Genomic DNA, 60,948 nt, shown 5'->3' with positions numbered 1-60,948 from the left:
TCAGGGACTGGACTACGATCAGGCATGTGAAAATAAATAAATAAAACTTCAGGCACGCTAAGGTTGCTCTTCTCTAGGGCCTAATTCAAATTTTCTGACGAGCATCTTCATTCCATCTATAAAAAAATTCTTTCTACAAAAAAATACTCTTTCTAGGAGAAGCGATTTGATGTCTTTTCACCCAGACAGTCGCTGACTCAGTCCGGTTTATGCTTTTTGCTTGCTTAAGCAAGTTGTAAATTAGCAGATTTTATTGTGCTAAAACTGGATATTTTTATATTTCTTGTAAGGAAAAAACTTGACACTTCCGGTTATAGACAGTTAGCACTTCCGGTTTCGTTTTGAACGTGTAAGCCACGATTTTCAAGATGAATGTACAATTACCAGAGCTCAACTCAAGAAGATATGACTAGGGATCGATAACACTGGTAAGAAATGCGGGAAATAATTGATTTAGCCGGCCAGCAACGATGCGAAAAGTTGCATCACCTGTGAAAATGTGGAACAGCCATGTTGAGCCACGTGTAGAGAGAGGAAAACTACGCATGTTCGAAGCTGGCTGAGCGACCAATCAGCGCTGGCCGCGTTCAGTGGAATCGCCGGCATTTTCAAGTTTCCTTCAAATCAATTCAGATTGTTTTCAACTTTTGCTTTCTTCTTATAACCAAACGGAGCGACCTCTTTATTCACTGGCGATAAGGTAGGTCTTTAGATCTAATTAATTTTGTTTTTCGGCTTGTGGAATTGTGTAAAACTCGTTTGAGCAACCACTTTGCGATACATCCATTGGAGAGAGTTCTGATTTCGAAACAATTTTTTTTTTGACGTTTAAAAATTTCTCGCTGAGTTTGCCATGCAATTGTAGTTTATGAAATGATCGGGGTTCAGTTTATTATCCTTGTCTAGAAATATTTATTCGTGCTTGCCCAAGTACAATATGTCCTACCACAACGAGAAAACAAAATTAATGATCATATACTTCGTGTACATAGGCTCTTTACATTGAGAAAGCTGGCTCATGTAAAATAACTTCTGCTCGATGACTTACGATAGTTTTGGAACGAGCACGAGCTCATATTTCCTTAGACATCAATAATGGAAATTTTTAAGGTGTATTTTATTTTCAGCGATCGAGAACTGCTACAATTTATATAGTATATTTTTTAGTTTTCGCATTAAATTGTCACTTGTGATCTCCCAGGGGATTTCACTGAAAATAATAATTGATAGACCTCTAAGGTTAATATGACAAGTTAAAGCATGACTGGGTGGTCAGTAAGCCCTAGGTCTAGTACACAATAAAGAACTTGGAGACCATAACACTATTCAGGATATGTGACTTCAGTTAATAACCTTTACCAAGTTGATAATGCCATCCACCAGATAAATTATTATCCAGTGGATGGTGTACCAAATGTTTTGCTAACACCTCATATCCAAAAGATAGTGAATCATCTGGCATATAATTATCTACTCTAACTTAAACTTTGTTGCCCGGATGTAATACCACTAAACTGTTTCACTTCCCATCACCCAACTGTCCCAGTTAATGTATTGACGTAACAAGGTCACACTGTACAATTTTCTTGTACAAGCTCAATAGTTCTAAGTGAGTCTGTAAGCACCTGAAAGTAAGCAAAGCAAACACAAACAAAACTATATAAGGTAGTTTTGTGAGAAAGGCCTCAAGGTCATAACTTTGAATAGGATAGATGGAGAATTTGCCACATATTTCTTTTTGTCAATTTTCATAGTACAGTCAACTCTCATTATAGCAGACATGCTTGGCGCGTCGTTTAGTGTTCGTTATAGCGAGAGTCTGTAACAACGAGAGTCATTTTCAGTCAAACCTCTTTCCCCGGGGATCTGGATTTTGTCCCTAATAGCAAGTGTCCGCAATAGCAGGGTGTCTGCAAGGCGAGAGTTGACTGTATAATCAACTCTTGTTATAGCGGACATGCTTGAGATTCCGTAATAGTGGAGTACAGCAGGTGTAAGAAAAAAATGCTGCTAACATGTGTAACATAATTATGTGACTAATTTGCCTCAGTCTGAAGATAACACTTTTGCAATGACACAAAAAAACTTGAATTCACTAAAAGGAACTCCAACAGATTGTTATCTTCAGGTTGAAACACATTAACCTAGGTTGGAAGTGGATTTAACCTGATAACCAATTTAAGAAAGTTTTACGGCACAAGCAGTAAAACGCAGTTAATGGAGCGTGACATGCAAATCCCCAATCAGTTTATTAGGTACTGTATTTAATTACGTTACATGTTTGGCGGCAATAACACGATGTCTTTGTTTTCCTGCTTTGTTTAGTTGGGTACCTTGAATTAGCTTATTGTTTCATCTATATTGCACAACACTGTCTAGTCTTGTCACAGCATGATCTGCAAGATGGCAACTTTCCATTGGTTGCAACCATAGCCATGTCTAGCTATAAAAGCAGTATGATTCAATGTAAAAGCACTTCCCTTCATGGTGTGCCGTAATCAGTAAGCATTTGTTGTAGAAAAGAAAATTCATTTTCTCTTTGTTACATTTTCTAGATAATTTACGCGAAGGTATCTATCTAGCTACATATGTATGGGCTCTATTTAGTGTGTGTGGTTTGCTTGGGGGGATACATGCCGTGCATGTATCTGTGGCGGTTAAGTCTAATGGTAGCGACTTCCCCCAAGCTTTGGGCATTGTTTCTGCCCTTTCATTTGTGCACCTGCCAATATCTTGTCCGATCCGGCGCTGGCTTATCCAGTGCCGGGGAGATAGGTGAGGCTTAGAAGGTCACGTGTTCAGTTTGACCGTCAATTTGACCTGCCAATACTCTTGTCCGTCACCAGTGCAGTAGTGCTGGAGATAAGTGAGGCTTTATTAGGTCATTGTATTTGAGGTCACGTGCTTTTATATTGACCTGCCAATACTTTTCTGATCCCAGTGCGGGGCTGCACTGGAGATAAGTGAGGCTTTAAAAGGTCATGCAACTCAAAGTCGCTTGGTATGCCAACCACAGGGATGTGTCCCCCCACATTACGCCAAACATGTGTGCGTCTTTTCTCTAATTATTGTTTGTCTTTATGGCTGCAATAATATTCGTTTTTAATATCATACCAAACAAGCTGTCAGGATACACAGCAATCACGGAACTGGGACATTAATAGTGGAGTACAGCAGGTGTAAGAAAAAAATGCTGCTTACATGTGTAACATAATTACGTGACTAATTTGCCTCAGTCTGAAGATAACACTTTTGCAATGACACAAAAAAACTTGAATTCACTAAAAGGAACTCCAACAGATTGTTATCTTCAGGTTGAAACACGATTTAACCTGATAACCAATTTAACCTGCAACATATATAACTGACAAGTGTTTTTATTTACTTAACTATTCAGGTGTGTTATATAAGCACAGACATGATGTTAATTAGAAAGCCTGGGACGATGTTATTTGGTGCAGCCGTGGTATTCTTGTCCTGTTTTGTGTTTTCATCAGGTAAGAAACTAAAACTAGAAATAAAGCCAATGCCAAACATCGAACTTCACATGAGACAAACTAACTGAACTGCAGTATTGATCGATCCAAACACTTAAAGCTCAACTGTTGGGCCAACCAAAGTCAGAGCAGCAAGAACGAATATTTCGAGGCTATGAATTCATTCTCATACAAATGTTAAATTTATTCATTTCAAAAGTTCATTTCATGAAAAGATCGATGTTTGTCCCACAGTCAATCTTCAGACGTGTTGGTGGATCTTCAGTCAGACGAACTCAACTGAGTCAAACGTCAAACTTATCATGAACTTTATTAAGTTCGTTTCATGTGAAATTTCGACTTTTCCTGGGCCTAAAACAGTTGAATCTCTTGAGCACAGAAACTAAAGGCTGGTTCTCGTATGATCGCCCCGATTGTCTCTGTTGCCTCTGTCGCTTCAAAAAGTTTGCTTACGATCCGCGCGATCATATGAGAACATTACAGAGATGTCTGCGACAATCGGGGCGACCGCGATCGCTTTGATCGCCCGTGTTCTATCCGGGCCATCGGTCGCAGACCGGGGCGATCGCGAACAATTATATGAGAACTACTGCCACAGAGGGAGACGATTGAAGCGACCCAAACTGTCCCATGGTGCATGAGTATTACCCAGAACTACGTTTCCGTTTGGCCTCCCTTTTGCTTCTTCACCATAAAACGACAATAACGAGAAGATAGGAGGCCACGAGGTTTGCCTTTGCTTCGAAGGCTGCCAATAGCGATATCGGAGTTTTGAAAAAACATATGCGGGAACAAAGAAAAGATCATAAATTCTAAACTTGTTTGATTAACCCTATTTTGTATATACCAGACGATTGGGGCGATCATATGAGAACCCCCTGATCGCTTCCAATTGCTTCGATCGCCTACGATCGCCTCAGAATTTCCAAACGACAGAAGCGACAGAGACGATCGGGGCGATCATATGAGAACCAGCCTTAACAGGCTAAAGCAGCCCTGAGTGTCTGTATTCCAGAGTTGTCTATATTGATATGAATAGAGGCACAGATGATTTGGGACCATGTGAATTGTCCTAAATATACATGTATGTGTTTGTATTATGGAGCTGTCTGTAAGGAGAGGTCTGGGCCGAGGCAAGGAAAAGGAATTTTCCAGCTTGCCCTTTGTGCAAGTTCAAACGGTTACCATGGTGTGCTAGCCCAGTGGCTTTTCTCAGTGTCCTGACTTCATCTGCTAACTAAAAAGTTCAAAAATGTTACTTGACTATTTGGCAAGTAATTATAATAGGCAAAATTGACTAGCCCGACAGGAAAATTTGTTGTGGTTAAATTTGATCCTTGGTTCAAATTTAATTTTCATTTGTTTTGAGGTAATTGGTAATACAAAGGAAAATGAAATTTGAACCAAGGATCAAATTGAACCATATGAAATTTACAGTTCCCATGCTATCTTACAAGACTTTTTTTGCACACTTGAGGTTTAGCTGTACAGTGGAATTTTAAAAATTTCTTGAACTTTCAAGGGAAATTAAAATTGGTTAGAGAACTCAAGTTCAAGAAATTGGTGGTAGAATCATAGAAGCAAATCCTGGGGAAACAACTTTTGGTTTGAGGTTTCAAGAGATTTGAGAAGTGAATGGTTCAAGAAAACCTGATTCTACTCTATTATTTTTTATTATTATTGGTAGACTGGATGAACAGTGTGTGTTTGTGGTTCGCAGTAATTTTAACTTGTTTGTTTTTGTTACAGATGGTTTAGCTGTTATGTCTGTAGATCTTGGAAGCCAATTCATGAAAGTAGCTATAGTAAAGGTAAATCTGATTTGAATTAAGTCACCATGAACCCTTGGCTGTCTTGGTCCCAAGGGGGTTACTCAGGCTTGTAAATGATGGGGATGATCGAAGGATTTTTTTGAGTTTGAAAGTTTTGATTCCTGGATTTTTTTGTGTTGGAAAATTTGGCAATTATTTTTTTGGGTGACTCGATTAATAGGGGAATTTTTTTGGGCATTAAAAACCAACTAGAGTGCCTCGGCGCGGCTTTGGCGTATTTATGGTATGATGAATAATCAAACTCGAGCGTTACATTGCCCCTCCTGGCAATTTAGGGGTAATTTGACAAGGGATTTTTTGCGGGGTTATTTTTGGTCCAGGGATTTTTTTGGGTAATGTCGGAAGACTTAGGGATTTTTTTGGGTCCTGAGTTTTGCCTTCATTCGATCATCCCTGTCATTTACAAGCCGGAGTACCCCCCTGGGGTCTTGGTACAAGGTGGCCATGCAAATTATCATAAAAATCTAAAAATAATCTACCCTCCCCCCCCCATATTTTAATATTGTCAGAGAATGCCCAGATCAACTGTAGGACTTCTTTTGGGCTTTATATTGTTATGTTTAGAGAGTTTTAATACTATATATGTGCTATGTGGTATTCTGTTTTATACCATGCCAAGAAAATACGGCCAATCAGAATACAGGAAAGCCATTGTATATAAATTTGATGATATTCAACCCAACCTTCCCATCGTGCGCTGCGATCTTATTCTCGATGAAATTTAGTGAGCGTATTTTCTATGGCATGGTATAAAATAGTTACACAACACTTTCTTGTGGTATACTATGGAATATCCCACTTGTCACTTGTATTTTCTTCGTATACACACTCGCAAAGGTGTGAATCGCAGACGTGTCTCTTCGTGTTTTGCTTTTCGTTGCGGGACGCGAATGAGAGGCGGCTGTATTCGCAGGCTAATCATTTATCACTCTCATATACATCCGCAGTTCATATATTAATCATTTCATATACATTACATCAGTGTTAACTTTATTTTCTTGATTTTTTAGCCTGGTGTACCAATGGAAATTGTACTGAACCAGTAAGTTGATTATTATTGGATTTATATGTCAAATGTGTTTTATTTTCCCAATAATAGCAATTATATTGTAACATATATTCCATATACATACTTGTAGGCCTGGCGCACGCTACTGGTGATCAGTGCTGTAAATTTGACTTTAAAATGCTGTAGTTAAGCTGTCCAAATTGAGATTTTGTTACGATTTGAACACAACTTTGAACTATCAAAGATATTTCTTCTGGAAGACTTATTTTCTTTTTAAAGTGTACAGTATTGTGAAAAAGTAATGCAAACGAAATGCGCGAATTTCGTTCTTTGTTCTCCCGAACTTTCGCGCGAAAGTTCGCGAAAAAATTCGTTGCGAACTTCGCGACATTTCGCGCGAACTTTCGCTGGAACAAAGAACGATATTTTCTAGAACTTTCGCTGCCTCACCGATAATTCGCGAAATTTCGCTAGGTGAGACAATAAATTTCGCTAGACTCTCAACAATAGTTCGCTTTTCTACGTGCAGACTCCCGCTACGGGATCGTTCGGTCGGATGGTCATGTAACATCCCGGGGTAGTCAATCGATAATATCGATAATCGATAACATTCGATAACAATCGATAAAAATCGATTAATTTTTTCAAAAATCGATAAAAATCGATAAAAGATTTCGTTGTGAGTAATCGATAATTATCGATTTTTCAATCAGGGCTTCGATTTTATCGATAAATATCGAATTTATCGAAACTAAATTATCGTACCATTTTTCTAATGAAAAACACCAAAAGATATTAAAAAGCTCGCAGAAACACTAATAAAAAAAAGAAAAAATTATTTATATAGCGCTATTTAGCTAATCTTTCATAGCGCTTTACAATCACTATGCTGTTCGTTAATCGGTATATTAACTACATCTTTTCTACAAACTTTTAGTATTACTCAGCGTTTTGAATTTGAAATCCGCTTTAGATAGTAAATAAATAAAGGTTACGCGACAGGCCTACACGATTCCTACGTTCGTGACATTTGCACATTTGCCGTTATATGCTTTAATTCGGTCTTTCGACCTTATTTGCTTCTGACTTCTTTCTGAGGGTTCTATTTTATATGGAGGCATTATGTATTAAATAGAGTCGTGTTGATTGTGGTCTAGGTCCAAGTGTCTAGAAAGAGGTCATTTTTCTTCGCTGCGTGGTTTCCGTTTGTAGAGTCAGTAGAGTTCATGTTCTGTACTCCTCCGCCACATGAAATCTACATTCAAAGAGTAACAATCAAACGTTCCCTCAACAGAAACAGGATGATTTTTATCGATTCCGATAGCGATCGATGAATCCGATAAAATCGATAAAATTAACACTTCGTCGGCGTGTGAGTATCGATTTTTATCGATTAACCGATACAATCGATATCGTTTAAAATCAATTTATCGATAGATATCGATTTATCGATTGATTTTCCGATATCAATTTTTATCGATTGACTACCCCGGGGTAACATACACGAAAGATATCTTTGTTTTGCTCGCAAATGCATGCCGAATTTAAGTAAAAATGGTACGTATTGATCATTAAGCGAATAAAGCACACAACTAACATATATAAAGGGTACTCACGTGGCATTTGCGAAAGGTTTTTAAGCAAGTTCGCTGGCTTGGCTCGATTTGACATACAGTGCTGTCGATGTATACTATTTCGAGTAACTTACCATTGTTTACGAAGTAAGCAAGCTCTGTTTGTTCCCCATAAGAACAAAACATCAGCAGTTCTGCGTTAAATACACTAAAGCGAACTGACAACAAATATCCGATTCATGTTCTTGTGTTTATTCGATCCCAGAATGAAGTTTTCATTCGTCTTTCCTTCGCCATTTACTAGTAGGCTGGAACTGCGGTCATCCATCGGCTCGCTCTGGAATATTATTTTGTCGGCGTGCGTGATATCGTCTTTTGAACGGTCGAGATCATTCAAAATCTTGCATGTATTGAACAATTTCCTCGCAATCTCTTCCACAAGTAAATTTCTGCCTGAGACTGTTTCTTTTCCTTCAGCTTTTTAAAAGTTTTATGCAGAATCACCGCTAACGTGACACTTCAAGAGAAGAAAGAAAGAATCGATTGTTTTGACTTGCTTTGGCCACGTCAGAAACTGACCAATCAGAAGCGGCTGTTCTCACGCGCTTGGCAAACATTGTAACACGATCTATCAGAAAGCGGCTGGCTAGATGTAATATTTTTGTTCAAAACTACAAACTTTTAATACCACGACTTCTTTGCTAAAAGAAACCACTTCGAAAGTTTGATTGAATTCAGAATACTCGACAAATACCGACAACAGCATGGCGTTTCGTGTTGATAACATCTAAAGTTCATCCGCTTTATCTGCTCACTGGCGACTTGTGAAATATTTTGCAACGAACTGAACAGTATTCATCCCGTATTCTCTGGCAATTTTGCAGTTGTTTTGAACGGTCTCTACCTCAGCAACAACTTTCATCGGAAGATTTAGTTGTTTGAAAACTAGTAGCTTTTGGTATGATGATCGATAACCACTAATTCTTCAGAAGAATGCGTGATTGTTTGAGATGGGATTCTAAACTCAGGTGAATTTTTTGTCACGCGTATGTACAGATCTAAATAAATTTACCATTTATTAGTAATTTCTTTTGTTGTTTTTTCGATTGCATACATGTAGTTGTCATTTAACAAATATGTTGATTTGCTGCACGTAGTTTGAACCAGGCGTAGTCAATCGATAAACCGATAATCGATAACAATCAATAGCAATCGATATCAATCTTCGATTGATATCGATTTCCGATACCACTCGATAGGAATCGATAAAGAAAAAAAGTTGTGAGTTCGATTGACATCGGAAATCGATAAGGATTGTTTTATCGATTATTATTGATTGTTATCGATTTTTATCGGAAGTTATTTATGTCAATTCCTACATGTTAAACATGGACACAATATTGTTTTACGGGTCTATTGAGTCCTTCAATCGTGGATATGTAATGCAAATATTGCTAAGCTTGTACTATAAAAAGAACAAGAACAATATTGATCTCCAGCGCGATTCAATATTAGAAGAAGTTGCGACCAAAGTAGTGGTGCGCAACCCTCTAGTCTCGCTATAACAACATCATAAATACATTGTATGAAGCAAAAAGATGGAATCGTTCGGGAGGGCTACAATGTCCGTGCATATATAGGATCGAGTTGAACTTTCACCAACGCAAGAACGTCATGTTATGGAGATGCAATCGACAGCGCTCTGAGCGCTCAGCCTGGGTTGAATAGACTAGTTAAAATATTTTAAAACCCCAAACCACGAGAATCTTGATGAAGTTTTTGCCTGGACCCCAGACTGGACTTCGGCAGGACTACATGCTGAATTAATAAAATGTTTTACCATGTTGAACGCCGGTCTCGTATTAATTGTTTTACTAAATATATAGTAACGCCATCTTTAGAATATGTTTCAAACGAAAACTCCTCCAAAGGCTCCTTGGGATTAGTGATTGTTATCGATTACTGTCGATTGCTATCGATTATTATCGATTTTCTCAATCGATAACAATCGATAATAATTTTTTCTGTGAGTTCGATTGTTATCGATTACCGATTTCAATCGATATCAATCACCGATTGATATCGATAGATATCGATTGTATCGATTGATTTCCGATATCGATTTCTATCGATTGACTACGCCTGGTTTGAAGGAAAAAGTGGGTCTCGGCTTATAGCCGAGTGTTTTGGGTTTATTTTTTGTCAGACTCGAACTGGTTCTGAAAACCGAAAGTTTAGGGTCTCGGCTTATTATAGCCGAATAAATAAGGTAGTAGCAATAAACACAATTTTGCGCGGGGACAAGCACTACAGTGGGAAACATTGTGTGTTTTTACACGACATTCATATCGTTCTCGGTAGTTTTTCTCGCGAATGTGAACTTTTCGTCATGAAACTTCAATGTTTTTGTCATTTGGGAAGAAGTTTATATTTACGTTTTCTTCGTGCACTAACGAGGTAAGTTTAAAGAACAATTTTACGATGTAATTAAGAATTTATATCTGTAAACACGCTTTCTCTGTGTTTCAGGCCGGCACAAGAGAACGATTGAGAGGGAAGATTCACATTTACATCATAGCGAACTTTGCTCGAAAAGACTCGAAACTTCGCGCGAAAGTTCACGAATTATCGCACGAAAGTTCGCGACAAATTACCGCACACAGCGGAAAACTGCGCGAAAGTTCACGCAAATCGAAACAATAGACGTCGCGAAAATTCGGCGAAATGTCGCGAATTGTCGAAGAGATTTCGTTTCAAGCGAAATTTCCTCGAAAAGCCACGAAAAGCGCGAATTTCGTCGAAATTCGTTTGCATTACTTTTTCACAATACTGTATCTTGACGAAAAATAATTTAAAAAAACACTGTTGAAAACGGCTTTTTTTTAACATGGCGCGTAACATTTACGGTCTAACATAGGCACATTTAGGATTTCTCGACTTTAATAAGGGATACAGTAATAAAACTTCATAGAGAGAATCTCAAACCTATGTCAATTCTCAATCTTGAAAAAAAGTTCACCTAATAAAACGCTGAGGACCTTTTTTTCACCTGATCACTTTTGCGACCCACAAGATGATGTCTTCGTTTTCACCGAAACGTGCATTCTGAAACTCGCTTGTTCTTTCTATCCAGTTATCTTTGTGTTTCAAAAACACCATATCTCTAATTGACATAGAATCAGCTTTTTGTCAGTCATAGCTTTGCCGAGATAATACAATCCCTTTTCAAAATAATTCTAGATTTTCGATGTTAGACCATCGTTTCCTAACCACAAAAACGCTCTTTTCCGTGCTAAAACCGTGCCTAAACTGTGCATAAACTGTGCCCAAACTGTGCCTAAAGTGTGCCTAAAGTGTGCATAAACTGTGCCCAAACCGTGCTTAAACCGTGCATAAACTGTGCCTAAACTGTATCAGAATCGTGCCTAGACTGTGCCTGAACTGTACCAAAACCTAAATCGTGCAAGAGAAAATTTCCCGACAAGAGTTCTGGCCCGAAATCAAATTTCAGTTGTCAAGAAAAGGTAAGGTTTGTATTTACATTGTGTAACTTTACACCCGCTTTCAGTGTTACGTGCATAGCGGCTTTCTGTCGACATCCATCTTTCGACGTGCTAAATAAACAACACAGATCGAAATCCGCCAATCACAGCCCACTAGCATGACCTTCTGAACTTTTCGCACATTTGCATGAAACCAACAACGGTATGTATAGGTTTTGATTGGCTCATTTCAAACAGCACGTCGAAAGACGATGTCGAAAGATGATGTCGAAAGATGGATGTAGAAAGATAGCTATGCACGTAACACAGAAAGCGGGTGTAAAGTAAAATAATTTCTATAATAAAATGAAAAGTGATCAGATTAGAAAACTACATAGAAAAAAGTCAAAAGATACAAATAAATTGCTTACCTTAGAGTTTATTTATTTACTAAAGATCTACAACTTGCAATTGCGGGTAGATGTGCCCATCCTTCACGAAAAAAAAAAAGAAAGCTCACTATGAAAGGATGAAAGATTACTTTCTTTGTAACTGGTTGTTTTATGCATCCAAAAGTTATACGTTAAGTGAAGGCATTAGATCAAACCATCTGAAGTCAAATTGAAGCGCAAATATCGAGCGATACTTGATCTTTTTTAAACGTTGTAAAAACTGATAAGTTATGCTTGTTCTATTGAAATAAATGTTGTTGCAATCAGAAGTCTCAAAGTCTCAACTAAAAAGCTTGCCTAAATCATGAACCAAAGGAAAACAGGGCGATATTCCTCTCTGCTTCAACAGAATGAACCACACCAGCCGGACTTTCTCAAGGATTGTACTTTCAACCGTGAGAACCAAAGTTTCTGATTGGCCAGTCTGTAATTGCATTAAAGTTAAGTCAACAAAGTCTGTCAACACAGACACTTCGTCTAGGGCTCGTCTAGCTAGCATGCAAATGCAGTTCTACGATTTCGTTGTTGTGCTAAACAAGTTTTCTAGTTAAATGTACAATTATGTAACAGAAATTGTGATGGTAGTTCAATGCTGTTAACGAGGTAAAAAGCCATCAGCTGATAACAAGTTTTAATGGTCTGAAAAATGGAAATCACCAAGTACCTATCCTGTTGGCTTGTATATTCAGTACAAGCTGCTTGTCACGCAATGAAATATTTGCTAGCAAGATCATGAATTGAAGCAATCGTGAGTCTGATAGCACGTACAAACATTCTTTATTTTTTTGCCACTTTCACAACCTGTTCCAAGGTGTTAGGAAAAATTTTCATTCAGCGAAAAAGAAGAAAAATCGAAACGCATTCTTAACGCTATCGTCTTCGACATTTTACCAATTAAAATGCACTGAGAAAATCTTTAAGTTCGTTATTGTAGTACATTCACAATGTTAAAATCTGGCGTAAAACCGTGCCTAAATCGTGCCTAAATCGTGCCTGAACCGTTCCTAAATCGTGCCTGAACCGTGCCTAAATCGTGCCTGAACCGTGCGTAAGTTGTGCATGAACTGTGCCTAAACTGTGCCCAAGCTGTGCCTTAATTGTTTTTTATGCACACAAACCGTGCAATTCGCCGAAGCACGAATATCGTGCACTGGGACGATGTTACGGTCGTGTACACCAGAAGCGTGCGCCAGGCCTGTATTATAATTTCGCTCTTTTAACTTATTATGCTATTTTAACATCTCCTATCTGAATCATTTCTTTAATCGATAGGGGTGGTTCCTTAAACAAATTTATGTCAAGGGTCTCATTGTCTCGAATTTTTCTTTGACGCCTTTTTGAAGTCTCCATTTCTTTTGCAAGGCTAAAAAGGTTTCGGGCTCGCAGAAAAGATTTTAGTGTCGCTGTCTTGCAAAGTCTCGCATTTATCATTCGACACCCTATCATTTAACGTAATTTACTGATTCAGAAGTAAAGTAAGTTTGACTTATAGATCGGTTTTCACTTGAGTGTCAAAAGTAAATTGCGTTTGCTTTGGTTTTGCATTGCTACGTTTAGTGATCGGCTTAAAACTCTCGCGCCACTTTCTCAGCCAATCAGAACGAAAACCAAAACCAATCATGACTCGCTTGTGCACGTTTTCCCGTACTTCGTGCCGGCTACATGTATTTGCTATAAGTTTTGATTGGTTCACTGGATTGTCCGTGTCCTTTGTGATTGGCCGGAGTTATTACTTTGGTTTTGGTTTTACGACACTCAATTGAAACCTGCTCTATGTAAACCATGATAATCATACAATTAACTCTAACGTTTAACAGCCATGCAACCTTCACTTTATTTTCTAATAACAAGTAATTCATGGTAAATTATTTTCAGGGAGTCAAGAAGAAAAACGCCAGTTGCGGTTTCACTCAGAGATAATGAGCGATTGTTCAGTGATGGAGCCTTGACAACGGTGGGTGTTTTAAGTATTTTATGAAACATGTTTTAGAACCCAGGTGTTTTATTAGTTTCAGGTACAAGGGGAATCCCTAATGATTATCAGATACAATTTAAACTCATCAACAATAGATGAGCTTGGGCGTTGGTGCCTGAAGGTTGGTGGAGCCTGGCGATGCACAGCAGGGAAGGAGGTATCCATGGTAACCCTGAAGCGGCCACCACCCACCTAGGCACCGTCACACTGAAGGACTCAGTGGAATACTTACCAACCTACCACGAGGCTCTAAGACCTACCTGAGGGAGGGTGGGCCGGGCAAAAATAGCGAGGCTTGCGAGCAACTGTGCTAGCGAAAAGAGCTTGCGAATGATTGCGAGCAACACGCTGCTTGAAATGTCATGAAGAGCCCCTGCGAAGGCCCTGGGGCCACCCCGAGCTCTAAAGGGCCAGCGGTAACTGCCTACTGCGTATAGGCGTCACAGAGTGCCCCAGCGAACCGCCAAGGTTGCAGGCGGGCTTCGTGCATCCAAAGGTTCCTGCGAGAGCATTGCTTCGAGGTTAACTTAGCCTAAATTACATTTAGCCACATGTAAAGACAGTTTTACGTGAAGTGAAATACCAAATAATGTTTACCATATGTTATAATTTTTATAAAAACTAACTGTTTATTCTGAGATTTCTTTTATGTTTTATCTAACTTTTGACACTGTCCTTCATTTGCAGTCTGTGAAGTATCCAAAGTCATCTTATATTTACGTCCAGGATGTTCTCGGTAAAAAGTTTAACAATCCACTGGTACAACAATACAAACAAAGGTACGTGTTACATGCTCAATCACTCCAGATCCTGTATGATTACAGAGTGAAGAAATTGGGCTCCACTTACCGGTAGTCCTTTTACCATTTCTTATCAACAGCAGCATGCAAAGAAGTTAGTGTCCACTAGCCTTTGGCTAATGGATTTTGTGGTCGTGCTAGTGGACTCAATTCTAAAAAAATGGTGAACGCAATCCTTCACTTGCTTAACGGGCAAGTTAAGCATCATAATCATCATGCTTACCAGATTTTTTTTTGGACTAGTGAAAATGGCTTTTGGGCTAGTACATCCTGGTTACAAGCTGGAAAATTAATTTATTTTGCACTCTTAAAGCTGATTTCCAGTCCGTACTGCGCAGACGCGGGGTTTGTTTTTGTTTTTGTTTTGAATTCGTTGAAACGTTACACTTTGGTGACAGCATACATGAGGTTTTTTAGTCCGCCATTACAGTTTTTTTCGTTCAAGAATTTCCGATGAGCTGAAACGTCGGTTTGAAATAGCGTCAAGGTTCTTCTACTCGTTATTATTGTTTTGCAAGGATACCTGGCGTTAATAATGAAGACAAAGGTAAGTTTGTCGCGGAATTTTTAGTTTTGCTTGTAAACATTCCTCCTTATGTGAGGCTCACATAAACATTGCAGCCGAGATTGTGCAGTACGGACTGGAATTCATCTTTAACAGTCATCTGAAATCATAGAAATATGTATAACAGAAAACTGAACTGAAATCCAAGTCGTTTCCTTTCAAAGTTGAGCACTGCAATTTTTAACCATATTTCTCAAACTCCCCAATTTTTTGAACCAATTTTCATGTTGCTTTAATTTGCAGTTTTAGAAATTGAGAATCCACTTCAGTTACTAAGGCAGGATTGTACAGTTGAAATGACTTGTGAGAAGTTATGCCAATGTAGCTGCTAGGCGTTTGTCACTTACATTCAGCTATTATTCTTTGTTAGATTTCCATGGTATGATCTTGAGGAAGATAAAGAGACAGGTATGTAAGACCGGCCTTCTGTACTTAACTTTTTACAGTGACTAAATTGACTTGGCTTTTTTTTGACAATTTTTTTGGTGTTAATAAGGTAAAGCCTGCTGTCGAGCCAAGGGGCTCAACAGGCCACAGCTTCTCCCGGTTTCAGAAGCATAAAGCGACTAGAAGTATTTCTACTCCCCTCTGAATGGGATGTTAGTCCATTGCAGGGATACCCCCAGCATTACATTCATCAGTACCCATTTATACACCTTGATGGAGAGATGCCCAGGGGGGGAGGGGGGGGCACTCAAAAAATGTTTTATACGGGGAGGATCCGCCCCAAGCTTTTACCCCTTACTCTTTTATAATTATACCATTTTCACAGAAATTGTACCCCTTTCATATACCTAAAAGACATGGCATAGACTTAGGACGTTTCCTTGTCATTTTTATGTTGCGCTTTATAAATTAAAATAATACAGCCATAAAGTGTGTCTGTTCAAAATATTTTCATTCAAGGCCCTTTTAAAAACCTAAATGACGGATTTACATACCCTTTCATATACCTAAACTTGTGAAATCCCTACCCTTTTATTTACCTGAGGCCTGAAAAAGGTACCCCTTTCGGGCAGAGCCTCCCCGTATAGGCCATTATATGGAGTACCCCCCCCCCCCCGGGAGAGATGCACTGTGAAAGTTAAGTGTCTTGCACAGAAACAATCAGGGTTGCAAATAATAGTTGGTCATCAGACATTGGCCGACCAAAATATGCTCGTGAATGGTCAAGGAAATCCCAAGTGTGGTCAGACATGATGTCCGGACAATTCTTTGATCATAAATCATTTTATGGTAACAATGAATAAAATTCACCCTTTTGTTTTTTTCCGTGGTGATGTCCTACCATAAATTTGTTTTGTCTGACCAAGATGGTGTCTAGGACATAAAGTTAAAAAATTATTTGCAGCCCTGACCATTTGATTCCAATTCCTATCCAAATAAAGGTCACAGAGGTGTGGATACAAAATGTTATAAAATAAAATTTTATATTTCTTTTCTTTTCCCAGGAACTGTTATTTACAGACACGATAGTGAGACAACCTTTACTCCAGAGGAAATTCTTGGCATGGTACTAAATCATTCTAGAATCATTGCTGAACAATTTGCTGGTGAGTCTCTTTGTCAAGTTGTTCCCTCTTCAAATTTCCTTTACATTGTTGTCTACATTGTACAGATACATTTATGTTCTGAAAGTAACATGCCCCCTTGCCACCTTCTCAGACGTCATGCATCTTATCAGAAGGGGGGAGGGGAGACAGCCGCGGGAGCGGGGGGATGGGAGCGGGGGCCCCGGGCACAAAAAAAAAAAAGAAGGAAGAAAAGAAGAGAAAAAAAAGAAAAAGAGAAAAAAAAAAAATTGGGGGAAAAGAAAAAAAAATATAGAGAAAAAAATTGGGAAAAGAGAAAAAAAAAAATAACTGGATAAAACCCTGTTATATAGTCACTTTTCAAACAGTTAAAATGGACATTTACGGTGGCACAACCTTTTTCAGTTGCTGCACTAAAATAATGGAACTTAATTCATACCCCAGGATTAAGAATGCAAAGACTGGACTGTTATAAAACTAAGCTAAAGATTGTTTTTTTCTTTTTAAGAAAGCATTCTCATTTAAGTAAGTTTATTGTACTTATAGTATTGAGTTTTATTAGGTGTTATTTTAGGTTTTGTTTTTAAATTAATTTTTTTGTTTTATTTTAAAATTGTTGTGAGGCACATTGGGTCTAGGACAATGCCCCATAAAAATATTAATATATATGGACTAAAAAAATTGTATTTAAACTAATAAATAGACTACAGTCGAAGCTCTCTTAACTGACACTCTCGTAAGCGGACAGCTCTACTTACAGCCACCTTGTTAGAAACCCTGTTTTTACTCCCATACAAACTCTGTATTTTTACATTCTCGTAAGCGGACATTCCCGTAAGCGATGGCGGACACTTTCCGAGATTACGACTTAGACTTTTTCTCTATTTTTTAAGCTCCCGTAAGTGGACACTGCAAAGAAAATCATATAAAAAACCTCTGTATCTTGTATTAATCAATCAACTTCACATCACCGTTCGTCACAATGATTTTACTGTAATTACAGTACCATATTTCAGTGTTTGTTTTGTCGTCATCCACGTCCAGTTACATTTTGAAACACCACTAACATGCATATTACCATTATGTTAGCTGGGCAAGCTCCTGTAAGCGGCCATCTATCCCCTACACCTCTAGTGGCCCCTAACAAGAACCATTCTCGTAAGCGGCCAGCTCCAGTTGCGGACACTTTTTTCGTGTCCCGAGGGTGTCCGCTTATGCATGAGAGCTTCAACTGTATTATGGCTGTTTCACTTGAGACTTGTCTCATTTGTTTTTAGTCTTCTTGTTTCTTGTAAGAGGCCATAAAAACTGAAAAGTGTGACTTTATGTGATACTGTTAGAACATGCAGTTATGTGTATTGTCACTGGCTGCAGCCCACATTTTAAAATAAAGCTTCTGCATCTTAGAAATACAAATTCTTTGCCATTTTACTACAATAATGCACCTATCAATGTTAAGCCAGAGGGGTGGGGGGGGGGGGCAGGGCTAACCACGGGAATTTGATTGTGAGGTCGGTCCCCTGCAACAAGATTTGAAGGACATCTGACCACCTTCCCTTGCTCCCAGGCAGGGATTTTGACCAATTATTTTGTGCTGGGGGTGGGAAATTTGCCTTTTTTTTTAAAGGAGAAGTTCACTCCAGAATGATCATTTATTTTCTTTACGCCAATAAAAAGTTTATACAAAGATATGTTATTTACCAAAATTTCAGCCTCCAACGTGCGCGATAACCCTACGAAATCTTTCTTTGAAGTAGCCCAAACTTACAACTGAACGCCGCCATCTTGGAGCTGGTAGTGTATGCGTGACGTCAAAGAGCTCAGCCTGAAGTTTGGCGGGGAAATTTAAATACTCGAAACTCCTTACTTCTTTGTATTGGCTTTTGTTTGTCAAAATCCTTTTGTGCACACCATTTTCTCACAGAGCTTCCAACTTTCCCTCTTCCGATATTTAAAAGAAAATGCTAACGACAAAAATATTTGTGTGTTCCAAATGTGGAAGACTGCTCATTCGTCGTCTCCTCTGAAAATCCACAAAAATAAAACCCGAACCATTTTTAATCTCCTTCTATAACTCCCTTCAAACGACATGCAAGCGAAAGGAGGCGAAGAGTAGGAAAGAATGGAGGTTAGCCATTTTGCTTAATGTGTTTTCTATCAAACACCTCCAGCGTTTTTTCAACTTGGGGTCCGTGTTTAACGAGTGCACTTTCCCGACTCTCGCTCATCTCTTTCTCGGTACCTCAATCCCTCTCTCTTTTACACTCCATCCTATTCCCACTTCCTCCTTAACTTTTCTCACCTCAAACCGACCCCGATCACTCCCCGCTGTTAAATAATTGACCCGACTATACGGCCGGATTCTACCCTCTCACGCCGGCCAAAAAAATACTTAATTCAAATTCAAAAAAAAAAGCTGAGTTTGTACTGGGGTCTGAATAGAAGGAGAAAAAGAAAGAAAAAGAAAAAAGAAAGATCTATCTTCTTATATAAGAGGCGACCTTTATTTAGTTCTCGGTTGATCCTCCTAATAATAAATGAAGTGTGTGGGATTAGTGGAGACTGTTCCTCTCCCGTTATTACACAATTTGTGTTCTTGGAGTTCTTTTGTTTTTTTAGTATGGCGAATTATTTGCATCTTTATATTTTGACAAAGCCACTACAAGAAAGGAGTTTCGAATTAATTTCCCGCTAAACTTCAGGCTTGAGCTCTTTACGTCACATACTTACCGGGTCCAAAATGGCGGTGTTCAGTTGTCGAGTTTTGGGCTACTTCAAAAAACTAGGGTTAAGCGCACGTTGGAGGCTGAAATTTTGGTGAATAACATATCTATTATAAACTTTTTATTGCGAAAGAAAATAAATGACCATTCTGGAGTGAACTTCTCCTTTAAAGAAAATATCAAAATCCCCACCCCATGCCCCCCCCCCCCCCCACCTTCAGGCTTAACATTGGTAGGTGCATAATATTTTGCAAGACTTGTTTAATTGGATATGTTTGCTAACTGCCAATAAACTCTTTACACTTTTTCAGATCATCCTATGAAAGATGTCGTCATTACAGTTCCTTCCTTTTTCAACCAAGCTGAACGGCGATCTGTAATACGGTGAGTTAACATCATTAATTAGAGTTCCTGCCCTAGTTCAAACCCTGCATGCTACATGTACACAATTTTTTATTTTCTTGCCAAGAATTGCACAGTTTATATTCATTGATTGGTTCTTGTTTGTTGTTTACAGAGCTGCAAAGCTGGTCGGGTTAAATGTGCTGCAGTTGATGAATGAAAACACAGCAGGTTGGTATTCATTGCCTACAGAGCCAGCTTATACAGATTCATAAACAGAACCTCATGAAAGAATTGCTCAAGAGCTTTCATTTGAATGGTCACACACTAGGATTTCATCCACAGACATTAAAAACCCACCTTGTACAGCATAATAAACAGTACCACATTAAAGTACTTCACAGAGCTTGGTCATACACCAGGGTTTTATCCACAGACCCATCTTGTACAGCATGACAGGAAGGGGCAAAAAGATAGGGGAGGTAGACAGAGGGGGCTTTTCAAGGACAACCCTCCAAGTTAAACCATTTTAGTCGCCATGGTAACTAATTTGGAGCTGCAACTAAATTGGAACCAAAGTCACCAGCCTGGCGACTAATTTTTCACTGGCGACCAAACTTGGGCAGTCTGTGACAAAATGGTCACTAAAGGAAAAAGATACACTTGGAGGGTTGAAGAGAGGCAAATCAAAAATTTTCACCAAAATTAAAAGCAGCAATTTTTTGAATGGGGCAATTAATGAAGGAATGCTTATTACTCAAAGAAATGTGGAATACAATCAGTCAGTATGCTTTGTTCTATCTTATGTCATGTTGCTTTTGTTTTAGTTGCACTTCATTATGGTGTGTTCCGTCGTGCATCTTTCAACAACACTGAGAGAGTAAGTATTTAGTTGACCATTGGAATATCACTCAATCCAATATCTTTTGAAGCAGTGATATAATATTTCATACACGCGAGGCAGTGGTTCGTTGCATTTCCAAACACCGAGACGAGAGTTAAAAATATGATGTGAAGCAGAATGTTTTTGATGAAATTTGAGGTGTGCAAGGAAACCTTGTCTTGATATCGAAGGTGTGCATGAAAGGATTAATTAGTTTTTCTGTCAAATGGTGTGTATAAAAGGGTAATGCTTTGGACCTCAAGGCAGAACCTCCCTGCACAAAATATTTTAAATATTACCTGGATAATCTTAAAAAACTCTGACCTATTTAAAAGAGATTGTTATATTATTCAATTGACAATAATCATCTGTTTTTTTTTTGTAACAGTTTATCATGTTCTATGACATGGGAGCAACAAGCACAGTGGCCACCATTGTGGGTAAGTTTTGTTATGTTGTCAGTTAGTGGACTGCTTTATGCAGTGTTTTTTGAAAGTTATGACATGTTTACTTTCATAATAATATTTTTATTTTAACCCTGACAATAAATTTTTAAAAATAGATTAAAATGTTGTATGTTTTTATTCATGGTCATGTTTTATGGCCAACAAATTTTGTTAGTTTTGATAAGTTGGCAACAGGACTTTGTGTCATCAAATTCTGTCTGCATTAATTTTGTGCTCATAATGGCTGTTTTAATACTAGAGTCATGCTACCCATCTGGACAAGCTTTGGCAAATATTTTCTAGTTCGTCTGGTTATTTGTCTCTTGTATAAAGACGGGCATAAGACAAGTTTAACCGTCTGGACGAGCTACCTTTTGAAATGCATCTTGAAAGACGAATAATGAAAGATTGCTCTTCTAGACGCGTTACACGTCTTGTGCCCGTCTTTATACTAGAGAGGCATAACCAGACAAACTACAAAATGTTTGACGAAGCTTGTCTAGACAGGTAAATTAGATGGCCAATTATTTGGAATGCCAAATACCTTTGAATTGTACTCCACTCGTCCAAACTTACATCGTCCCGATAACTCGCCCTCAGTAACTCAAACTCCCGCTAACTCGAACCTTTTTCGATTCCCCTTCAGGTCATTTTCTTACTAATATTACCCTCGATAACTCGCTCCCGATATCTCGAACCTTTTTCGATTTCCCTTGAAGGCGAGTATCGGGTTCGACTGTACTAATATTATCCTGACTTATACTACCATACTCCCTTTCCTCCTCCTCCACTGACGACACTGCTTAGTGACCTTGAACCAATTAATATGTTCCTGTATGTGTGACCCTTCTTTCCTTCAGCGATTTCACACAATTACAGCAAGGCGCCCAAAAGTGTGACCACCTTTAATTAATTCACATTCTTTCGTGCAACCACCATCCAATCAGAAGTCAACTGGAACCTTGGCTTCTGATTGGATGGTGGTTGCACGAAAGAATGCGAATTAATTAAAGGTGGTCACACTTTTGGGCGCCTTGCTGTAAGGCTCAGTACTTACAAACCATGTTCTGTGCTTCTTGTGCAGGTTATAGTACAGTAAAAACCAAGGACAGAGGTATCACAGAAACAGCTCCTCAACTGGTTGTTAAGGGAGTTGGGTGAGTGAAGGATTTATATATTACTCAGTTTATCAACCTCAGTGCCTGCTCCCATATCTACCTGCCCCGCGGCTTGTCTGTCTGTCCTTCCCTCCGTCTGTCTATCTATTTATTTGATGTAGTTATAACAAAGACAATTTTATCAAGCCCCCACTCTTAAAGCCCCCTCCCTCCCTCACTGGACGTTCATTATTTGTTCACTCTATTATTGGTAGATAATAAATCATTCATGACAGTTTATGAGCAAGAAAATAAAGCATTTTTAAGCTTTTAAAGCTATTCATCCAACACGTTTAGCAATGAGTCTCTCTCCTCTCCAAAAGTTTTAAAAAGAAATAAGCCCTTGGGAGAATGGTAGGTCTTAATAAAGATTTCAGATGTGTCAGTATCAAACTTGAAATGTAATGCCTGATTCCCTCTATGGCGTGCCCCTGCAGGGAATCATGGTAGCTGTATTCATTGTTGCTGAATGGTTTGATGAATACAATTACTATGATTCCCTGCAGGCGCATGCATGCCATAGAAGGGATCAGGCATTGATCTGCAATGGTGCTGTGTAATGTTTGCAAGCTAATTATTATATTAAAAACTGCAATCATAGGTTTGATCGCACTCTGGGAGGTCATGCTATGGAAATGCTTATGAGAGATCATCTTGTAAAACTATTTAAGGTATGTTTAATGTGATAGAGCAATTTTCAATTAAGTGTCGAAAGTAATTAGCATTTACTTTGGTTTAAAAAACTTGCGCCACTTTCCCAGCCAATCAGAAGTAAAACTAAAACCAATCGTTAATCGCATGCAACTGTTTTCCCGCGCTTCGCACCAGCTACATGTATTTGCTTTGAGTTTTGATTAGTTCACTGGATTGTCTGTGTCCTTCGTGATTGGCTAGAGTAATTACCGGTACTTTGGTTTGGGTTCACGATACTCAATTGAAAACTGCTCTATGCGGTCATTATCAGATAAATCAAAGCAATAATGGTAACATTCAAAAACAAATCAACTTTTAAGATATTTAGTCAGTGACACAAAATACTCCGAAAAACTCCGTGTGTTCTACCAACAAAAGTCAGCCTGTGAGCCTGGTGAGCATTGTTGAATTAAGTTTTACCTTATGATGTAGAGCTTGTGCTTGTACCAGTCGTGATTGACTTCTGTCAGTGTTTAAGTAGTGAAGTGAAGTGAAGTGAATACTTTATTTACCCTCGGATTGTAGAGTAGCTTTTAACATAGCTAATATCTCCGAGCATTTCAACAGTACAACGGCACAATGGGCAAAGACCAGACCACAACACCGGGAACTCCATGCCTTACTCTTTACGATAAGTGTGTGGGTTCTTTTACGTCCCCTGCTGACCATAACACTGAAGATGCAGGAGACAGGACCTACGGTTTATCGTCCTTATCCGAGAAGACTAGAATATCTAACCATTTGCAGTTGTTATTGCAAAGGCAGCATATTCTCCTCAGTTATTTTAAGACCCCGAGTGTTGGTCCGGTCTGGGAGTCGAACCCGAGACCTCCCGCACGGTAGTCCGGCGCTCTACCAAATGAGCTAACCGGTCGGCGGTTAAACCCTCACGCTTTGTGGGCAATACTAGTAGCGACAGTATTAACAGCCACATGCTTTAATCCTGGACTTGTGCTTTTGAGTATTGTAAATTACACAAACCAATGTCTACCGGTATATTAGAATATCAATTAATAGAATTAATCTGCCGCTTATTTTTCAGGAGAAAAACAAGCCACAAGGTGACGTCACCCAGTCTCCACGTGCCATGGCAAAATTTCTCAAAGAAGCTGCAAGAGTAAAACAAGTGTTGAGTGCTAACTCAGAGATTTTTGCACAGGTTAGCTTTGCACTTATATAGCTCTTTATATTGAGTAGCTTCTCTTGCCAGCTGAAGGATTGACTAGCTGGCCAACATGCTGGCTGGCTGTAGTCGTTTCGTCAGAATAAAGAAAATTAAAGAGGCCAGTTGGTACTGAAACTGTGACAGCCATTTGAGTTCACTCTTTGGCTTATTAACTGACAGATGGATAGACTCTGATTGGCTGGTGGTTGGCTGAGAAAGACCAACCAACTGACCCACCAACCAACCAATCAGCTTACAGGATGGCTGGCTGTCCAACTGACTGACATGTCTGACTCAGTGGCCATCCAATGAACCAGGCAAATGACTGACCGGCCATTCAGCTGGCTGATGGACTGACTAACTGATTGACTGCATAACTGATGGATGGGTGGAGTGAACAACTGACTGACTGGCTAACTGGTTTATTGGGTGATTGACTAATTGATAGGTGGATGGACAGACAGACAGATTGGCAGGCTGAATAGAACGACTGTGTGTTTGACCTTGATGTGAATGCAAAATGTGTGCAAAATTAAAGTCAAAATTATGCAAAAGTTATCTTTGTACACAGATCAGGGCTGCAAATAACATTCGGTCATTGGACATTGGCCGACCAAAATTTGCTCATGTCCAACGAAATCACAATTGTGGTCAGACATGATGTCCGGGCAGTTTTTGATACGTAAATCATATTACGGCAACAATAAATAAAATCTGTCCGACCACAATTTTGTTTTGTCCGACCAAGGTGGTGTCTTAGCATCCTCGGAGACCCAGGGGCAGTTAGTGGGGGCGGGGGAAAGTCTATACGGGCGGAAAATAAAAATCGGCGAGAAAAGTCAAGAGCGAAAGGAATAGCTATTTCTTTCGCTCTTGACTTTTCTTCGCCGATTTTTTTTTTTCGCCCGTATAGACTTTCCCCCGCCCCCACTAACTGTCCCTGCATGGGTCTCCGAGGATGGTGTCTTAGTAGGACATATGTGCTTTCAAGTGAAATAATTATTTGCAGCCCTGCTAGATAGAACTATTTTAATTTTTTTTAAAATGTGACATTTATCTTTAAAACTAATGTAAATTTCAAGAGGATACATTAATTTAGGGTGTTTGGCCTTGATGTGAATGCAAAATTAATCTTAAATACCGGTATATGCAAAAATTATCTACACACAGATATAATTTTTAAAATCGTGATATTAAATTTTATCTGTTAAATGTAGATTGAGGGTGCATTTGAAGAAAAGGACTTCCGTGCAAAGGTTACACGTGAAGAATTTGAACAGATGTGTGCTGATTTATTGAAGAGAGTCCCAGGCCCTGTGGAACATGCCCTGAAATCTTCATCCATTACATTGGTAAGAGAAAAATATAATAGTTAAAAGGCAGTCTGTGTAAAAACTGATAGTATAATTTTCAATGGAGATGAAAATGTTCTTTTATTTTCTCTATATAAAAGTCAAACATGATAAACTCTGAACCTCTGGCATTGTGAGACAATGTAGTTTTGGCACTGAAAGCTTGTGTTTATGTGGAAATTTATATTTGTTTTAAGCATTGAATTAACTAGTTACCGCCGCCTGGTTAGCTCAATTGGTAGAGCGCCGGACTGCTGTGTGGGAGGTTGTGGGTTCGAACCCCAGACCGGACCAACACTCAGGGTCTTAAAATAACTGAGGAGAATGTGCTGCCTTTGTAATTACATCTGCAAATGGTTAGACATTCTAGTCTTCTCGGAAAAGGACGATAAACCATAGGTCCCGTCTCCTGTATCTTCAGTCTTGTTACAGGGGACGTTAAAGAACCCACACACTATTTGCAAAGAGTAGGGCACGAAGCTCCCGGTGTTGTGGTCTGGTGTGTAAAGCCCATTTGAAGGTATGGAAAATGCGCTATATAAATGCATTATCATCATCATTATCATTATGTATAAAAATCAGTGGTGATTTTTTATTCACTTTCCTGTTAGTGCCATGTAGACAATAGGTGAGGTCTCCATAAAAATTCTGATTTCATTTTCGTCAATGCATTTAGAAAGTAACATTTAACCCTGCCATAGATTAAAAACAGACCAAATATCAGACATTGAAATACTGATTTAAGGACATTTTTAAAGGTGTTTGACATGAACTGTCAGTCCTGGTTATAATGTACACTGTAAGCAATGTTGTTCTTCCAGGATGAAATTGAAAGTGTTATTCTTGTGGGTGGAGGAACACGAGTACCAAAGGTTCAAGAAATACTTCTGAAAGCTGTTAAAAAGTAAGTTGCAACTACCTAGTGCTTCAGGAAACTAATTAAAAAAACCATTAATAAAATACTACCTTCTCAAAAAATAACCCCTCCCCCACCAAACCCCTCCCTTCTAAAATTACCTGACAAAGTCCATATGCCCATGGCCTAACATTTAATTACATTTGAAAATAAGCCTACCTGAAGGGGCCCTTTGGAAAAAAATCCCTGGGCTCAACTTTTTAGAAATTTACAGTTTGTGACCTATATTGAAGTGGTGTGTGGCTTAAATCTAGTTGTCTCTTAGAACTACTGTGTTGCAGTAATTAAATTTACTGAATGAAGAAAACAATGATAGCTTTGGTGTAGACAATTTATATTCACCTTACTAGGTATAAATATTGTGATAATTAGATATGCAAAAATTTGATGATTTGATTTTTTATTTTAGGTCTGAACTTGGAAAAAATGTGAACACAGATGAAGCTGCTGCGCTGGGTAAGAAATTAAATATCGTGGATTTGTTGAATTCTTCATCCTATCTACCTCTGCACGTATTGCAGACCTATTAGTTGAGATAATGTTGTTCACTTTAGTTAGTGAAAGATCACGCTGTTAACAGAAATTTATTATAATTAGGACTGGTACAAATGGCTAGAATTAACATCTTAACATTACAGTAAAAACCCGTGTGTAAGAACCTACTTTTTCAGAGTTTGGTAAAAGAGGTTCTTGTATTATGGGTACTTATTGACAGTTTAGGCTAAGTAGGTTCTTAATTAGATTCTTAATTTCTACAGAGTAGACATTGTTGTTGATTATCAGAAAACAGTATAAAATCTGGTCTGTTCTTTATTCTACATATTTATTAATGTACCCATGTTGCCAAAAGTCCAACAATGTTAATTGATCAATGATACAGTACCTTATGTAACATCACCTTTTTACATATAAGAACCTGTTGGAATTTATTTGGCTAAACAGGTTGCAGGTTCTTATATTTTGGGGTATTAAAAAAGCAAATTTCTGCCAGAAGGTTCTTAAATCCCTAGGTTCTTACACGCAGGTTTTTTACTGTATCATAAGAAATACTTGTTGAAATTGAAAAGTTTAAAAGTCGAAATTAGAGTGGGGAAAACTGTGTATGACATGGAAAAGAACTGTAAATTAAAGGGTCTGGTGGACCTCTTGGAAGTAGTTTTCTTTTCCTTTTTTACATTTATTCTTAGTTATGCCTTGTATCACCATATTTAGGTGCTGTATACCAAGCTGCAAATCTGGGAAAAGGATTTAAAGTGAAGAAATTCCTGGTGAAGGATGCTAATGTGTACCCAATTCAGGTTTGTGTTCTTTATTTAAAGTTGGCACTGCAGTAACCCTGGCTGGGATTACTGCAATGTGTTAGAGCGGTTTTCACTTGAGTGTCGAAAGTAAATTGTATTTGCTTTGGTTTTGCATTGCTACGCGTAGTGATTGATTAAAAAAAACTCGCGCCACTTTCTCAGCCAATCAGGAGTAAAACCAAAACCAATCGTGACTCGCTCGCGCACGTTTTCCTGCGCTTTGTGCCAGCTACATGTATTTGCTTCGAGTTTTGATTGGTTTACTGGATTGTCTGTGTACTTTGTGATTGGCCAGAGTAATTACTTTGGTTTTGGTTTTACGATACTCAATTGAAAACTGCTCTATACTCAGTTGTGTAAATGGGAACCAGCCAATTTAATGCTGGAGTAACTGTTGTGGTTTAATTTTCATCTTGGTTCATTTTTTTCAAACCAGTTTAGGGACCATTCATTTTTTAGAAGGGGGGAGGGCCGGAGGAATCTTGGGGGGGGTCACTAATTTTTTACAGTGGCAAAAGGGGAGGGTCATCGTTATTTTCGTTTTTGAAAAGGGGGGTCGCATAGAAAAACACTGCATTTAATCCAAATCAAAATCTTTTATTTTCAATAAATATTAAGTGATATAAAATGTGACAGGCCAAGCACGACTCCCGCTGGTTGCTAAATGTTAGCCTTCAGTTTGTTAACGGATGATTTGATTAACGCTAGCGCTCTCTATTTGATTTGATTAACGCTTTCAGTGATGATCTTTATGCCATTGTGTTTGCTAGCTCTGTGGCATATTTTGTTAGGTTTATCGGCTCATGTTTGTTGAAAGATTCTTAAAAGCCTTTAAAGGAATGTTGTAGTCTATATTGTGTATCGGATCAGTGGATTTCTAACTGTCAACTCGTATTCTAAAGTGGCGGTTAGTTCGTAGGATAACGTTTCGTTACCACAGTTGCGAGGGTCTATAAAGTTCCGAGTCTTTTGAAGGCTACTGCAGTCTCTAAACATTGAGAGCAATGGTTTCTTTGAGTTGTTTTTAAGCTCCCTTAGTTTGAGTTGTTGTGATTTGCGCTCTGGGAGCTATAAAAGACATAAAACTTTACCTCCATTATTGTTGATCTGTTTTGTTGCGTTACTTGCATCCACCAAATAATCTATGGCAGTTTGATTACTGCGTTTGAAGTCTCTAGTATGCCGCAACCATCTCTTCTGTCAAATGTTTTATCTAAAGATCAGTTTCGGTCCTTCAGTGGACCTCATCAGATACTCCTGTCAAAGTCTCATTGAATGATTTGAAATCAATCGATGCCGATGTACTTGTCTGCAGGATCGAAAATTCTGGTTTTTAATTGGCTACGTAAATGGACAATTGTGTTAATGTAGTTTTGATTCGTGCCTAAGTGTGTTTGTTTATAAGGCTATTTTTCGCATTTTTGACCGTTAAAGGTCACTTCTGATGCTAAAGAGTACGAGGTAGTGTTCCACATAATGGAGAAGGGCTTCAATCGTGTATGCACGGCGTGCGTTTGACTGTAGCATAGATTTTTTTGCGATCAAGAAATCTTGTGCAACACAGCGGAATGGAGCTCTGTCAAAAAAAGAGGTGATCTGATTTTTTTTGAGGTGCTGTGTGTGTGTGTGTGTGTGGGGGGGGGGTCGCTTTAATACTGCACTTTAGGGGAGGGCCTTCATTTTTACTCTACTATAGGGGGAGGGCCAAAAGTTTCAACTGAATACACACAGGGATTCCTCCGGCCCTCCCCCCTTCTAAAAAATGAATGGTCCCTTATTTTTTCGAACCAGTTCAATTTTTTTCAGCCAGTGTCAACTTTTTGAAGTATTTGTCAGTTTTAACCATGCCTGGCTACAAACCAGATATTTTTAAATAGACCGTTCTTAGTTCAGAACTTATATAGTTTGTTACCTGTGTTTGTTTGTTTTCTATTTTATCAACCTGTTTGTTTCTCGTTGCAGGTGTCGTTTGACCGCGTTAACAAGGCTGAGGATGGAACGGAGAGTGTGAAACATGTGAAGCGTATGTTGTACCACCGAATGAATGTCGTTCCACAGAAGAAAGTGATGACATTCAACAGGCATACGGATGACTTTCAATTCCATGCTAGTTACACTGAGTTGGATTTCTTGACTGAGGAGGAGAAAAGGTAAGGATTCTTACTGCATTCTGTTAAAGTCTGTTTCAGGTTTTGAATTTACTTTTAGCAACAAAGAATAATTAACCTTAGTTTGTTTGGATAGGTGATGAAACAAAGCATACAAATGACTGAGAATGCTATATGGTGTGAATGCACGGGCAAAGTCGGGATCTAACGGCTACCACAGATTTGTTTCCCCCCCCCCCTCCTTTTATGCCATTTTGTTGTTCTTCTTGTTGTTCTTCTTGTTGTCTTTATTATTGTGTTACCTGATCCTGCGTCATGCATGGTAAATATGTGGAACAGTGACATTTATTCCAATTTTGCATTCGTACTTTCCTACCTAGTACAGTACTTTTAGCTTTTGAGACCCCACCCCCTAGGTTATTTCCAGTGAACTTTCAGGGGGTGGGCGTGGATATTTTGTAAACTTGGTACTATATAAAATTTTGCATGCCCTTTCTGGTTATATATTTTAATTCCATGGAATTTGTTTTAAAATTCAAAATATGTAAGCAAACAAAGGTTGTTGTATAAAAATTAATGGCCTAGATACTTTCTATTTGTATATTGGAGCCTGCTTACTGGAGCCTGCTGACTAGCCTGTGTGTGCCATGCTGTGACCTAAAGGGTTTTATTTTGCATTGCGATTAGGCTTTTCTAGAACATTGTTTTGTTACTTTGCACATGTATAAATTGCGGGCCTACTTTTTTTTTAAAGCATGCTTGGATCAGTGAATTTGACGTCAGTCAGTGTCAAGGGTGTGGCTGCCGCATTGGACAAGCACACCCCCAAAGGAGAGACAAAGGGTATCAAGGCGTTCTTCAGGATGGACGAAAATGGAATTTTGAACCTTGAGAAGGTGTGTTATTAACACTGTAGCTAAATAATTGCAGTTTTGTAGGAGGTGTTCTGGCATATTGTATACCACACTGGCGCTTAATTTTCCATTTGGCAGAACTGGCCGGCTGGTCCGGTGGTTTTGAATGTAAAATGGGCCTTTTCCACAAGATTTTCCCATAAATTAACCACTGCCTCGCGAATATGGAGGATGGGTGCCTGGGATACCCGGGAGGGCCTCCACTGAGGTCAGCCGGCCCTCCCCAGATAGGATAAAGCTGCCAAGGCTGGCAATCCCAACAAAACAGCCATGAGCCCCCACACACAGACACCCGTCACACTGATTAAATCAGTGGAAAAATGAATAACTAATAACAAGAAGCAGGGAAGGGAGGGAGGGAGGGGAAAAAACTCGCAAAACATCCCTGAAAACCCTCCATTGAACGAAGACCTGACACCACGCTGTCATGTCCGAGAACGCAACGCACTGAGCCTGACAAGAGCTAGTAACCGCTGACCACCAGGACAGCCGACTACCCACTCGTTGTGGTTAACTTGGTTAAATTGCTTTATTTAACTTGGTTAAATCGCATTTAACCTCATTTAACCACTGCCTCGCGAATATGGAGGATGGGTGCCTGGGATACCCGGGAGGGCCTCCACTGAGGTCAGCCGGCCCTCCCCAGATAGGATAAAGCTGCCAAGGCTGGCAATCCCAACAAAACAGCCATGAGCCCCCACGCCAAGCCGAAGGGATCTCTGTGCTGACCACCAGGTCAGAACAGAGCAAGGGGCTCATGGCTGAGAAGCCATAGCCCCGAACACCACCCACATCCCGAGGCACCCATCTGCATGATTAACTGATACAACACTATCACGCCACACCCGCTATAACGCCAAACACGCTAATACGCCACACCCGCTATAACGCCACACCCGCTATAACGCCACACACACTATAACGCCACACACACTATAACGCCATACACACTACAACGCCACTACAACGCCTAACTGCAAACAACTGCAGCATGCTAAACCCAAGCTAACAGGCAGATGTAGAACCCCTAACGCCCTGCTATGCCTGGCAACGGAACAGGCAGAGTTCACTGTAGTAATGCTAGATGCCATGCTATGCCTGACAACGAAACAGGCAGAGTGCACTGTAGTAATGCTAGATGCCATGCTATGCCTGACAAAAACAAGGAACAGTAAACCCCCTTGGAGTCCCACTATGCATGACAGACATGACACATCAGGCAAGCTAAAGCTAAGCTAACAGGCAGATGTAGAACCCCTAAATGCCCTGCTATGCCTGACAACGAAACAGGCAGAGTGCACTGTAGTAATGCTAGATGCCATGCTATGCCTGACAAAAACAAGGAACAGCAAACCCCCTTGGAGTCCCACTATGCATGACAGACATGACACATCGGGCAATGAGTAAACATGACCCACACACACGCTAAAACAACACAGGCCACACATGCTATAACGCCACACACGCTACGCCATTACAAGGCCTAACTGCAGCTTGCTAAACCCAAGCCAACAGGCAGATGTAGAACCCCTAAGTGCCCTGCTATGCCTGGCAACGGAACAGGCAGAGTGCACTGTAGTAATGCTAGATGCCATGCTATGCCTGACAAAACAAGGAACAGTAAACCCCCTTGGAGTCCTGCTATGCATGACAGTCATGACATGACAGGCAATGAGTAACCATGACACACACCACACACGCTAAAACGCCACACACGCTACGCCACTACAACGCCTAACTGCAAATAACTGCAGCTTGCTAAACCCACGCTAACAGGCAGATGTAGAACCCCTAAACGCCCTGCTATGCTTGGCAACGGAACAGGCAGAGTACACTGCAGGAATGCTAGATGCCATGCTATGCCTGACAAAAACAAGGAACAGCAAACCCCCTTGGAGTCCCTCTATGCATGACAATCATAACATGACAGGCAATGAGTAAACATGACACACACCACACACGCTATAACGCCACACCCGCTGCAAACGTTACGCCACTACAACATCTAACTGCAATAGCTGCAGCTTGCTCCCAGTCATAAACTATGTAAAATATCATTAAACTATATCTAACCCCCCAAGCAGGACACATGCTAAAATACACCATGCTAAACCCAAGCTACCAGGCAAATGTGGAACCCCCAAACACCCTGCTTTGCCTGGCAACGGAACAGGCAGAGAGTAATCAAGCTAGATGCCATGTTATGCCTGAAAAAACATGCAAAAACTGTAAGCTATGCCTGAGCCCCCCCCCCCCCAAAAAAAAAAAAAAAAAAAAAAAAAAAAAGGCCTAGATATACGTGTGCCTAAGCTTGCCCACAAGGTACAGGAAACTGTAAACCGCTCGAGCCCCAAACTAATGCCTGGCTAGACCTGTAAGCAAAGTAGACCTTATGGATGCTATCCCCGTGAATGCCTTGCCATATCAAGGCTGAATAGGTAACCAGACACATGCCTGCCTGAGCTGACCTGTAGGCTAGGTAATCATACAGCGAACAAGGAACCCCTAAGCACTACGCACAGTAAGACTACAAGCACACGGACTGGCGCACAGATACAAACGCGACTGCACACCACTAACGGTAAGTGCCAGAGCCTGTCAAAGTATGCTGATAAACACCCCGCCAATACCAAGCTAACGCCAAACAAACCCATTACTAGCTACAGACTCTGTATCTCAAAGTACGCTAATGAATGCCACACCACGCCAAACAAAACGCCTCACCAGCTACAGAGCAGCTAGCTCCTGGTTGTTACTAAGTAAAATAAGTATATAAAAACCTAATAAAAAATCTCTATATATAATTATATCCCCGTGAGAGCCCTGCCATGGGAAGGCTGAATAGGTAACGAAGCCTGAACTAAACAAGCAAAGTAACCCCCCAAATTGCTACAACAAACAACAAACTAAAACGGACGACAGTACCCCCTTAAAATGCCCTGCTATGGTTGAACGAAACAAGTAAACAGTAAGCCCCTTAAGATGCCCTGCTATGTCCAAACTAGACGGGCAACAGCAATCCCCTGCTATAAGTCTGCACAAAATGGGAACCAGTAATCTGTGAAGGTACCCTAGTGCCATGCCATGCCTGATCTAACAAGGCACCACTATTAAAAAACATACCATGCGAAGCTCAACTAAGCAGACAACTATAAATCCCGAACTAAACAAGCAAAGTAACCCCCAGACTGCTACTACATACCAAACTAAAAACAGATGACAGTTCAACCCTAAAATGCCCTGCTACGCCTGAACTAAACAGGTAAACCGTAAGACCAGTGTGAAATGCCCAAGAATGCATGCCATGCTACTCCTTGAGCTAACACACCCCAGCTGAGGGATCAAAGACATGATAAAGACCCGGGATAAAGATAACCCGCTGCGATAAGTAAACAACAGCAAAACCCGTAACGCTGAAAGAAATGTGCCACTACAATGCCTGAACTACAGTAAATATACAACAGCGAACATACTAAGCTCCATAACAATGCCACAACTGGCACAGCAAACACTAGCTAAAATGCCAAGCTACCCCATATGAACTAAAGCAGACAACAGCGCACACACTAAAATGCAAATATACTTGAATGCCTGATCTAAAAAACATAGCAAATGCATAAAACGATGTACTACCAAGCCCGAAATACAAAAAAACTGGCAGTAAACATGGGCAAACAAAAAGCCGTACTACAATATGCCCGCATAAAATAATGTTGTGCTAAGCAAAGCTAAATAGGCAACACGCAAAAAGCCGTACTACAATGCCCGCATAAAATAATGTTGTGCTAAGCAAAACGAAATAGGCAACACGCAATAAAACTAACAAAACGACTATGTGCTGTAATAATTATAGTCCCTACCTCATATGTTACATGAGCAAACGAGCAACGCAGAAAAAACGCTCGCAAACTACCGCAACTGATTTGTAGAAAATGATTTGCGCGGAAAAAACGAGGACCAACACGGTAACGCGATAACACGATACCTCCAGGCATGACCAAGACCAACGCTACAACAGAGGTTTTTTTAAGCCAGAAGACTGCAGAAGAACGAACAACGGAGCAACAAAGCCGCTGGCAACGACGAGCGGAACAACAAATGGAAAGCTAAACCCTAACAGGCAGCGTGGCCAGCCGCTTGTACGTCGACGCTTCTGTGTATATTCGGACCATGAATAACTATCAAACCGACGTCGGAGCGCGGAGAACCACCTGGAACGAATGGAAACACGGCTGCAAACTACGTGCATGTAAAAGAATTGACAAACTGGGCTAGAGGTCCGTGAAATCCTTCCGTGAACGCAGAAAAAACTCGCAAAACATCCCTGAAAACCCTCCATTGAACGAAGACCTGACACCACGCTGTCATGTCCGAGAACGCAACGCACTGAGCCTGACAAGAGCTAGTAACCGCTGACCACCAGGACAGCCGACTACCCACTCGTTGTGGTTAACTTGGTTAAATTGCTTTATTTAACTTGGTTAAATCGCATTTAACCTCATTCTGCCATAAAAATGTCTAATATCTATGTATTAATTGATTTGGACAAATCTGACTAACAGCGGAATTCTGTTCTCAAATATAACAGTCTGGTTGGCCAGTTCTGACAAAAAGAAAATGCGTTTACTCAAGTAGACTGGTTTGACCATGTCGTTATGTTATGTTCTTGTGCAAGAAACTTCACATGTACTTTCACAGTACTATGGTGGCCCATCAACGCCATAGAAAAAATGCAACATAGTAGTGTAATTTTTAAAAATATACATTTTTATTTTTATTCATTTCATAGTATTATTTGTTAATTTTTATTTTTTATGTTTATTTGAAAATATATCATGAGACAAAATATTAAAAAATATATATATTTTTTTAAATAAAAAAAAAAAATTACCTGCGTGGCCCAGCAACGCCATAGACCACAATGCATCGCGAGCAAATGTTTAATAACCCACAATGCCACACTTCCTATTTCAAAATGGCCGCTAGAATAAGAAACTCGGGAGTGGGAAGACGATATTGAGGTAATGAACGACCTTAAGGAGCATGTTAGTCGAAAGCGTTACAATGTCAACTTCCGGTACGATTAACTTGCCTAGTTTTAGCATCTGGCTAAGCGGAACAGATGCTGCAATTGAAGATTTGGCAATTTTTGGCCTACTCTCTTTGACCATTGAGCCACATGCATCCTTGGCCGGCTCACTCTGTCGTTGAAGTGGCAGACTTGGCGACTTCTCGATAAATCTGATGTGAATCACTTTCCAGTTTTGTATTTGGCTAGCATCGGTAAAAGAAGGACCTCGTTCTCCAGCCAGAACATCGCATTCAAGATTTGTACCAAAATGTGCTTTGCATGCAGCCTTGATGTTTGGCAAAGTGGCTTCTTCTTCCAAGGGAACAAGAGTTAAAGCACCGATTCGAGAATACTTTTGACACTTGCCTTCTACGTTTGGAGACAGTCTTTGTACGGTAATGCTCCCGCACAGCCCACTCGGACCAGCCTCGTCCTTTTTCTTTCCGGTCCTTTTCTTCGATATTTTCTCCTTGTAATCCTCCCATTCACGTTCTCGCTTTGACATCTTTGATTTAAGTGTCTATTTAGAATAATGTGAAGTGAATGGTCGCGAATAAGCGAACTGACAAACTCAAGCACGTGCGCGTGGGGAAATACCACAACATTACGTAATTCCCGAACTGCATTGTGGTCTATGGCGTTGCTGGGCCACGCAGGTAATTTTTTTTTTTATTTAAAAAAAAAATATATATTTTTTAATATTTTGTCTCATGATATATTTTTAAATAAACATAAAAAAAAAATTAACAAATAATACTATGAAATGAATAAAAATAAAAATGTATATTTTTAAAAATTACACTACTATGTTGCATTTTTTCTATGGCGTTGATGGGCCACCATACAGTACCTCTCTCCACCTTTGAGCATAAATCTTAATGGGTACCGGCAATTTAAGTGCTGGAAAATACCCCTGCGATGGACTAGTATCCCATCAGAGGGAGTAGAACTACTCCTAAGCTCTGATGAGGCAATTAAGCCAGACACATCCTTAACCTTTTGCAAATACAATCCTTCTCATACACAGCGTTAGCACTGCGCAGGGAAAAGTCAGAGATTTAGCATCGCATCTATGCGAGCAAATTCTTTGTTGTTGTTGTTTTCTTAAGCCTGGTTCTCATATGATCGTCCCGATCGTCTCTGTCGCTTCTGTCGCTTCAAAAAGTTTGCTTGCTCCAATCACCTCAGACTTTGCAAACGACAGAAGCGACAGAGACGATCGGGGCGATCATATGAGAACCAGCCTTTAATCAGTGGATTTTATTTTAAGGTTGCTGCGGGTTTTTTGAACGCTTGATCCAGGGTCCAGCGCACTAACTTAAAAGGCCACTGCACCCCCCACAAAGAAAACTTTGATTCTCGCTAAGTGCTGCTCACGTCATTTAAGCTCGAGTATGTTTTAGGTGAATTTTCATTGGCTTGAAAATGAATTACATGTTCGCTTCTTTAACAGGTGGAGTCTGTGTTTGAAAAGCCGGAGGAAAAACCCGAAGAAGAGCAATCGACATTTGCAAGTAAGCTTTTTATATTACACTGTTAGAGCTAAAATAATGACTAAATGAATTACACTTTAATCTTAGGACTGGGTTTAAAGCCATACTTTAGATAGGCCGGCAAAGTAATGGTTTTCGTTTTAATTTCAACCTACTAGACTTACAAGAAAAATCTTTTTCTGCTTTCTCTGAGCTACACCTTTTTCTATTTATTTTCAACAGAAATCGGAAGTAAAATTTCAAGCTTCTTTGGTAGCTCAAAAGAAGACGAGAACAAAGAAAGCAAAGTGGAGGTAAGCAGCTTGTAGATCGAAATATCAATTCTCCTAAGTGACTCCATACATTTCTTCATATGATAGTTTGGAGAATTTGGTAAAACAACAAGACAATATTCCCTGCTATTAACTGATGACTTTATTAATTCTCATTACTTTTCTGCTTGAAAATGTGTTGGAATTATATGGAGAAACTGGATTCAGATTACATTTTGAAACTGAAGGGATGTAAGGACGTCTGTCTTTTTTCGTTAGAATTGATAGTGATTAGATGCAATACATGTTTATCAAACGAGAGAGACAGTGTTTGATCACAATTTTTAACATCTCTAAACCACCGTCATGGCTATGATATATTATCAATAGTTTTGGACAAATTTGTTATCGGAAATTTAACGTCGTTACCACTGGTGACCAACTGTACGTGTTTCCTCGCGCGAAATCCCGTGAACACGCGAGATGTCCTGCACATTCTGACACTCCTGACCACTACTTTGTAGCTTTAGCCCTTTGCACGCACTGCATGCTCTATGGTACTTGGTGATAATTAAGCAGCTCTTTCTTCTTTGCTAAGGGACGGACCATTATTTTCTTGGAGGGGGGGGGGATGAGAAATTTTCCTCTGCAAACTTTTTTTTTAGTTTATGCACTTCTGCAAACATTTTTTTTTTCGAAATTCTTACTATTTTTTGTTATACATATCGTTTTTGCAAACAATTTATTTTGTCTTTCCAGGCCCTGCAAACATTTTTTTTCAATATTTTTCATCCCGCCCCCCTCCAAAAAAATAATGGTCCGTCCCTAATGACAGCATAATTTGTAACTTGTTGTTTCATTTTGTCGGTGATTTTAAAGGAAGGAGATAAATCAGACGAAGCAGACAGTGAAAAAACTGACAAGGAGAAACCTGAAGAGGGAGAACCAAAGGCTAAAGAAGATGAAAAATCCGAGGAGAAGCCGGCAGAGAAAGAAGAGGAGAAAACAGAACAGAAAGAAGGAGAAAAGAAGGAAGATGAGAAAGAAGAGAAAGAGGAAAAGGATGAAAAGGATCAGGAACAAGAAGAAAAGAAGGCGGATGAGAAAGAAAAAGAGCAAGAAAAGAAAGAAGATAAGGAGGACAAGAAAGAAGAGCCAACTGACGAGAAAAAAGATGACAAAAAGGTCAGTTAATATTGAGGGAAAATAACGTTGAATTTTTAATATTTACCTTTAGTCTAAGTGGCATGCAGTGAATACGTTCCCTTGTAAGTTATTGTCAGATTCACATAAACGAAGGCTAAATAGTAGGCTCTCTTCAGAGGCAACGCACGAGTGGCAAAGCCGTTGCCCCAGAAGAGAGCCTGCTCGCAAGATATTAAATGAATCTCTATCGCGTGGAGTTGGGGAGTCCGATAGGGTTCGTCCCACCCGCCCCTCTTCCGCCTTATTGTCTCTCCTACAATCTTAGTCTTCTTTTTGACGTGCCACAACAGATCACAAACTACAAGAAAAAAAAACCCAGGCAATTAGACCTAGAGGCCCATCAGGCCAGATCCCGGTTTCCGTAGCAAGTGACTACGGGTACAGTAAACACCTGGGTGTAAAAAACTAGTGGTTTAAGAACCTGCTGGCAGAAATTTGCCATTTTAATACCCCAAAATATAAGAACCTGATTAGCCAAGCAAATGTCAGCAGGTTCTTATATGTGGGTTATAGAAAATTTTTATGAACATTTTTAACAGAACATCCCAAACTGTATTTACAAATAAAGAAAAGACAGATTCACATAGACTGAAATTGTCTTCTTTGGACCTTGCATGAGGCTTGAAGCAATACAGTTATGAATAAATGCTGTATAATGAAGGACCAAACCCATTTTTTTTCTTCTCGTACAATCAAAAACTATGGCTCCTCCTTAGAAATTAAGAACCTACTTAGCCTAAATTACCAATAACTACCCCCAAATACAAGAACCTATTTTGCCAAACTTAGAAAATTGTAGGTTCTTACACGCGGGTGTTTACTGTATTTCTACTCCCCCCTGTATGGGATGCTAGTCTATCGCAAAGTTACCCCCAGCATAAAATTCTCCGGTACCAATTTTATACACTAGGGTTGAGAGAGGCACTATATGATTAGCAATTTTCCTAGTCGTATAAACTCCGGCGGTATGGTGCACTTAGGCCCAAACGCAGACGTCATATTTATACCAGAACTTCTATTACAGGAAGAGAAGGCCAGTAATAAAACAGAAGAAGCTAAAAAGGAGAAAACAGATGAGAAGAAACCAAGCAAGCCAGTGACCGTGCGTGAACCTCTTGAGATTGTGCTTGAGTGGGTGGATATGGCTGAAACTACTGAGGACGCTGTGGCCACATCTGTTAAAAAGTATGATTACGTAGTACAGTCGAACCCCTATTAAGCGGCCACCCATTAAACGGCCACCCCCTATTAAGCGGCCACCCATTAAACGGCCACCCCCTATTAAGCGGCCACCCATTAAACGGCCACCCCCTATTAAGCGGCCAGTAACTAAAGTCCCGAAAATATTGTCAGTATAATACTGTAAATATAACCCCTTTTAAGCGGCCACCCCTATTAAGCGGCCGCGGCCACCTTTCTGCCGTCCCGATGAGCGTTCTTCTATTGTTTTTACCTCTATTTAGCGGCCAATAAGAATGTAATATACGATATTTAAATTAATTTCCAACAAGCTCAGACCGTGACGGCCGATAAAATCATTTAAACACAGGTTTATTGTAGTCTTCCTGTGATTCCGTTATTTCTCTTCACCTTATTTTGTATTGAAATAATGTAACCTTTTAAAAAGACCTTATGCTAATTTCTGACAAACCCCTATTAAGCGGCCAACCTCTATTAAACGGCCAGTTGCCATTTCCCCGAGGGTGGCCGCTTAATAGGGGTTCAACTGTATTCGTGTTTTTTTTTTTTTACTGAGTCAAAACCATCCTTGTTTATTTTTGGTAAATTATAACTGCTTTGGTGTTAAGTCACGCAATGCTAGCGCCGTTGGTGGAACTGTCACGCGTGACCATGTCACAAGTAGACAGAGCCGATCAAAATTTTAAATAATAAGCTTTTCAAAATGCATTTTAACACGCTAACAATAGACCATTTTACAGTTGTCTGCTCAGTGACCTGGCCTTTAAATGGATTTAAGGCTGGTGGTGACCTTGTTTTGATAAAGTCCTCGCTGCTTTTGTTGTGCAAATCATGTCACTACCATTCAAAGGCCAGGTCACTTAGCAGGCAACTGTAAAATGGATTATTGGGTCTTTATGTTAAATGGAACTTTGAATGTTTGTTTGACGCAAGTTTATGCACGTGATCGCCCAGGCGGCCAACACTAAATCGGCGGCTACCTTTCTTGGTCAACACAACATGCAATTTGAACAGAAAGAAATGTTAGAAATACTTTCAGTCTAGTTGAAACGGTACGAAAGCGCAAACGAAATTCCCCTGTTCTCCCATAATTGTGTAAAGAGTCGATATTCGCTACAGCCGCCATATTTGTTTTCACGTTATAATGCAAATTAGGCACGTGATTTTTAAGGTTGCAAACAAGCTTAAATCGATCAATTTCAGCTGGTTTCTTATTATGTCTGTTAAAGTTTTCACAGCCATGCTTTGGTTTCAGTATTGTGAAAAAATTCTAAGTGATATGAAATTTCAACGCTTTTATAAATTGAAAAGGGCTTGCCTACTAAAAAAGTCAAGTTGTCGAGAAACTATTATAAACTAACTAGTAATTTTGCCGCAGATACTTCTCTTTTTGGACGAGCCGATTTTCCGAGAAACGGCTTCATTTCGATGTTTGCAACCTGGTAGACAACGTGGCTAATTGGCATTATAACATTAAAAAAAACATCATGGCGGCCTTTGTAAATTATATGGTCTATTAAACCCTCACTGTTGGTGATTTTGTTTGTTTTACCAGACTCAAGGACTTGCAAGCAAGGGATGAAGCTAAAGCCGCCAATGAACGAGCTAAGAACATGCTGGAGACACACATCTATGACATGCGTGAAAAACTGTTCAGTGATGAGGGAGTGTTGCTCTCCACAGAGGAGGAAAGAGAGAAGATTAACCAGGCCCTCAGTGAAGCCTCTGATTGGCTGGACGACGAGGGCTGGGACTCAACTGCTGACGTAAGCGAAAACCTCGAGGCCGGGTTGTCCGAGAGCCGATAAACCCTAACCCGGGATTAAAACTTTATTGAGGGTTCAATTTCTCTTGTATAAAAATGTTTTTATAGCTTATGTTTTGTAGAGAGATTAGTCGACGTTGAAGCTGAAAAACACATGAACCTCAAGTCACTGAAAAGTTAAAAAACTGAAATCAAAATTCACGCTAACCCTGGATTAGCATTATCGTGCTTTGAACAATCCGGCCAGTTTCTTGAATTTTGTATTGTTTTTGTGTTGTTTTCTGTTATTTTTGCATTACTTTGCGTTACTTTCCGAATTATCATTTTAGTTATTTGGGACGGACAATGTAATTGTTAAAGGGTGGGGTAGGGGGGTTAGCGGCTAAGCAATTACGAAAAAAACTTGCAAAAGAAAAGTAGGAGAAGTGTTTTACTAACTCGTCGACTGGATACCCCAGGGAAAGTCGTAGCTCTCCATTCCCGTCCCCCCTCCCATGACAGAAACCGCTGTACCAATCAAAGTGCTTTTCCCATGTACAAGTTATTACAGGGAAACAATTCTAACAAGCCTCACCTGCTAAACATGAATGGTGAAAAAAAATCTTGCAGGGGGCTATATTGATAAAGAAAATTCTTGCAAATACCAAGGCTGAAAAAAATTCTGACTCAGAAAAATTGCCAAACCCCTCCCCCTGTCGAGAAATAAATTGTCCGTCTTTTCGCACTTGATAAAAGGTTTACGGAAATGTCTTAAGTTTTAGGAAGAGTTCGAAAAATGTCCTTGAATTTTACAGTATACCTTTTGCCCGCCCGATTTAAATAACAATGTGATACATTGCTCACCACTGAAATCAAAGTGTTAGATGCTACCTTCTTCGTTGTTTATTCTTACCTTCGTTTGAATTGTTGTTTCGTTTACTCAGGTGTACGATGATAGACGACAAAAGCTTAAGAAAGAGTCGTCAGATTTGAGATATCGCCTGCGGGAGCACAAAGCGAGACCCAAGGCCATAGAGATGCTAAGGAACAGTTTGAACCTGTCAAGGACATTCCTGGTCCAAATTAACAACATCACGGACAAAGACGAGATTTACACGGCAAAGGACTTGGAGGAGCTCGGCAAAATTATTAACGACACAACGGTAAGATATATTTTGTATTCCTTCCCCTCCCCCCTCCTTTCTTCTTTTCTTCCCTCCCTAAGTTCGCGCGAAAACTGCGAAGCGCAAAAATCGGCAAGCACGTGCGTTACGTTCCATGTCTATGGACAATGACGTGCGCTGTGTTTTAGCGCGCATGGAAGTAACACGTTTTGCCTTCATTTAAACAGGAATGGCTGGATAAGAACGAAAAGAAACAGAACGAGGAGACAAAACCGAGTGAGAATCCTGTTTTGGTAGTGAAGGACATTGAGGCAAAGCAAGGCAAACTTGACCGTGAGCTGGTGTATCTCTTGAACAAGGCCAAGTACTACGTGCCTAAACCAAAGGTTAATGAAACAGGTACGATTCACGTGTTAGTCGTGTGAGCGCCACGTGCTACAATGTGCAAGTGTCATACGTACTTGACCTGAACTGACTAGAAGGTTGAATCCAACTAGTGCGAGGTGTGGTGGCTTAATAGATAGTGCATTGAACTCCGGGGTCATTTTGTTGTGTTCATGGGCGAAACACATAACTTGGACTGAAATTCGAGTCATTTCCGCCCTCAACCTCCCCACGTGTGCGGAGACCTTAAAGCTACAGAAAAAGGGCTCCTGAGAGGAAAAACAAAATCTTCACGTGCAAAAATGCAAACTTGTACATTTCCTGTAGGCCAATACGCAAAATTCAAGTGAATACCCAGACCACCTTTCGGTTGTCGCCTCCACTTTTTTGCTTTTTTCTAACAACCTTTCTCGAATTAGCTGTATACGATAGCAATGCAAAACAATGCAGGAAGGGTTGAAAGAAGATGTGAGCAGTGACTACTGATGAACTTAGGTTCGAAAACACTGATTCTTTTTTCTTGTTTCTTTTTATCATTATTTAGCTTCAAATACTACAAAACCTAAAACAGACGCTAAGAAAGAAAAACAAGAAAAGGAAAGCAAGGCAGAAGGCAAAAATGGAGATAAACAACAAGATGGCAAAGAAAAGGAAGAGGAAAAATCCAAAGACGGCGAGAAGGAAGAAGAAATAAAAAAGGCAGAAGAAGGAGAAAAACCCAAAGAAACAAAAGTCAAACAAGACAAGGATGATAAAAAGGACTCTGATCAAGAAGAACCATTGCCTTTACCAAGCGCAGAGGAAGCCTCGTCTAGCGAGCCTGCAGACAGTTCTAGTTCATCAGCGGATAGCTCAAAAGAGCAAGAACAGTCAGCTGACAGTAGTTCTAAAAAGCAGGCTAATGACGAATTATGATAGATTGTTTAAAATTGATCTTTAGTACCACTTAGTTTGTAACATATTTTGCAAGTTTTAACAATTTGAAGGAATAACTTATTGCAAACTTAAAACTTATGTGAAATCCTTTTTCTCATCCGTCGATTTTTTAAACCTCGAACGAGCAGCAGAGATGCGTTCCTTCTAAGGGCAAAGGTCCTCTTGCTTCAAAATCCACAGAGGAGTTAAACGCTTGAAATAACCTCTACTACAAAATTTACTGTTCTTGCTACTTACCCGCACAAGCACTGCATGCAGTAACAAGTTCTAGAATTTATTCCAAATCTTAAAATATTTACAAACATATCCCCCATTGTTCAAAATCATGCCAATAAACTGTTCCTGCGGTTTTCACAGATAGGTTTCCAGTTAACGACACGTTGCTTGGCAACCTTATGACGTCATGTTAACGTGGTACCTTTCGGGTATCTTCGTGAGTGCTCACGATTAGTCGGTAAGAATCGGAATGAATCGAAGTATATTTATTATCCTGTTCGCGGGAAAGGCGACGAGTGTGTCAACACAACACTTGCGCGATGAAGAAAAAAAAATTGAAGAGGGGATGAATGAATAGTAAAAATAATTAAAAAACATCTTGTTATAAAACTTTATTTTAGACCGATCCCAGCGCCGGTCTGTTGTATGTGGAGTTCCTATTAAAAAATTGCTTTTCAGATGTAGATGCCTTCCATTTCATGCAAACACTGTAGAGTGAACGCCCACAAAATAAACTTCCAAGATTCGAGCCAAAATACAAATACACTACAGAGGCCCGTCCATTGTCTCTAATTGATTTCCAGTGTCGGTTCTCGGGGAGAAATACTTGTGGCGAACAAGCAGGACGGTTGTTTCAGTGCAGACGAAATATTTCTTTATCAAAAAGAGAAACATGGACATCTAGGGGCCAATTTTTGGCTCGGAAGGAATGGACAGCTTTTACCACGGCAACCTCGTTACCAGGGCTTTTCCCTTGCACTGGGAACGAGGTTGAGGGGTACGGGTGAGGGTCCACCGCGGTCAAACGACAGAAATATGCAAAAAATAAGAAAAGTACTGCAAAGATAAGGTTTTAATTTTCAAAAGTTCAAAGTTCGATACATAACCGTTATCCTAAGGGTTTACTAAGTTTTTTGGAGCTTTACTAAAAAAGTTCTACGTGTTTGAAAATAGCGATATGCGGACTTGTCGGCGCCATTTGTCAAAGCGCCTTTGGTTCGGAACTTCGGATGCGAAACATTTAAAAAGTAAAAACACTGGTTTACCTGAGGGAATGGGATTATGCTTTCACTCGGCAACTATTTTTATCTATCCTTGCTCTTAATAACACTTCAATTTGAACAAAAAAAACGGCGAAATAGAAAGAAAACCTGCCTGAGAAGTTTGACCGCGGTGAAGGGTGAGGGAGGGTACCCTCTCTTCATCCTACTGCCAAAAGCACCAACCCAACCCAACCCCCAGCGTTTTGTGAGGATGTTATGACATAGCCCGCGATCCGAAGCTTCTGGGAAATTTTATGATTGATTGCTTTGTTCCGGGGAGCAAAGCCCTGGAACAAATGTCCATTGTCCAGGCTCCTTTCTTAAGCACCAAGCATAAGATCGACCCTGGCCTGGGAACCAGTTAACAATCCGCCCAACTCGTTTTATTCTCAGCTTTTTGGATCAAAGAAGGGGGGCGTGATGGCCTAATGATAAGTGCGCTGGGCTCTGGATCAACCACTCCGGGTTCGAGGCCTGGCCGGGACACTGCGTTTTATTCTCGGGCAAGACACTTTACTCGCTGGGGGGTACCGGTAACCCTGCGATTGACCAGCATCAGGAGCCCATACCAGCATCCCATCCAGGGGGAGAAGAAATACTCCTTGTCGCTTGACGCTATACGGAAACCGGATAAACTCCGGCCTAATGCTCCACTAGAGGCTTTCATTACTTTTAGGGACTTGCGCTGGATAGGAAAAAACAACTGTCTTATTGCTCGCGCAAAATGGAGTAAACAAAAGTATTAAGTGCTGCCCTTACTATCAAATAAAAAGCTAGCCGCAAGCAAACCAGAGAGAAACTAACCGCAAGCGTACCGGAGTGGAACTAGCCGCAAGCAAACTGACCCCTGACCCTCCCAAAGACCAAAGAAGGCGACAATTTGTCTTTTTAAAACTCTTTCTCGCAAGTTTACCTTTTTCTGTATGGAGTACAAGTAAGACTGGATACCCTGGGGATAGTCTTAGCTGTCCTCGTCCCCTTGTCCCCGACCCTCCCGTCCCCGACTTTGTCCCCCCTCCCATGACAGAAACCGCTGGACCAATCAAAACACTGAAGCGAAGATCCTATTTGGAGGGTTTGGATGCAAGGGAGAATTTATACCTACAACAGCATTTTTCGCCAATTTTTGCTTAATAATTTGGCAAGAATTACTTGGCAATTTATGTTACGTCGCTTTTATTAAATTTCGGCTGTTTTAGTGGATTATCTTTTCACAACAATGCTTTAACTCTGCTAGCAGTTTTCTCCATGACCTGTCTTCGGTTTATGATCACGTAGCCAAATTCTCCAAACCGACATATTTTTTATTTTCTTTCTTGACTTGGTAGGTCATGGCAGGCAGAAAAGTATGAATTTGAGCGCGATTTATTTGGTGTTTTTAGCATGGAAACTGTCGAGAGTTCTTCAAATGTAGAGAGAGTATCTGAGAACCCAAAGGATTCGAACGACGGTCGCGGAACCTCGGCTGAATTCGACAACATCCAAGATGGCGGCCATGTTGTTTCCTCTGTGGTCGCAACTACGGTTCAACAAAATCCTTTAGGACTTCTTGTTCCTACGGCGTCGGTCGCTCAAGTTGGTGAGTTAAATTCTCTATCCTTTACTAATACTACTAAACGTAACAAAATCATTTAGTTCAATCGCAAGAGGGATATTTTTCTCAATGCTTTAAGCCTAAATCGAAAATATCCACGGGAATTACAGTTAAAATGCGATACATGTGAAATCAACAAAACAGCTGATTTCATTTTATACCGAAATTAGCGAAATAACCACCAAATTGGATTTTAAGGCTAAGCAATTCCCCTCGTGTTTTTGTGTAACTTCATAGCTTTGTAGTTACTAAGAAAAACTTGGAAAGAAAAACAAACAAGCCTTTATAATAGTGACATCCAAGTCCAATGTGTCTGCCATGTTGTTTTCACTCTACTTGACTAGAACGACTCTAGATCGACATTTATTAGTGGGATAAATGAATAAGCGAAGCACATATGAGAACATTTTCTAGATATCATTGTTCGAGAAAATGAAACTCTCTGCTTATAATTTCCACTGACCTAATTGAAACGATTAAGAATAAATTATTATTGATGCCCAGTGGGATGTTAGCTTTGTATTATTAGTCCTTTTCACAGTTCTAGAAGCCACCTTGACGGGTAGGCAACACCTATAGAAATTACAGTGTTTGTTTAGGAATCTGATGGCAAATAATTATTGACTTCTGAGGCCTTCCAAGGGGTAAAAGCGACAAGGGACATGACCCTGAATTCTGGCGACACAGGATCATTTTAACAGTGACAAGAGACATCATTATAGCATTGAATACTTCGGACATCTTTGGGAATCTTCGGGAGTCTTCGGAAATGGTCGTGTCATCTCCGGAAATCCTAGCACTCTCGGGACAAAAATCTCACGCCTTTGAACCAGAAAAAGTTGGCAGGTATACAACGGTTCCCAGAAACATGCGACATTAGGACACAGCAACCCCCCTTGGAAGGTCTCACTTCTGAACAATTTATGAATTGCAAAGTTAAGATACTATGCTGTCAGCAAAGGATTGTATTCTCCAAATTTGATGGATGTGGCTGTGCTAGAAAGCGTTTTTGAAATTTCTGTACATCATTTTGTCAATACATTTTTTTCCACATATTTTAACATTCTGGTTCAGTAAGTTGAGGGTTCACAAAAAAATATATAGACAAAATAAAACAGCGTGTTCTACATCAAGAACATAACACAATGACCCTTGCCAGGGGCCTGTTTCTCAAAAGCCCCAAAAACTTTTCAGGTCCATAAAGCCTTTTTTTTAATTATCTGTACCATAAAGACAGAGATGTGTACAGGTCTCAAAATTTGTATGTTCCAAGGGAAACTCTGTTCATATTAAAAATATGCGAATAAAACGGCCACCTGTAGTCATGAGATTTGAGATTTTGCTTTGGCTTTCCGGGTGCGAAAACTTCTCGGGACCTTTGAGAAATGGGCCCCAGGGCTTGAACCTGAATCGGTCACTCGCTTCCTATATCCAGTACACTAATCTTTCCCCCCCCCCCCCCCCCTCACACACACATGTGCGCCGCCAAACAGAACAAAATTAGATGATACCTTATGTGGTAAAAATCGTCCTATGTGAATTGTACAACAGCCCTGAGTGACCTAGTCCCTTTAACCTGTCAACTGAAATTGCCGCTCACAACAGCTCACACGTGTGCGTATAAGCACAGGCGGCCCAAGCTCACGATGTGAAGAGTTGAAATACATTGTAATACTCTTTTGAAATACGCGAAACGTGACTCTCGCCTGGTGGCATATGGAGGTGTTGTGTTACAACGATTTGTATTTATAAAGGTTTGTATGGGAGAAAACGCTTTTGAATTTATAGCTAAATATAATGATATTTTGACAATAAAATCAACTTCCCTCGATGTCTTGTTGTTATATCTGTGGTTATCTCGGTTCTCAGGCCGATCCGAGGCGTTTTAAGCAAGTTATGCCATTTTGGGTTTCCACTGCTAAGAAGAAGTAAAGGCTGAACACTCAATTCCGGACTGTCTGCCGCTCGAACCGAAAATATCTCGTAAAAAGCACGGCAATCGGCCCAATTCCTTCCCAGAATAAAAGTAGAGGTTTAAGCGCTCCTTTTCCGTAAGATTCCAACTCGAATACATCCCCATAGCGCACGCCACAAAGCTTCGAAAATATCATTATATTTAGCTATAAATTCAAAAGCGTTTTTTCCTATACAAACCTTTATAAATACAAATCGTTGTAACACAACACCTCCATATGCCACCAGGCGAGAGTCACGTTTCGCGTATTTCAAAAGAGTATTATTTCAACTCTTCACATTGTGAGCTTGGGCCGCCTGTGGTATAAGATCTAATGTTAGATTGTAACTTTTGCTGAAAAATCATCTTCTTCTAGTATCGACAGCTGATGGCCTGGTCCAGAAAAACTTCCCTGCACTTCAAAATGCAACCAAGCCAATACCAGCCAGTGTATTCTCTTACAGATTTGCTTCTCCAACTAGTAACCAGACTCCATATTATGTGTCCTCAGATATAGTGCTAAGGTGAGTTTTACAGTTGACTTTTAAGTCCCCCCCCCCTCCCTGGATTTCCTAGGTCAACATACCCTATCTCAATTTCCTATTTCTTACAGAAAAGTACATTTTCTAACTCAACAAGTAACATTTGGTCCCAGGGGGGGTACTCCGGCTTGTAAATGACGGGGATGATCGAATGAAGGCAAAACTCAGGACCCAAAAAAATCCCTAAGTCTTCCGACATTACCCAAAAAAATCCCTAGACCAAAAATAACCCCCCAAAAAAATCCCTTGTCAAATTACCCCCAAAATTGCCAGGAGGGGCAATAATATAACACAAAGAAAACCATTAAAAATTGAACGCTTGTGTTTGTTTATTCAATACGCCAAGGCCGCGCCAAGGCACTTTAGTTGTTTTTAATAGCCAAAAAAATCCCCTACATTAATCAAGTCACCCAAAAAAATACTTGCCAAATTTTCCAACCAAAAAAAATCCCGGAATCGAAAATTTCAAACCCGAAAAAATCCTTCGATCATCCCCGTTATTTACAAGCCGGAGTACCCCCCCTGGGCATTTGGTATCATTCACACATAGTAGAAGAACAAAAAACTTGCCTGTACAATGCATGCAAAAATTGTTTACTTAATATAAAATCCTTGTTAAGGCTGATTGTTGACCAACTTTTTTTTCCTGTAATAACCTGTTTACTGTTAAATACCAAGTCTCATTGTTCTCTCCCTTTAATAGTGGAGGTATTGCCCAGCAGACCAGAAGAAGAATTGTACACAACGAAGGTAAACAAACCTTAAGACTTGCTCTTCAATTTTATATAATATTGCACAATATTGATGAGAAACAAACACTGTCACATTCCTTTGATGATAAATGGAAGCCCTTTTCCAAAGCTACAGTAGGGACAAGGCATCTGTTTTTTAAATGTTTCACTTGAATAACCTTTCCTCATAAAATAATTAGATGAATCAATCATTCAGTGGTCTATTCAAGATGTGCAAGTTTACCATGTTATAATACATAACTGTAATCTTTTAGTTTATTGGAAGGTTACACTGATAAATTAATTAATAGTAGGGCAGTGTCATGAGAAATCTTCTAAGTTTTTGTGTAAACTAGGATAGAATTATGAGGTGGCACTGTGTGATCACTGTCAATACTTGAAAATGTCGGCCTGACTTTTTCAAGTTCAAGGCCATTATGGTCCTGTCCATCTGTAGAAAAACCACCCCCTGTTAATAATGTTTCTGACTAGAACAGTATGTTTTATCAAGGCCAGGCCACTATTAGTGGAGTCCAATCATCACTAACACCTTCACTGCATTTTCAAGGAGCACTTAAGGATGTTCGCGCTAATTGTTTATGCGCATCCCTACTGCCCACGTAATTCATGTCCCAACGCCGTGCCACGCCATACTTAAAAAAAAATTTCTAAGAACATATAGGGTGAGTTGCCGTTCCGCTTGCTTCGCCTGCAATTTGCTCTCTTAAATGGTCGGTGACCCCTACTTTTTTCTTAAAAAAAAAAAATCTATCGAGTGGAAGTTTGATTTTTTTGTCACACTGACGGTTTAAATTCCACTTTTTAAGCTTTCCTTTTTGCTGTACAACAGTTTCAAATTTGTTTTTCCAGGGTTAAATTTACAAAAAGATGGCAAAACTAAGAATTATTTATGCAACAGACGCACTTCTACAAAATGTCATCTTCGATATTTTTAACCACAAACCCTGCATACCATGCTGAATTACCGTGTGCCAATTTTTCAAAATCAGGGTAGTTTTCCACACACTTTTTCTCTAAAACGAAGTCAGTGACCCCAATTTTTTTTGCATTTCTGACACAAGTAACTCATTATCTGACCGCAGCAAAAAAATTAAAGAAATCTATCAAGTAGAAAAATTTTGGCACGAACGTCCTTAATCATGGCGACACTGTCCCTTCAATTACATGTACTAACTTTTATAATTTGTGTTTTTAATAATTAAGCACATAATTATTCAATAATTATCATCTCTTATATCTGTCTGTATTTAGTGGAACGAAGGAGAAAAGACAAAATTAATAACTGGATATTAAAGCTTGCTGATGTTGTGCCACAGTGCAGCTGGGGAAAGCAGGTATTTCATATCACACAAGCTTAGACTATTTCTTGCAAATAAAGTATTGTGTCCACAGTCGCAAACCCCAAGAAACAACATTGAGTAGGGGAAAGAGGGACAAAATATTTTTACCCGCTTGCAGGTCAGGACATTTGTGCAAAAATTTGTGAAATGCATTGTTTAAACTTAGTAGTTTTGTCCAAGATTGTAGTGCACTTGCACAATCTCATCATCAGAAAATTCTGGGTTAAATAATAATTTCATACTGTGACAGAGCCAGACAATATAGCCAACAATATGATAAAGTCTTTGTCAAGCCTAGTAGTGGCTTATCAGGCCGGAACTTATCCTGCTTTCTGTAGCATGAAGCAACTGAGAGTATTTCTACTCCCTCCTAGATAGGATGCTAGTCCATCGCAGGGTTACCCCCCAGCATTAGTTCGCAGGAACCCATTTACACACTGGGTGGAGAGAGGCACTGTGAGAATCGTCAGTGTCTTGCCCAAGAAAACAACGCAATGGCCAGGCCACGAACCCAGACCCCTGGATCTCGACTCCAGTGCGATGTAATGGTTAAGACATACATGTTGGTGCTCTGTTGTAGACCTCTCAGCTAACTTTGTCATTTTTTGATAATTGGTTTGAAGCATTTAAAACATAGCCCTGAATGAGTGAAACATGGCCTGAGGCATTATTTTTTATTTTACAATTTGTTGAGTTTGAACTAATTAATTTTTGATCTGATTCTCCAGAGTAAAAACATTGTTCTTGAAAAGACAGTTGAATACATAAACCAAGTCAACACTCAGCTCAAGGAATTATCTAATTTACAGCAGAGAGAACAAAAGCTAGGTAAGGGATACCAGCCTGTGTTCTGTAGAATGATAAAATTATGTATTTTAAATAGAGACTTTATTTCTTCTCCACCGCTTTTCTAAGAAGGCCCCCATTCCTTCTTTGAACTCCACTCCCCCCCCCCCCATCCTTCATTTTTTAAAGGTCAGCACATACAAAGAAACTAGTTGCAGAAACTTGTTGTGGAGACTTGTCCTTGGACCAGTCACACCTATTAGCACTCAACAAGTCGCACGGATAAGTCCCCTGTAGTGTTTCCCAGGGGGGGGGGGACTCCCATATGTGGCCTATATAGGTATGTGCCGCCCGATAGGGTATGGTTTTTGAGGTTCTCAGTCCTTAAAATAATAGGGTATCATTTTTGCTCCTTTTGGCAATGTGTTCCCGGTGTGATCCTTAGATAGGGTACCTAAATTTTATTAGCTAAAATAAACGCCCAGCTAAACGGAATAATGTATCTTAAAAACTGAATTTTCTGTTCAGGTATTAGTAATTAAAAGCGATTTTAATAAGATTTGTGTCTTGCCGTGCGCGGTTAGCCGTTATTTGCGTCGTCACGGAACGCTTCCCCTCCCCTTGAATAGGGTGTCATTTTTTGGTTTTGGGCCTTAAATAGGGTATCAATTTTCGCTTTCTTTATCCTTAAATAGGGTCAGGGTTTAAGAACCTTGGCGGCACACCCCTATCCAAAATTTATAGGAGTACCCCCCCCCCCCCCCGGGTAGTGTTTACACGAAGGGACTAGTCCCAGGACCTACCGCTTGGTTTCTGATTCTAGTTGATTTTTTATTTTGGTCACAGCTCCGTAAAAACTAAAATCTTAATTTAAGACCTTTCGTCTCACCTCAACACCAGAACAATAGGTGACGTAACTTCTCAGCTATTGTTTTGGTGCTGAGGTAAGACGAAACATCTTAAATTAGGATTTTAGTTTTTACGGAGAGGGAGTAGTCATACAAACAGTACATAAGAAGGGACAAGCAAAATTTCCTAGGACTAGTCCCTATGACTAGTTAACGGATTCAAACCAGTTTGAATTTGTAGGACAAGTTGCAGGGACCAAAATTTGAGTGTTGCAACTACCAGTGCATGACTTTTACTCATGCCGTAATGTGCTTGCTTGCTGTTAAAAGCAAAATGGCTATTCAGCTGTGCCTGTTGTGAAAGTATACTTCTTTTCTGATAGGCTTTATGTTCATTTTATTCCACTCAGCTCAAGAAGTTCAACTACTGAAAACCCGACTTGGAACTGTTACCAAAGAAAACAAGCAGTTAAGAGATTTATTAAAGAAGAACAACATAGCTATTCCAAGAAAGATTCCCACGACGCCAGACTCTACTCCTTCTGTCATGCCAAGTGTCACTGTTGCTATGACAACAGAGGTCTTGACATCGAGAGAATCAACGACTAGGGCCATGGCAACTACATCAACACCACAGGTCACCAGTCAAACAACAGCGACCAGTAATACCACCTCTCCTGCTACTGCAACTACTGCTGTTGTTAATCAACTACCAATCACTTCTGCGTCTGTGGCAAAGGAGCAAACAAAGAGAGAATCAATTGCTTATGTAGCTCCGTTTATCATTACAACTAACCCAGTTTCTGTGGCAAGTACTACGGCATCTGTTCCAACTCCAGTTACGTCCCCTCCAGCGGTGCAAGTTGCGACTACATCTGTTGTGCAGAACAGTGGCAGTAACCCTGGACAAATTGCATTAAATCAGCTACAAGGAAATGTAAGCAGTTTGGCCATTCGCAATCCGACCTTCAATCCCCCAGTTGCGCAGTTTGGAAATAATTTGTCGTATTCTGTGACACAGCAACCTTTACAGACCGTAAGCATGCCAGTCAGCTCCACTCCGCAAGTCTTGCAATCTCAAGCAGGATACTCAAGTCACAGTGTAGCCGCAATCATGAAGGTGGCATTACAGCCCGGCACGACAGTTTCTCCAATAAGTGTGGTGAATGCCGTTCCGCTGGTTGCTTCTGCAACAGTGCATAACACTGCGGCTATCCTTAACCTTCAACCTACTGTCATTAATTCGCCTGCTGTTGTTCCTAATACAATTCAAGTGTCGACATCAACACCTTTAGTTCTTCCAGTGTCAAGCAGCCTTGTGAATCAACATACGGGAATGAGTAATACTGTGTCACAAAGCAGCAGCTTGCCAACATTTTATGTGACCACTGCTCCAAACCAGAGCATGACTGTGTCTGGGGTGAACAATCAGAATAAAGGGAGTACTCCTCGACTTAACGCTTTAACAGATGTAAGCAAAAACCAAGGAGGTTGTAAAACGAAAAAATCTGGACCTGCTAACAAGGCTCAGAAAAAATCAGGGGTTAATACAAGTCGAACTCAAAACACAAATAGAAACTCGCAAAACAAAACTCAGTCAGAAAATAAAACAGGTTCAACCACAAATAAGCGTGGTGCGGCACACTTGTCTGCGACAGACAACGCCAGAATGGCAAAAAGAACAAACACTTGCAGCTCCCAAGAACCACAAGGAAATATGAATATTTGTCAGCCTCAACAGGAGATAATGACCATACAGACTTTCAATGTGAATGCTTTGATCCCAGGTATTGCGAATCAGGTTTCGGTCCCAGCTAACAGCATGTCAACTATAGTTCCAACTCAAGTAGATTGTAGTAAACCAGCTGTACAAGTTTCTAATATAGGAATGACCCAGACTGGTCAGGTGCCGCGCCTTTCACATAGTATTGCATCATTAGCTGGATTACCACAGAGCATGGGGCAGTCGCAAGCCTCGCAAGTTCTGCAGCAGCATCAACAGGTCTCCCAGCTTGGATCTGGAAGCCTGAGTTTCTCAGCAGAGTCACTGCTTGCCTCCAGTGAAGTTGTTTTGCCAAATATTCCGCACATAACGACCACATCAGTTAATAATTCTGAAAACAATCCAAATCAACAAAGCACTGTAACAATGGCTGTGGCTCCGGTAATTCACAGTACACCCAATGAACAAGGTCATACCCAGAGCTTTTCAAATTACTCTGCGGAAGCACTGATTGGAGGAAACGATTTAATGGCAGATTCTGTTATGTCACAGGACTCCCAACTACAAACCCGACCATCCAGGACAACTTACTCAGACTTTTCGGCAGAATCTCTAATCGGCTCCAGTGATTTAAACTCAAGCTTGTCATATGCTATCGATAATCTCATCTCGTCACGCTCAGATGCAAACTACAACAGTACTGCAATGGTTTCTGTGAATCCAAACTTGCTTCATTCCGTTAAGTCAAATGTTAGTCATGACGCTAGTGCAAACCCTTTGCGAGCTCTTGCAGCCATGCCAGATCTTGTAGAACAGAAAGCAGCAATGCCTAACAGTCATTCAACAGCACACTATAGCAGCTCTGTATCAAACAACACATACAGAATGTCTCCTCCAAATTCTGCAGCATCACAGTTTACATTTATAAGTAACACCTCTAGCAGAAAACAGGCAGATGGCGCCATGCAACAGCAAGGAGTGGTACAATCTGCAAATTCAACAAACAATGTTTCTGTGCCATCTACCAGCTTTTTAAAACATTCGGTGGATAGTATTACATCGTCTTTTTATGCAGTTGGTAATGCTGGTTCAAGTTTCCCGTTGGGAACAAACTCGGCTTCTGGGAATTCATTTCAAGGGCAGGGATCATTTGCTGTGGAGCCCTTTTCTAGCAACCAGCTTTCTTTTGGTTCAATGGCAAATCCATTTTCACCCACAAGACCTTTTTTTAATCATAGTTCTACCATGGGAAGTTTTGTTTAACTTGAACATTTTCAAACTTAAAACATTTTATAAATATATTAAATTATTACTAGACATTGTAGTGCGAAGTGTTGCTATATATTTTTTCAAGCCAAGTATTTTTTTTTGAGACTGTAGAGAAGTTAAAATACGAATGACTAGTAAACAAAAAACAACGACAATTACACACTACTATGTCTTAATCCACCATAAGAAAAAAATGGCGGCTGTTAAAATTTGTCCATATACTAACAACATTACGTATGCTAAGTTTAACGTTTTTGGAAGTTTTATGTGCATTTTTATAATCGTTTTTAGGTTTTTCATGGACAAAGAATTATGGGTAAATGTAAGAGTTGCCATCTTTTTGCGTACCGTAGATTAAAGGAGATATATTATCAAACGTTTCTTTCTCTGATTATCCTGAGTTCAAACTGTTACTGGTGCATTCACAGGTTCTTACATAAATAGTTATTTGCACAAATTAAGGCTACGTTTACACGGACACGGTTATCAATCGACACGGTTTCATGACCTCGAAACCGCATCGAAAACGACACGGTTTCGAAGTGTTTACACGGAACCTATTTAACCATTTTCCGAATGTTTTCGAATGTGATTGTATAAGCAAGCGCTGCTCTCTATGCGTGTTTCACCGTGTTTACCCTTCGTGAGTCAGCCAATTCGTGCCAAAATACGTTGCCGTTTTCAAATCGATGCGGTTTCGTCGTTTTGACCATTTACACGTCCAACGAAACCGTATCGTTTTGAAAACGCTCCACTTTTGACAGCGTTTTCAAAATGACCCGGTTTCAATAGTGGTCTCGATCGGCGCCGTGTAAACGAAAGGCGTAACCGCATCGGGTTACAAATGAAACCGTGTCCGTGTAAACAGTGCCTAAGGCTGTTTACTGTAGGTTCTAAACAAATAGGTTCTTATTTTCTGAAGATGTACATTGCAACTGGAGTTATTAGGCTCTTAAGTGTCTCCAAAGAGGGATCCAGAATGTTGACTTATCTTATTTCCCTAAAAGAAAACATTTTTAATCGATTTTAGAAAATAAGAAACTGTTTTCAAATTTTAGGCTAACGAGGTTCTTATACAGAGGGTGTCCAACTGGCAAATTTTAGCCTAACAGGTTCTTAAAAATTAGGTTCTTACTCACAGGTTTATACTGTATCCACCACTAGCCACCTCGACTACTGACAGTGAATGCACCCAACTGAATAGACCTGGATAATAAATTCTCCCTCGTGCAGGGCTGCAAATAATTATTTTTTTTTCACTTGAAAGGATATATGTCCTACTAAGACACCATCTTGGTCGGACAAAACAAAATTTTGGTCGGACATCACCAAAATCAAAAGGTTTAATTTGATTCATTGTTGCTGTAAAATGATTTGCGATCAAAAAATTGTCCAGACATCATGTCTGACCAAACTTGGGATTTCGTCGGACATGAGCAAATTTTGGTTGGCCATTGTCCGATGACCGACTGTTATTTGCAGCCCTGCTCCTGTATAATAGAATATTTATTTAATTTTCACCAGTTGCTGGTAAGACTGTACATCAAGGCAACCAATAGTTGATTATTTATCTAATTCTCACAACCTGTTTGTTTGATACTGTATGGATTTTGTAAGGAGTATTTAAAGTTGATCACATCTCAAGGCTCAAACAGGTCATGAGGAACCTAAAAAGTTGTGGAATTTTAGAATTTCATATTCCAGGCCTGGAAAGCCATGGAAGTTAATTGTGGGCCATGGAAAATCAAAGAAAATGATTGTACAAAAAGAAAGTTTTATCGTTTTTTTTTATTTGTAAAAAAAGGTTTCGAAATTAGAAATAATTAAAAGCTCATGCAAAACGACATGAGTCATGGGAATTTAAGATTTATTACAAAATCTAATTTATCATTCCCCTCATAACCTGCGATCAGGCTTTCTCTTTTTCCCTACACCGCCGCGAGAAAAATAACGCCTGATGCAGATTATTCCCCTCATTGTTCTCCTACTCGAGTTACATTTCCCCTTGTCCCTTGTTTTGAAGAAAACCTTTATGTTCAACACCTGAGCACCCTGACTGATCCGATTATCTTCGCTGATTCAAATTTATGCCTTTGCGCTTGTGATAATTAATAGTTTTTTTTAATGTTCCTTGGTGGGCAACGTTATTATTAATGCCTTCATGATGAAAGTAATGTACCTTTAAGAATTCCTATTTAAGCCCTTTTTAAACCTTCGAAATATTACCGAATTCAGTATCGAGAATTTTTGTAAATAGTAATTTCTGTTGTTTGAATAATTATTTGACACTGCCTCCACCACAGACTATAAGTTATCTACAGTTAATGTAGCACTACAGCTATGGAAAACAAATTAAAACAGTATATTTTGGGAATATTTTCTTAACTGCATTACCTGTCCAATTCATTCCCATTTACACTAGCAAGAACAAAAGACAGTCTTCTATAAAGGCTGGTTCTCATATGATCGCCCCGATCGCCTCTGTCGCTTCAAAACGTTTGCTTGCGATCGGGGCAACTATATGAGAACATTGCAGAGACGTCTGCGACGATCGGGGCGATCGCGATCGCGATCGCTTCGATCGCCCGTGTTCTATCCGGACGTTCGGTCGCAGACGGTCATAGACCGCGGCGATCGCGAACGATTATATGAGAACTACGATCCAGAGTCATCCATACGATCAGGAGTCATCCATACGATCCAGAGTCACCCATACGATCCAGAGTCACCCATACGATCCAGAGTCATCCATACGATCCAGAGTCACCCATACGATCCAGAGTCACCCATGCGATCCAGAGTCACCCATACGATCCAGAGTCACCCATACGATCGAGAGTCACCCATACGATCGAGAGTCACCCATACGATCCAGAGTCATTTATACGATCCAGAGTCACCCATACGATCCAGAGTCACCCATCCATACGATCCAGCGTCACCCATACGATCCAGAATCACCCATACGATCCAGAGTCACCCATACGATCCAGAGTCATCCATACGATCCAGAGTCATTTATACGATCCAGAGTCACCCATACGATCCAGAGTCACCCATACGATCCAGCGTCACCCATACGATCCAGAGTCACCCATACGATCCAGAGTCACCCATACGATCGAGAGTCACCCATACGATCGAGAGTCACCCATACGATCCAGAGTAATTTATACGATCCAGAGTCACCCATACGATCCAGAGTCACCCATCCATACGATCCAGCGTCACCCATACGATCCAGAATCACCCATACGATCCAGAGTCACCCATACGATCCAGAGTCATCCATACGATCCAGAGTCATTTATACGATCCAGAGTCACCCATACGATCCAGAGTCACCCATACGATCCAGCGTCACCCATACGATCCAGAGTCACCCATACGATCCAGAGTCACCCATACGATCCAGAGTCATCCATACGATCCAGAGTCAACCATACGATCCAGAGTCACCCATACGATCCAGAGTCAACCATACGATCCAGAGTCACCCATACGATCCAGAGTCAACCATACGATCCAGAATCATCCATACGATCCAGAGTCAACCATACGATCCAGGGTCAACCATACGATCTAGGGTCACCCATACGATCCAGAGTCATCCGTACGATCCAGAGTCACCCATACGATCCAGAGTCATCCATACGATCCAGAGTCAACCATACGATCCAGAATCATCCATACTACCCAGAGTCAACCATACAATCTAGAGTCACCAATACGATCCAGAATCACCCATACGATCCAGAGTCACCCATACGATCCAGAGTCAACCATACGATCCAGAGTCATCCATACGATCCAGAGTCAACCATACGATCCAGAGTCAACCATACGATCTAGGGTCACCCATACGATCCAGAGTCATTTATACGATCAAGCGTCACCCATACGATCCAGAGTCATCCGTACGATCCAGAGTCACCCATACGATCCAGAGTCATCCATACGATCCAGAGTCAACCATACGATCCAGAATCATCCATACTACCCAGAGTCAACCATACAATCTAGAGTCACCAATACGATCCAGAATCACCCATACGATCCAGAGTCACCCATACGATCCAGAGTCACCCATACGATCCAGAGTCATCAATACGATTCAGAGTCACCCATACGATCCAGAATCACCCATACGATCCAGAGTCACCCATACGATCCAGAGTCATCCATACGATCCAGAATCACCCATACGATCCAGAATCACCCATACGATCCAGAGTCAACCATACGATCCAGCGTCACCCATACGATCCAGAGTCACCCATACGATCCAGAGTCACCCATACGATCCAGAGTAACCCATACGATCGAGAGTCACCCATACGATCCAGAGTCATTCATACGATCCAGAATCACCCATACGATCCAGAGTCATCCATACGATCCAAAGTCAACCATACGATCCAGCGTCACCCATACGATCCAGAGTCACCCATACGATCCAGAGTCACCCATACGATCCAGAGTCACCCATACGATCCAGAGTCATCCATACGATCCAGAGTCACCCATACGATCCAGAGTCACCCATACGATCCAGAGTCAACCATACGATCCAGCGTCACCCATACGATCCAGAGTCACCCATACGATCCAGAGTCACCCATACGATCCAGAGTCATCCATACGATCCAGAATCACCCATACGATCCAGAGTCATCCATACGATCCAGAGTCATCCATACGATCCAGCGTCACCCATACGATCCAGAGTCACCCATACGATCCAGAGTCACCCA

General features: G+C 40.2%; 2 protein-coding genes across 2 annotated transcripts; both read left to right on the top strand.

Moving 5' to 3' along the window:
• The first annotated feature begins 568 nt into the window (after positions 1-568).
• On the top strand, positions 569-44,807 carry LOC144664465 (hypoxia up-regulated protein 1-like). Its single transcript, XM_078525611.1, has 29 exons — positions 569-700; positions 3,398-3,497; positions 5,247-5,308; positions 6,340-6,371; positions 13,722-13,800; positions 14,509-14,600; positions 15,557-15,594; positions 16,638-16,739; positions 19,753-19,825; positions 19,959-20,014; positions 20,611-20,663; positions 21,055-21,106; positions 22,197-22,269; positions 22,871-22,940; positions 24,005-24,121; positions 25,345-25,479; positions 26,301-26,383; positions 26,805-26,851; positions 27,608-27,693; positions 29,659-29,846; positions 30,559-30,700; positions 37,243-37,303; positions 37,505-37,575; positions 38,413-38,718; positions 39,764-39,924; positions 41,495-41,705; positions 42,628-42,846; positions 43,035-43,206; positions 43,736-44,807. Exons 2-29 carry the CDS (start codon positions 3,419-3,421, stop codon positions 44,104-44,106), a joined length of 3,231 nt encoding a protein of 1,076 aa, XP_078381737.1. The 5' UTR covers positions 569-700; positions 3,398-3,418; the 3' UTR covers positions 44,107-44,807.
• Positions 44,808-46,567: 1,760 nt separating this feature from the next.
• Positions 46,568-56,392, top strand: LOC144662219 (uncharacterized). Its single transcript, XM_078522984.1, has 6 exons — positions 46,568-46,965; positions 49,311-49,458; positions 50,180-50,226; positions 51,480-51,562; positions 52,297-52,396; positions 53,613-56,392. The coding sequence occupies exons 1-6, from the start codon at positions 46,770-46,772 to the stop codon at positions 56,186-56,188; spliced, it is 3,150 nt and encodes a 1,049-aa protein (XP_078379110.1). The 5' UTR covers positions 46,568-46,769; the 3' UTR covers positions 56,189-56,392.
• Positions 56,393-60,948: the final 4,556 nt, after the last annotated feature.

This window comes from Oculina patagonica, chromosome 8, assembly GCF_052425735.1.
Source record: "Oculina patagonica isolate OP01 chromosome 8, crgOcupat, whole genome shotgun sequence".
NCBI lineage: Eukaryota > Metazoa > Cnidaria > Anthozoa > Scleractinia > Oculinidae > Oculina > Oculina patagonica.
Note: the sequence above shows the minus strand (reverse complement) of the source record. Positions and strands in the feature narration are given on the sequence as shown.

Coding starts and splice junctions, on each gene's coding strand:
- LOC144664465 (XM_078525611.1), top strand. CDS start 3,419: ATGATGTTAATTAGAAAGCCTGGGACGATGTTATTTGGTGCAGCCGTG. Junction 6,372..13,721: donor ATGGAAATTGTACTGAACCA/GTAAGTTGATTA, acceptor AATTATTTTCAG/GGAGTCAAGAAGAAAAACGC. Junction 26,852..27,607: donor AGATGAAGCTGCTGCGCTGG/GTAAGAAATTAA, acceptor CACCATATTTAG/GTGCTGTATACCAAGCTGCA.
- LOC144662219 (XM_078522984.1), top strand. CDS start 46,770: ATGGAAACTGTCGAGAGTTCTTCAAATGTAGAGAGAGTATCTGAGAAC. Junction 46,966..49,310: donor GGCGTCGGTCGCTCAAGTTG/GTGAGTTAAATT, acceptor ATCTTCTTCTAG/TATCGACAGCTGATGGCCTG. Junction 51,563..52,296: donor AGTGCAGCTGGGGAAAGCAG/GTATTTCATATC, acceptor CTGATTCTCCAG/AGTAAAAACATTGTTCTTGA.